The following is a 71,809-nucleotide window of genomic DNA, read 5'->3' on the forward strand; positions in this document are numbered from 1 at the left end:
ACGCGCTGCCACAAGTGGCTACAAAGGCAGCCACACGCTGCACTCGCCGATTGCCCTCACAAGTCCACACGTGCCCATGTGCCTGCGAGTACAAATGTATTAAGCCCAGGTTTGGCCTGATTTCTGGGCCAACTTCTAGAGTTAATATCTAGATCAAATCACCACCAAAATCGATGATACAATAACCAATTTGAAGCTAGAAATGTAGGGAATCAGTTTATACCCATTGAGGGACCAATCGTGGTTAGTGTTGGCCAGGAATTTGGTCTGAAAGTGGTTGGATGGCCACAGTTTCCATTTCCCAGAAATCTAGAAAAATCTTCTCCCTCGTCTAATCTGCACTAAACTTTCCCTAAATCACATTCAAAGGTTAAAAAAATGGTACCAGATCACGTTTAAATGGAAAATCAGAAGGACTTCAAGACTTACCATGATGGTGCAATGCTTCTGTGCACATAGAGTGGAGAGAGTGTTCGTGTGGAAAGACGACGAGGTGAAGGACGAGATGGTGTGGTCTGGCTTGCTAGAATGGCCATCGTCGTAAATGGCTAACGGTGGTGTTGGCTACTGCAACTTCTCAGTGTTTCACTGAGAGAGAAGAATGTTGTTAAGAAGAGAGGTCAAGAAAGAGATGAGAGGGAATGTGAGAAACCAGATGAGAGAGTGACAGAGTGATATGGTTACCTGAGGACTCGCCAAAGTACGCAGCAAACAACGATGGGGTTCTTTGCCTTGCGTTGCACAGAGAGCACAAAGAGAGAGAGTTTGAAGATGAGAGGTGATGGGTGAAAGAATATGAAATAGAGGTCTGAAAGAAAGATGAGGGGTGTGAGAGAGAGAGAATCATGGCAGTCAACGATGGTCCATGATTAATCCTCATGGTCATGCTCGCCGTTCCGGCCAGAGTAATGCAGTGTGACTTCTGTGGTTGTACAAAGAGAGATGAAAACTAGCTGAGAGGAAGAGAGAGTGAAGAGATAGAGAGACGTGACCAATGAATGAACAGCCTGGAAAATGGGGGACACGGAAGAGATGGAAGAGTATAGGGTGTGGGCCCCACAGGCGAAAATGAATTATTAAAATATTTAAATTATCAAATCTGAAAATAATAAAATAATAATATAATAATATAATAATTTCAAAAAAATTATAAAATATAAAATAGTAATTTTCACAAAACTATTTTTCAGATTCGTAGTTTCGTAAAATCTTCATTGTAACTCTAATTTTGATTTCGCTTATGCTTACGCATTCGTATCATTGCGTACTACGCAAATACGCCAAAAGAACAAGTCATACGTCTCTCTAAAAAATGGTCAATGAAAGTCAAAATCTTGCTTTTAGGGGCATTTTCATCAATTCACACTTTTAAAATTTATAAAATCATAGAATTAGGAACAGGTTGTCACATGCGATAGGTGAGAGGTTTCATATGGAAACATTAGAAGCCGATGACGTCATGGGGGCGAGCATGAATCACAAGTGTCGAGGTCTAGGCCGTCGTCGTGGAATCTTGAAAAGTGAGACGGTGGAAGATGGCTAGGGAGGCTCCAGGAATCTCAATGGGTATCTAAAGAAATCCGACAAAGTGTTTCGACTGGAAAAATTGATCACCATCATTAAGATCGATGGTGGTGGACAAATTCTAGCATCACCACTCTCCTACAATCACTGAGATTTGGTGATGAGTGTTGTGACATCCCGTCCCGGGATTATTAAACGCACGTGTGAAATTACCTTTTTACCCTTAGTTCGTTTTTTTTTTTTTTTTTTTTTGTTGTCACGTTGTGGGTTGTTTTGGTGTGGTGTGGCATGTGTTGGACCACACACACACTCCCACAGACAGACACTGTCTCTCTCTCTCCTTCTGTCTTCTCTCTGTCTCTCCCGTGCTCTCTTCCTTCCTTCTCCTTAGAAACGGTACGGACAACCCCAAAACCCCTCAAATCTTAGTAGATCGAGGGAGCCAGGTACACCTTCAAGCTCGTGAAGTTGAGAGGAGTCTAGTGGTACCATTTTCAGGTAAGAAAACTACCATTTTCACGTCGTTTCGAAGTGGTCCGAATTGTGTACTGTTCATGCAAAGTTTGTACATTAAGTTTTTGGGTTTTCTGAACTCGTAGTTGTGTTTGTGAGGTTCCCAGGAGTGTCGGAGAAGCTCGTTGGACGATTTTGGACGTCGGGAAGGCCTGGTTCGAAGTTGGCCGAACTTGGAGTTTTTGGGCAGGTATAATCTCTTAGTTTTAGCCCTTAAAACTTGTTGGGACTTGTTCTTCTAGTCTAGGGCTTTCATTTGGTCCAAAAATCACGAAAAACGGTTGAAAAATGAGTGAGAAAACCTGAGTTGCAGGTTTTCCCAGTTTCCGGCGCCGGCGACGTTGCCGGCGATCGAAGGAAGAAGGCGACGGAATATTCCGTCAATTCTGACGGAATATTCCTAACGCCATTAACGGAACCAGTTAGATTTAACGGAATATTCCGTCAGTTTGACGGAATATTCCTGACGGCGTCTGTTGACACCGTCAGTGTGCCTGGCACGTGGCCGCGCGTGGGTGGCGCGTAGGCCCGTGCCTGTGCTGGCGCGTGGGGGCGCGTGCGGGGTCCAAAAATTTTTCTAAAAATATGGTTGTGATCCTGAGGTTGTGTAGAGCACGTGGGTATATTCATTTGTCCATTTTGAGCAATGTATGAGAAGTTATTACGAGAAACGGGTTATGTGCTTTAAAGTTAACGTTTTTATAGTTGTTTCGCATCTAGGTGACACGTACCCAGAGGACGAGCGTGCACACGCAAGACAGGGGGGCTACGACCCTTCTACATACCAGTGAGTGGGCTTTTGTTTTCCGTATATACCTATATACATTTATATTCCCAGAAATTGAATTAAAAAGGGTTATTTGCCTTATGCCATGCACTTTATTATTTATCGTTTATGCATCTTTGCATGCATTATTTGTGGCATACATATACATATGCATATGTCATATATATTTATATGTGGGTGCTGTGGAGGCATAGGTAAGTGCCAGGTAAGCGTTAATTAACGATTGCATTACATAGTGTTTAGAGATGCTTAGAGAGCTCATAACCTGCACCCCCGGTGTTAGTGCTCCCGCCCAGAGTAGGGCACAGTCCTTCACGTGTTGTTCACCTCCCGCGCCATACGCTCAGCTTGGATCCAAGCTAGGTGCATAGGCCTGTCGTACAGACCACATTAGGTGGTTCCGACTCGTAGGTGACCCGCGATTATTCGCACAGCCTTCACGTGATCGTAGCACTAGAGCGTATATATGTATTACACCCAGGCCTGTCGTACAGACCACATAGACTGGTTCCGACTTGTGGGCAGGTTTAGTTATTGAGATTGAGATTTGAGCTCTATATACAGCCGTACAGGTCACGTTAGGTGACTCCGGCTGCCAGAGGATTATGTGATTGATATGATTCATACCTGAGCACATACATTTCATTACGAGGTTTTGACATGGCATATCTTGAGCATGATTGGCATACCCTTGAGCATGTTGGGCATATCTATACATACGTACATATGTTTATTTCCTGGGAAGTATACAGGTTTTACAGTGAGGGGTTAGAATGTATTTTATGAAATGGTTTTCAAAGAGCTTTGTTTTTGCCCACTCACGCTTTTGTTTTGCGCCCCTCCAGGTTCTAGTTGCTTAGCCGTTGCGGTTGTTTCCCTTGAGAGCTTTTCGGCGTTCTGACAGACACTCCACATTGTAGGGTCGCCTTCGGGCGTACTACTGTTGTCGTTTTATTTGGACTGCTATAGACCTGCTCTGAATTTGTATAGCACTAACTAGCACTTATTCTAGTACTTGTATGCTAGTTTTTAATTATTTCGTACCTTTATATTACTACTTACTAGCTTCCGCACGTGCACATGGCTACGTCACCTTTGAGTGACGGCCAGCACGCTCCGATCTCGGTCGGGGTGTGTCAGTTTGGTATCAGAGCCTAGGTTTGGCAGTCCTGTGTCCTTGTGAGTATTCTAATGATTTTGGTGTCTTCTGTCAGAACTATGCCGCCTCGTCGGGAACCCCGTCGCTCTTCTGAGCCTAGTTTCCCCGATATTACTCAGTTGGGGGAAGCTTTTGCTACAGCCCTTCAGGCAGTGATGCGCCCTCCCCAGAGGACTCCTCTGGAGACTATGTACAACTTGAAGCTGGATAAGTTTAAGGGCAGTGAGGGACCCGAGAGCGCAGAGCGCTGGCTAGAACACATAGAGAAGACTTTCCGGGTGCTACATAATCAGGGGAACTTGCCTATGGAGAGATGGGTTGAGACGACCGCTTGGTTTCTTGATACGGAGTCGGCAGCTTGGTGGGAGCAGGAGCTTCGTAGGTTGACTCCGGATCAGAGGGTTGATTGGAATGTTTTTACGAGGTTGTTTAGGAGAAGGTATGTTCCCCCTGAGTACATCGACCGTAAGAAACAGGAGTTTTCCGAACTGAAACAGCGGAAGATGTCAGCGAATGAGTACTACCGTAAGTTTACGGACTTGTCCCGTTATCACCCTGATGTCGCTGGTAATCCGGCGGAGATGCTCCGTCTTTTCCGTCTGGGCACCAGGAAGAAGTGGCGTTCTATGGCGTCTACGGTCCATAGTGAGACTTACCGGGACTTCTATGAGATACTGTTGAGGATCGAGGATTCCGAGAATATGTCGAGCGATACTGATGAAGAGAAGGACGGCAACCAGAAGAAAGATGACAAAGGCAAAGGTCAGGCATCGCTCGGGCCCCGTCAGACTCAGAACTTCAAGAGAGGTGGAGCTAGTTCTAGTTCTTCGAGTGGTGGCTTCAGTGCCACTGGACAGGGTCGTGGAGGTAGATTTGCTGGTGGCGCTAGAGGCCAGAGGCAGGGCGATGGTGGGCGAGGCAGAGCCCCAGTTTGTCGTAGGTGTAACAACCGGCATTTCGGCGAGTGTAGACGTGGTAGCAACGGGTGCTTCACATGTGGACAGGTGGGACATAGAGCGGCGAATTGTCCCCAGGGTCAGCAGCAGCAGAAACCACATCAGACCTTTATGCCACCGCCTGCACCACTCCAGCAGATTCAGGGTACTAGTAGCTACGGCCAGACGGGTCGAGGTGGTGCTTACCACTATCAGGGTGATGCTGTCCCTTTTGCTCCTGGGCAGTATCAGTATCCTCAGGATCCCTATCCCCAGGGTGGCTATCCCCAGTATTCGGGCGGCTATATGCCGTATCCTCCAGCCCCAGCGGGTGGTTCACAGTGGTATCAGGGAGGACAGTATCAGCAGGGGGAGATTGCCACTAGCAGTGCAGGATCTTCGAGACAGTCAGGCCAGCCCAGTCAGGGGCGTGGTGCTCAGGGACTTTGTGTTCAGGCGAGCAGAGGCCGCGGTGGGCGTCAGCAGGGACAGGGGCGTCTTCACAATATTTCTCTGCAGGACGCTCAGAACAACCCAGACTTGATTATGGGTACGTTGAACATTCTTGGTTGTTTTGCTAGAGTCTTAATTGATTGTGGAGCTACACATTCCGTAATTTCTCATACGTTTGCTTAAGCGACGCAACCTCGCCCCACACCTCTAGGGTATGATTTAGAGTTTGTTATGCCTAGAGGAGAGAGTTGTGTCGTAGATTGTGTGTACCCAGGATGTCCAGTGATCGGAGAGGGAGTTGCTTTATCAGCTGATATTATCCCGTTAGATATTGTGGACTTTGACGTGATTCTGGGCACGGATTGGTTACACTTCTATCGTGCCAACATTGACTGTTACGGGAAGGTAGTTACGTTTCACCGACCTGGACTACCTGTGGTTACTTTTGTGGGTGAACAGAGTGGGGTGAGATATGGCGTTATTTCGGCGCTTCGAGCGAAAAAGTTGTTAACTAAGGGTTGTCAGGGGTATCTGGCTCATGTGATGCTGGAGGAGGCTGTTACTAGCAGAGTGGAGGATGTGAGAGTGGTCAGACACTTCCCTGATGTATTCCCCGAGGATTTACCTGGTTTACCCCCAGATCGAGACGTAGAGTTCACCATTGAGTTGCTTCCAGGTACTAATCCTATTTCTTTAACTCCTTATCGTATGGCTCCCGCGGAGTTAAGGGAATTGAAAGTTCAGCTGCAGGAGTTAGTAGATAAGGGATTTATCCAGCCTAGTACTTCGCCTTGGGGCGCTCCAGTGTTGTTTGTGAGAAAGAAGGATGGAACTTTGAGGCTGTGCATCGACTACAGGCAACTCAATCGGGTGACGATTAAAAACCGTTATCCCTTGCCTCGTATCGATGATTTGTTTGATCAGCTGAGAGGTGCTTGCGTGTTCTCTAAGATAGACTTGAGGTCTGGTTACTATCAGCTGAAGATCAGTAGGGATGATGTCCCTAAGACGGCGTTCAGGACTCGTTACGGTCATTACGAGTTTCTGGTTATGCCATTTGGGTTGACGAATGCACCAGCCGCCTTTATGGATTTGATGAACCGAGTATTCCAGCCTTACTTGGATAGATTTGTCATTGTCTTCATTGACGATATTCTGGTGTATTCTAAGTCGAAAGCGGAGCATGTTCGACATCTTACTTTGGTGTTGAAAAGGTTGAGGGAACACCGGTTATATGCTAAGTTTAGCAAGTGCCAGTTCTGGTTAGACCAAGTTGCATTCTTGGGGCACGTCATTTCTGCTCAGGGTATTTTGGTTGACCCTCAGAAGGTTGCAGCGGTAGAGAATTGGGAGCAACCGCGAACCGTCACCGAGGTGAGAAGTTTCCTTGGATTGGCAGGGTATTATCGGAGATTCGTTAAGGATTTTTCGGTGATCGCCTTACCACTGACGAGGTTAACGAGGAAGAATGTTAAATTTGAGTGGGATGATAGGTGTGAGCAGAGTTTCCAGCAGTTGAAGCATTGTCTCACTCATGCACCTGTTTTGGCACTCCCAGACGATAGTGGTGATTTCGAGGTTTACAGTGATGCTTCCTTAAATGGTTTGGGATATGTATTGATGCAGCATGGTAGGGTGATTGCTTATGCTTCGCGGCAGTTGAAACCTCATGAGATGAATTACCCTACACATGACTTGGAGTTGGCTGCTATCATCTTTGCGTTGAAGTTGTGGAGACACTATCTTTACGGGGAAAAGTGCAGGATCTTTACAGATCACAAGAGTCTCCAGTATCTCTTTACTCAGAAAGAACTTAATCTTCGTCAGCGGAGGTGGTTGGAGTTGCTCAGCGATTACGATTGCACGATTGATTATCATCCTGGTCGTGCGAACGTAGTGGCTGATGCACTTAGCAGGAAGTCACAGGGCCGTATTAACGCGTTGTACGCTAGTCGTGCTCCTCTTTTGGTGGACTTGCGTACTACGGGAGTAAGGCTAGAAGCCGAAGATCGAGATGTGGCATTACTTGCTAATTTTCAAGTTAGGCCGATACTTGTTGATCGGGTGCTTGAAGCCCAAGTAGCTGATCAGGAGACTCAAGAACTTATTCAAGCTCGAGAGCAAGGAAGGAGGCGAGACCTCAGAGTTCGTGATTCGGATGGCATGTTGATGCTTGAAGGTAGAATGTTCGTGCCTAATTGTGCGGAGTTGAAGAAAGAAATTCTCGATGAAGCACATATCTCGGCTTACGCTATGCATCCAGGAGCTACGAAAATGTATCATACCATTCGACCATTTTACTATTGGCCGGGTATGAAGAGGGAGATAGCCGAGTATGTGAGCAGATGTGCTGTTTGTCAGCAAGTTAAAGCAGAAAGGAAGAAGCCGTTTGGGTTGTTGCAGCCACTTCCCGTTCCGGAGTGGAAATGGGAAAATATCACCATGGATTTTGTGTATAAGCTCCCGCGTACACATAATGGCTTTGACGGCATTTGGGTGATCGTTGATCGACTCACTAAGTCGGCTCATTTTATTCCGGTAAGAGAGAAGTATTCTCTGAGCCGTTTAGCGGAGTTGTTCATTTCGAAGGTTGTGAAGTACCACGGTGTCCCAGTGAGTATTGTCTCGGATCGTGATCCACGATTCACATCGAAGTTTTGGGTAGCTTTCCAGGAAGCTTTGGGCACGAGATTACTTTATAGTACGGCATATCATCCACAGACCGACGGGCAGTCAGAGAGAACTATTCAGACTTTGGAGGATATGCTGCGAGCTTCGGTGTTGCAGTTTGGTGATGCTTGGCACCAGCGGTTAGATTTGATGGAATTTGCTTACAACAACAGTTTTCATTCAAGCATTGGAATGGCGCCATTTGAGGCCTTGTATGGCAGAGCTTGTCGCACACCGTTGTGTTGGTCAGAGGTTGGCGAGAGAGTTTTAGTAGGTCCAGAGATTGTTGAGGAGACTACTCAGAACGTTCAGGTGATCAAGTCTAACCTGAAAGCAGCTCAGGACAGGCAGAAGAGTCTAGCGGATCGGCATGCTACGGACAGGGCATATGAGGTCGGAGACTGGGTATTTCTGAAGCTTTCACCGTGGAGAGGTGTTGTGCGGTTCGGAAAGAAAGGGAAGTTGAGCCCCAGGTACATCGGACCATACGTAGTCACAGAACGAGTTGGTGAGGTAGCTTACAGGTTGGAGTTGCCTCTGGAGTTGGCTAGAGTGCATAATGTTTTTCACGTGTCCATTCTCCGACACTATGTCGCTGATCCATCTCATGTGATACCTCCTCAACCGCTTGAGATTAACCCAGATTTGACGTACGATGAGGAACCGGTGACGATCATTGATTGGAAGGAGAAGGTTCTGAGGAACAAAACAGTGAATTTAGTGAAGGTTCTGTGGAGAAACCATTCAGTTGAGGAAGCAACGTGGGAGACAGAAGATCGGATGAGGGATTTGTACCCTCGTTTGTTCTTTGGCTACTAGGGGTGGTTACTAGGTTGTTTTGAATTTCGGGACGAAATTCTATTAAGGTGGGAAGGTTGTGACATCCCGTCCCGGGATTATTAAACGCACGTGTGAAATTACCTTTTTACCCTTAGTTCGTTTTTTTTTTTTTTTTTTTTTTGTTGTCACGTTGTGGGTTGTTTTGGTGTGGTGTGGCATGTGTTGGACCACACACACACTCCCACAGACAGACACTGTCTCTCTCTCTCCTTCTGTCTTCTCTCTGTCTCTCCCGTGCTCTCTTCCTTCCTTCTCCTTAGAAACGGTACGGACAACCCCAAAACCCCTCAAATCTTAGTAGATCGAGGGAGCCAGGTACACCTTCAAGCTCGTGAAGTTGAGAGGAGTCTAGTGGTACCATTTTCAGGTAAGAAAACTACCATTTTCACGTCGTTTCGAAGTGGTCCGAATTGTGTACTGTTCATGCAAAGTTTGTACATTAAGTTTTTGGGTTTTCTGAACTCGTAGTTGTGTTTGTGAGGTTCCCAGGAGTGTCGGAGAAGCTCGTTGGACGATTTTGGACGTCGGGAAGGCCTGGTTCGAAGTTGGCCGAACTTGGAGTTTTTGGGCAGGTATAATCTCTTAGTTTTAGCCCTTAAAACTTGTTGGGACTTGTTCTTCTAGTCTAGGGCTTTCATTTGGTCCAAAAATCACGAAAAACGGTTGAAAAATGAGTGAGAAAACCTGAGTTGCAGGTTTTCCCAGTTTCCGGCGCCGGCGACGTTGCCGGCGATCGAAGGAAGAAGGCGACGGAATATTCCTAACGCCATTAACGGAACCAGTTAGATTTAACGGAATATTCCGTCAGTTTGACGGAATATTCCTGACGGCGTCTGTTGACACCGTCAGTGTGCCTGGCACGTGGCCGCGCGTGGGTGGCGCGTAGGTCCGTGCCTGTGCTGGCGCGTGGGGGCGCGTGCGGGGTCCAAAAATTTTTCTAAAAATATGGTTGTGATCCTGAGGTTGTGTAGAGCACGTGGGTATATTCATTTGTCCATTTTGAGCAATGTATGAGAAGTTATTACGAGAAACGGGTTATGTGCTTTAAAGTTAACGTTTTTATAGTTGTTTCGCATCTAGGTGACACGTACCCAGAGGACGAGCGTGCACACGCAAGACAGGGGGGCTACGACCCTTCTACATACCAGTGAGTGGGCTTTTGTTTTCCGTATATACCTATATACATTTATATTCCCAGAAATTGAATTAAAAAGGGTTATTTGCCTTATGCCATGCACTTTATTATTTATCGTTTATGCATCTTTGCATGCATTATTTGTGGCATACATATACATATGCATATGTCATATATATTTATATGTGGGTGCTGTGGAGGCATAGGTAAGTGCCAGGTAAGCGTTAATTAACGATTGCATTACATAGTGTTTAGAGATGCTTAGAGAGCTCATAACCTGCACCCCCGGTGTTAGTGCTCCCGCCCAGAGTAGGGCACAGTCCTTCACGTGTTGTTCACCTCCCGCGCCATACGCTCAGCTTGGATCCAAGCTAGGTGCATAGGCCTGTCGTACAGACCACATTAGGTGGTTCCGACTCGTAGGTGACCCGCGATTATTCGCACAGCCTTCACGTGATCGTAGCACTAGAGCGTATATATGTATTACACCCAGGCCTGTCGTACAGACCACATAGACTGGTTCCGACTTGTGGGCAGGTTTAGTTATTGAGATTGAGATTTGAGCTCTATATACAGCCGTACAGGTCACGTTAGGTGACTCCGGCTGCCAGAGGATTATGTGATTGATATGATTCATACCTGAGCACATACATTTCATTACGAGGTTTTGACATGGCATATCTTGAGCATGATTGGCATACCCTTGAGCATGTTGGGCATATCTATACATACGTACATATGTTTATTTCCTGGGAAGTATACAGGTTTTACGGTGAGGGGTTAGAATGTATTTTATGAAATGGTTTTCAAAGAGCTTTGTTTTTGCCCACTCACGCTTTTGTTTTGCGCCCCTCCAGGTTCTAGTTGCTTAGCCGTTGCGGTGGTTTCCCTTGAGAGCTTTTCGGCGTTCTGACAGACACTCCACATTGTAGGGTCGCCTTCGGGCGTACTACTGTTGTCGTTTTATTTGGACTGCTATAGACCTGCTCTGAATTTGTATAGCACTAACTAGCACTTATTCTAGTACTTGTATGCTAGTTTTTAATTATTTCGTACCTTTATATTACTACTTACTAGCTTCCGCACGTGCACATGGCTACGTCACCTTTGAGTGACGGCCAGCACGCTCCAATCTCGGTCGGGGTGTGTCAAGTGTGGCTACGGGCCCAGTCCTCGATTCCGTTGAGGTGCAAAAGGCTAGAGGAAGAAGACGTCTAAAATGACGTCGTTTTGTGCTGGGGCCGTAAGCTATATGGCTCAACTGGGCTTGGCTCAGCCGTGGGCTGCAAGCCATGGTTTAGACATAGGCCAACGCGAGCTTAGTGCTCAAGCACTGGGCTCTCATAAATCAAGCCCAAATCTGAAACATATATATATCCATGTTTTCAGGCCCTAGTCGAGTTCTAGGGTTTTCTTCTTTCTTTTTGCTTTCTTTATTCACACATATTTAATTCACATAATAAGACTATTATGGATATATTGCATAAACAATTTATGTAGAATCTAAAATTTGTAAATCATAAAGTTGGGTCATGCATTATGGTGAAAGTTCATGCAATCAAGGCTGAAAAAATATTGAGATAAACACCGTTGTTTTAGAAGAACCTGGATTGCGTGATGAATATTGTGAATGGGTTTGTAGAAATTCTTTCTTCAATTTCGGCTTTCATCTTCAAGCTGGATTGCGTGATGAATATTGTGAATAGGTTTGTAGAAATTCTTTCTTCAATTTCGGCTTTCATCTTCAAACTTGTATCACATTCAACATAAGAAAAGAAAATAAATTGAATCAATAAAAGTATATGAATTCAATAAAATCAAAATTTAATCAATTAAAAATAATTGAAATGTAATACTCCCATGATTGAACATGAATAAAGTCTTTTTAGCACAGTGTGAAGAGCATGCAAATAACATGTTGTGGCCTACATTTAAATGAGGGGTGCGGCCTAGATAGAAAGATAGTGGAGAATAGGCTTGAGGAATTATGTATTAATTCCCCAGTCCTTGTGCCTTTATTTATAGTAATAAGGAGGAGAGAAACTTGCTTTCCAAGTAATACAAAGTCTATTAGGAAAGATCTTCCAAATTTCAAAGGATTATTAATCTATCTCTACTTAGGATTTACACAATCACAATATTGATAAGAACATATGTCACAACAATATATATATATATATATATATATATATATATATATATATATATTATTTTATACATTAAACTCAAATCCTAGACTTCATCTTTATATGATTTGGGCATAACTTTTTCTGTTTGCTTAGATCATGTACATTGGCTCATCGAAGATTCATTGTTATCTTGTTATCTTGGAGGAGCTGATTTTCCTCGAGATCATATTTGCATTTCTACATTTCTAAAGTAACAAGGATAACCTATAGCCTTCATTAGTTAGAAGCCAAATCTGCAAGGGAGAGAATCTTTGTTAGGTACTTAGCTACCACATAGAGAATAGGATATATTCTTAAGTGATTAAGCTTGATTGTACTTATTTGACAGCTTTTTACTATATCTTGTTCTTAGGTGTGGTCTGCTGAATGACCCCCAATTTTCCAAGTGGAGATTTCTAGTAATCAATCTTGTTACATATCTAGTTCTTGTTTTTTACTCACTTTGTGTTTACATACAATTTGGATATATTGCTTGAGTGAGAAGTTTCTAGTGTAAAGTGTATTATTCATTACTGCGAGGAATCAAATCTTGCTTATTGTAAACTGTTGGCCTTTAATGAATCCGAGCAAGATCTATCCTCCCATTCATTTGCATCATCTGTTTGCAGTGTTGGTTTTTAGCTTTAAAGAGTAAAAGGCTTAAAACCTATTTTTATCTACCTCGAAATTTTTGCATCAGTAACTAATCCCTGTGTTAGGATGCCAAGTGGCATCATTACAATGTGCCAAATGCACTGTCAAGATGACAGAATATTAGTAGATAAGGTTGGTTTGTTAGAAGTTGTTAGAAGGTAGCTTATGGAGTAAGCTAGGAAAGTTACTATATAAGGAATGAGTTATAATAATTAGATAGTTATATTGTAATGTTGATTGGTTAATGCACGATATTACTATACAATTGTGAAGATGTAGAAAAGGTTTCTAATATTGGTATTAGCCAATCCAGGATTCTTCTCGATCCTTCGATGTTGTATGACTCGCCAAGTTTCCCGGAAAGCTATGGAATCTAGAGTTTCTAATCTGGAAACCATGGTCGCTGATCTCAAAATTGAGTTTAAGAACAGTCAATAGATGATTCTGATGCAGCTATAATCATTGGCGGCCAAGGGCAACGATGGTTCTTGCGGCGAGTCCTATGAAGCTATGCCGATGAATTTGAACCTGCAAGATGGAGTAAACCCTACTTTCGGCCCCAATTATGGTCGTCAGGATTATGGTCAGAATACCTAGCAAGTGCAATCTCCGTTCTTGAAGATAGACTTCCTAAGATTCATGGAGGGTGATGACCCCTTGGGATGGGTTTATAAAACTGCGCACTACTTTAAATTCTTCAATATTAAAGACTCAAAGAAAGTAAAAATGGCGTCTTTCCACATGGAGGGTAAAGCTCTCCAATGGTTCCAGTGGGCAAAGTGTCTCACAAATTACTCAACTTGGGAAGATTTCATGAAGATCCTTTGTCAAAAATTCGGACCCTCTAAGTTTGAAGATTTTGCAGAGAATTTGGTTAAGTTAAAGCAGATAGGAACTCTTCGAGATTATATCTTGGATTTTTGTCGACTATCCAATCGCACAAAAGATCTAAGTCTTACTCTTCTCAAATCTTATTTCATTGGTGGGTTAAAAGCAGAATTGAGGTATGATGTGAAGCTTCTTAAACCTAAAGATGTTCTTGAAGCTTCTGCATTTGCCCAACAAATTGATGCTAATCTCTCAGATTTAAAGGTAAAATCTTGGCACAAATCACCAACAATTCAACCCAGTTTTCAATCACTAGTCTTGGAAAATGCCACTAATCAAGCAATGGTTGATAATCGTCCTAAGTTTAACAATGTTTGAAGGTTAACGCCTAAAGAAGTAGACCACTGTAGGAAAAATAGGTTATGTTTTCACTACAAAGAGAAATATGTAAGGGGTCACTCTTGTGAGGATAAGCAATTACTGCTTATTGATGTTCAAGATGTTCAAAATCCTGAGATTGCAGAAGTAGAAAATGAAGATTGGAAAATGAAGAACTAGAAATTACTGCATGTGTTTTATTTGGCACTCTTGCACCTTCTACAACTAATACCGTGAAAGTTTCTGGATTTATCAAGAACTGTCCTATTACAATTCTTATTGATTCAGACAACTCTCATAATTTTGTTGATATTGATTTAGTTAAGAGATTGACTAGACACACTTTTAATATAAAGATTGCAGAATGGCTATAAAAGATACCTTGGCTCAAACCATTGTTAAAATTCAGGATTTCAGTTGCACTACATATGTTTATGCAGATCCTTTAAAGCGTTGTGAAGTGGTATTGGGAATTCAATGGCTTCGAACCCTTGGACCAATTCTATGGGACTTTGACAAGCTCTATATGCACTTTTCAAAGGGTTCTCAGACCTTATGTATTACTAGTCAAGGGTCCTTTCTCACTCAAATTGAATATATATCAGCTTTTCAAATGCAAAAGCTTCTACTGCAAGAAAGTATAGTAAGAGTAGTTCTTTACCTTATGGAAACTGATTTTTCCTAATTGCATTATGTGGAAAATTCTATGGTGGATCAACACTCTGAGCATCTCACTGAGCTTCAACAGCACGAATTACATTTCTTATTAGAAGAATTTGAGGTATTGTTTTCAACTCCTAGCACTTTACATCCAAATAGAGTTCATGATCACATAAAACCCTTAATTGAAGGCAGCAAACCTCCAAATAGTATACTTATAGATATGGCCATGTGCAGAAAACTAAGATTGAGAAATACGTTCAAGAATTATTGAAAGTGTGTTTCATAAGAGTTAGTAATAGCACTTACTCATCTCCAATCATTTTAGTTAGAAAAAGGAGGGTACTTGGGGGATATGCATGGATTATAAAGGTCTTAATTGGATGACTATCAGGGATAAATTCCCAATTCCTCTTATTGATGAGCTTTTGGATGAATTGTTTGGTGGTCATTATTTTTCTAAATTTGATTTGAAAGCTGGACCATTAAATAAAGATGAACCTTAATGATATAGAGAAGACAACTTTTTAGAACACATGATGGCCACTATGAATTTTCGATTATGCCATTTGGTTTAACCAATGCACCTGCTGCATTTCAATGTTTTATGAATGAAATCTTTATGCCCTATCTCATGAAGTGTACATGAGTATAGTTTTATGATATATTGGTGTATAGTTCAACTTGGGAATCTCATATACAACACTTTGAGAATAATGTTTGAAATTTTGCAAAATCATAGTTTGTTTGTTAAGAATTCTAATTGTGCATTTGGAACAGATAAGGTGGAATACTTAGGTCATATTGTATCCAAGGAAGGTGTGGCTGCAGATTCTACAAAATTAAACTCATATACCCAATTCTGTTAAAACGTTGATAGGGTTTTTAGATTTAATTGGATAACACAAAAAGTTCATTCCCCATTTTGGAAAAATCATTAGTCCATTAACAACCTTAACCAAGAAAGACAATTTTAAATGGAATGATGAAGCTACAAGGGCATCTCATACTCTTAAAGATGTCATGTTGTCAACTCAAGTTTTCACTTTATCAGATTTTTGCAAACCTTTCATTATTGAGAGTGATGCTTCTGGGCAAGGTATAGGTGCAACATTGCAGCAGGATGGAAAGCCTATTGCTTTCACAAGCAAGGCTGAGTCCTAAGTTAACAGAAGTTCTAACGGAAAACTTAACGGATGTATAAAACTGTCCCAAAATTAAGACTTAAGGTATGACTGTGGAATAAAAAAAACTTCATATACCAAATGTTGAAAACCACGAAACTTTAGGGTAGTAAACTAAAAGTAACCCTAAAATTTTAGAAGAAAAAAAATACAAAGAAAGAAACTTGAAAAGATTGTGCAAGCCTTGTCTAGTGTCTTGTCAGCAAGTCAACAAGAAGTCTACTAATGGACAAGAATAGATTATACATTAGTTAAACACGTACAAATTGATTCCTAACCATTAGTTAGCGATGAAATACATTTGACGTACAATTTTCACAAACCAACACACATTGAGTTTTCTTGAGCCACCTCCTTTCCCATTCCCTCCCCTTTTCTTGTCTTTTTTATAGATACTGTACATGATGAACATCCATGAGCACCCAAATTAGTTTCTCTCCTGAAATTATTTTTCCTTAATCTCGTCGGATAATTTAAATTACGCATGGTGATGGCCACTTTCCCCAGTTAATATGTTATCTGCATGCTTGTGTACCACCGCAAATTGATCAAACAAATACATCCTCACGCCGCTTCTTCGGGTTGGCTTCCGGGTTTCCTTTTCTCATCATTGCTACAAATTCATCGTAATTAATTCGACCGTCCTGCAGGACATTATCCAGAAGAAAAATATGTTAATTAGCATCACAGTTAATTTCATATTACTATCTGTATTCAATTAATCAAAACTGATCATGCATGAATGGATTTGGAACTTACATTATCAGCGTCAATTTCAGCAATGATTTCCCTGATATCCCTTCCATCATGCATGCCGTATTCGCGGAGGACTTGCTCTAGTTCTTCCGTCGTGATAAACCTGATAATCAGAATGCATTTTGGCAACATTGTTATAAATAAGATGTTGACGATGATGAGTTATAACCTTACTCACGGCTTATGTAACTGAAATTTAAGAGCATTATGTAAAAGGAACACAAAAACCCATCTACTTGATCTCTGCATACCCGCTGCTGTCTTTATCGAAGTGTTGGAAGGCAGTGTAGAGATGTTCTTCTTTATCCATCCGGTTCAAGTGCATCGTTGCTGTGATGAACTCATCATAGTCTATGGTTCCGTTGCCATCAGCATCAGCCTAATGAAAAGATATTAATTAGAACCAAATGTGCTAGGAATTAATGTAGTTTATAAACCAAATTTACATGCATGTGTATGGCGACTGAACATGCACAGGTAAAGCATAAGTAAAAGCATTTCCGGCTGAGAAAAAAAAGAGATTTAGAGAGTATAGCAAAAGGAGCAAGCACTCACTGCTTCCATTAATTGTTGAGCTTCAACTTCAGACAGCTTTGTCCCTTGCTTAGCAAGTCCTTGCCTTAGCTCTTCAAGTGTTATTGTTCCACTGTTGTCTGTATCAATGCCCTTGAACATCTCTTTTAGCCCCATGATTTCTTCCTCTGATAAGCATCCCGCAATTACCTATATATAGTATTCATATGCATGTTCATTTCAACAAATTAAGTAACATGCTAAATACACTTCTTCAATTCATCAGAGCTTAAAACATCAAACGCAGATACGTAGATGTATATTTTATATTTATGGTGAGTGACCAATAGAGAGATAAGGATGAAAGACATACCCGAAGCGCAACTTTCTTGAACTGGTTCATTGCTTTAAATTGTTTGAGCCGGCTGAGCACAGCATTGTCCAGAGGAACGTCAGGTGCTTCATCGTCCTTAATCCATGGATGATCTGTTGAAAACCATATACATTATATATGTAAATGCATGTTAGAAATCATGTTTGGGATGTATATTAATTAAAACTTGTATTATGTAAGTGTATGATTTTATCATTAATGAACTTACTAAGAACTTGGAAGGCTGTCAATCTCTGTTTGGGGTCTGAATTCAACATCCTCCTCACAAGATCTTTCGCTTGAGTTGATATTGAAGGCCATGGGTCGCTTGAAAAGTCTAGGTGACCTCGTAAGATTGCGTTGAAGATTCCATGTTCCGATTCTGTCAATCAATCAATTATTAATCTATAACTTATAATGAATTCTATCTTGCATACATAATTAGTTTCCATCTCCCGATTAATTGATAGACTGATTGATTAAATTATGTTACCTGCCCAGAAGGGAGGAACTCCACTGAGAAGAATATACAACATGACTCCAACACTCCAAATATCGACTTCCGGCCCATATCTCCTCTTCAACACTTCTGGTGCAATGTAATATGCACTGCCCACAATATCCTTGAATACTTCTCCTGCACTTATCATCACATAGAGCATTAATTTTTATATTTGTCGATTGGAATCCGATGAACAAAGTACAAAATTTAAAACATTCCTTTTCCATATATCTCGTAGTTAATCAAAATGATTTAGCGCTCGGTTCAAAAAGCCATTATTTGGCTGATTGAAAAGAACTAACTAGAATTCCGAGCTACCATTAACATTGGAGATGAAATTAGGTTAAATTTACAAACATGATTACTGAGGCTAAAACCAAAGCTTGAAAATATGTATGTGGTTTAATTGTTACATAAATGAAATGAAACGAAGAGACAAGATTATCCTTAATTACATACCTTGTTTGTAAAAGACGGATAGACCAAAATCTGTAGCCTTGAGCGGAGAGTTTTCATCTTTATTGAGCAAAAGGAAATTCTCAGGCTTTAGATCTCTGTGAATAACGCCCATGGTATGACACGTGTGCACGATCTGAACTATAGTCCTTAACAAGGCAGCGGCAGCGCGCTCCGTGTAATGTCCTTTTGAGATGATCCTGTCGAAAAGCTCACCTCCGGCGCACAACTCCATGACCAAATGAACGGACTGCTTGTCCTCATAAGCTCCCTTGAGTTCCACAATGTTTTGCTGCCCCGTCAAATGATGCATGATTTGTACCTCCCTCCTCACATCCTCAATATCCTCCTTGTTCACCAGCTTCCGCTTGGCAATTGTCTTGCAGGCGAACTGCTCTCCCGTGGCCTTGTGCGTGCACAAGTGGGTAACACCGAACTGGCCCCGCCCCAGCTCCTTGCCGATGCTGTACGTGGTACGGACGTCCTCCATGGGGCGGCCTAGGACGGGTCCAATAGGGCCCGGCTTGGCGACCTTTCCAGGGTGAGTTGGGGAGGCGGAAGGTTTATTGGGGTGAGTAGCGTGGCTGGAGGGGTTGAGGGCGGAATTGGCAGCGCTAGGGTTATTGTCCGTGGCATTGTTGTTGTCTCCCTTATTGTTGTCATTGGGGGCATCCTCGGCGTTGCGTTGAGAGCAACAGTTGCCCATGGCGGAAGAAAGAGAGAGAGAGAGGGGTAGGGATGTTGGGCGTGGCCAAGAGAGGCAATGTTGGATTAATTTTTGGGGCTGAAGAAAGGGTAGGGGTGGAGAAAGACAATTAGGAAAAGAAAGAGAAAGAGAAAGAGAGAGAAAGGTGGCAAAGGAAACAAGGGTTACAGGTTGGACTGACGAGGGTAATGCAGAGTACTGATGACGAGGGATTGTAGGAGTTTGGTAGTTTGGTAAGTTTGGAAGCTTGGAAAGGGGTTTGAAACGGTCTTAGGCGCGTCTCCTATGTGGGAGCCTCTCATTTTTGTATATTTGCCATATTTTCCCGGGAAACGGTAACAATCTGTTAGGCTTCCCTCTCTACGTGAACACAACTCTTCATCACAACCTACATTTTGTATACATATATTTCCGCATTCATAATGCAACATTGTTAATTAATAGTTAAATTATTGTTACAACTGTTCTAGAAATTTAATATTATTTTATATTATCAACTTTTAGGTAATTCCCAGTTTACTACCATGAAATTTCTTGATTTTCAATATTTCATACATCAAGTTTTTTCATCTTAATATGATACGTAAATGTGATAATTCTGGGACACTTTCATACATCTTTAAGCTTTCTGTTAAAACTGTCATTAACTTGTCACGTGGCGCCGATGTGGACAATGATAGGGCGTCACGTGTCAATTTGGAGACCACATGGATATTAAAAATTAAAAAAATAATAATTTTGAATTTTGAAATTTAAAATTTTAAAAAACCTAAATTCATGAAAATGGAGTCCTACCATCAACCTTGTATCAATGTCTGAAGTTCTACAGAGGTGGACTAAAAACAATACACGGTGATACTAAGTCGTTCACCGAAGGGGAGTCGCATTTTGCCGACACCAAATTTTACATGGATGAAGATATGGTGTCGGAGGCTCTCCCTGCGAAAATTCAATCAATAGGCAAAGCTAGGCCTGGGAAGGAAAAGCAACAAGCAGTGTCTCATATGAAGAAAAGAAGTGACAAGCAGTCAAAGTGCTCAACGTTTGAGGAGAGCGAAGCATTCTCAAAAGGATCGAACACACCAGTCCTTCAATACATCCCGGTGTCACGAAGAAAGAATTAGGAATCCTCATTTGAGGAAGAGACAAACAATGAGCATTCGAGAAAGCTGTAGAAAGAAAATGTAAAGCTCCTAAAAGCAACCATGGTCATGCATCTACCTAACCTAGAAAATTCAAGCGTTTAGAAGCCATTGTTACAGAGTTTTGTCAGACCGATTCAAAGTGTGACAGAGCATGACTTTCTTCCCACCAAGAGAACCAAGGTAAGAAACTCTTTACAAGGACCTCATACCCCCAAACACATGATCCCAAAGTTCCATCGAAACCCTACCACAACCCCACCGCTCGTACGCACGACGTCTCTCCAGCTCGCCGTCGCATGCCTTCGCACATCGAAGAAAGGGGCGTTGTCACTTGGAAAGCAATCCCTCAAACCATTAGAGGCAATGGGGTGGGAGAAGCGGAAGATAGAAATTATTGAAACACCAGAATATTGTAAGAATTAATCCTACTTTTTGAATATGCTTAGGGTTTTAGGTTTTGTGATTTTTCAATTCTGATTTTTAGGGCTTTGTGACTTTTCCCTTCCGATTAGTTTTTCGTATGTTTCTAGAATTTTGTTTTGTAGTGGGTGTCTCCATGGTTTAGTGTTTTCAATGTGCATGTCTGGTTTTCTATCTCTATTTGATGGTCCCAATTGCATTGCTACAAAAGTAAATAAATAAATAAATAAAAACCTTTAGTGATGGTCCCCATGGTTTGGTTGTCTGATTTTTGTCTTCATCAGGCTTACAAAACCCTTCTAGTCTTACATGTTTCTGTTTTATGGCTTTTAAAACCCTTGGTATTGACTTTGTAGGCAGGCTAGATTTGTTTACCCTCAAGATTAACCATGGTGGGAAATGGTCCAAAAATGCATATGCAGGAAGGCTTGAGGATTGGTTTGACTATTGATAGGAGCATATTTAAGCAACTTTGTTATCTTATTTCTTTGCATTTATTTAGTTAATTTCTATTTATTATAGTAATTTAAGTTATTTTCATATTTTTGTAGGTCCAATTGGTAAAGATGACAATAAATGGCAAAATGGAGCAATTTGGAGCAGTTTTGGGCTTGGATTAGATAGCATGCGTGGATAGCATATGGGCTAAACGTTTTTGGTGTTTAAATGGTGCTAGACATGTGCTAAAATCTAGAGAAATTAAAGTTGAGGCTTAGATGGCAAGGAATTACACAAGAAAGAGGAACCCTAATTGGAAAGGAACATTATCTTATCCTATCCTATCTTAGAGATAATTAGGGAAATCTGAGAGATAATTAGTGTTGTTCACAGTTAATTTAGGGCATTGTCATTCATGGTTTATAGGAAGAATAACTGGAAATCGATTTTTATGCATATGTTTCATGTGTGAAGAAGAATCCTTTAGCTATCCTTTCATCCATATTTCATTCACAACTTAATTTACTTGCTGCCCTTTACTTTTGTTTTAATTAAATTCCTCCAAAATCTCCCCCCTCATTGTTTTCATGTTAGTTTAACTTAGTTTTCAGTTTTATAAGTTTAGTTTAGCATCCCTTCTAATCCCCGGAATAGAACGATCTCTACTTACTCATACTACAATTGCATAATTTATAGGGTTTAATTTGTGTGTTAGTTTCTACCACATCAACTATGTAGACAAAGACTTTACGTCTTTCTTTTTAGATTGATTCGGTGGTTAAGGAGTTAGGGTACGAAGGGTTCATTTTTGTATCATTATAGGATTCTTGGGATGTCTCATAGGGATGGATTAAGGCTAATTGAATGTGACCAAGATGTGGATAACATGTGCAAGTATGTTCCAGGATCTAGGGAAATAGAATTGTACCTAGAAATCTAAACCCAAAGCAAACTTCCCTAAAACATAAGTTTTTGATGAATCTAGATGAGAGTGGCATAGTAAAAAAGGGGTAACTATAGAAGATATTGAGGATCGGAGGGTTGCACTATATATTACAAAGGGTAGTTGATCAAAATTGAAGAAACTAAAGAAAAAGAAGGTGATGATCCCTTAGAAAATGACTATGCATTTTGAATGAAATAGCCTACTATACTAATTTAGAATATAATAGATACGAGAGTGATGGTAGTGTAGGTGTTGGAAGGAATGACAATAAGGGAGGACAAGGAGTAGAAAATGAAGGTGGAGAAATTGGTATTGATGAAGGTATTGATGAAATGGCTAATGAAGGTAATATTTTAGCTGATGAATGGGCTGAAAATGTGTTGCTGCTGAAAGTAATCTTGAAAACATTTAATTTTGCAATTTTATTGAAAGTATTCAATTGTTTTGTACTGAAAACACTTTTTTGAATAATTTGCATTGTAAATGGTAGGTAATGCAGAGGATGACACTACTAATAGTGAATTTGTGGACAGTGACTACATTTGGATAATGAGGATGGTGGTGCAACAGATGAAACTATTCTTGATGATCTTATTAGAGAAGTTGAAAAGGGTGAATGGTTTGGTAATGATGGGAACTCAAACAACCAACATCCTGAAGATTTTTTAATGCAAGAGATGTAGAAGATGTTCCCCTCAATGATGGAAAAGATGACTCAGATGGTCTGCACTGTGTAGATGAATCAAGTTCTAATGTTGATGAGAAGATCATCTACCATAAGTTCAATAAAGAATTTGACAGGGATAGGGGTGGGCACTTGAAACTGAAAATCAAAACCGAAACATGAACCAAATAGAACCTCACTGAACGGTTCAATTTTGCAGTTTTGAAACCAAATCGTAGTGTAGGACAACTGTTTGGTTTCTATTTTTTGCTTTTGAAAACCACATCGAAACCGAAAACACACCTCAAATTAGATATCATGTTTTAATTAGTTGTTTGTTAGAGTCCATAAATTTAATATGGACTCAACCACACTAGAATGTCATCTCTTTCCACTCGTATTCGACAAAATCAAATTATCGCTCATCAATCTCTTTCTCTCTCTCTCTCTCTCTCTCTCTCTCTCTCTCTCTCTCTCTCTCTCTCTCTCTCTCTCTCTCTCTCTCTCTCTCTCTCTCTCTCTCTCTCTCTCTCTCTCTCTCTCTCTCTCTCAATACTTATTTGATGACTCATCTCATCTCTTCGACAAGTTCAACAACACTAGCCAACTTTTTAGAGGCTTAATTTGTTAATTTATTTTCTTCTACAACATCTAAGCATGATGACAATAGTAGTTTCACACTGTTCCTCTTCTAAAAAAATCACAGCTTAGAATAACCTTAACTTTTGATTCAGTATAATATGTTACTATAACTTTATCTTTTGATTCATTTTATTTCATTTTTGCAAATGTAGAAGGGTGAAGATGAACAAGTAAATAACTCTTATTCAAGAAAACGTAGTTGGATTTGGGATCATTTTACAACCTATTACATGATGAAAAAATGATGAAAATCAAGAAAAGGGGAAGAAATTTGAGGTGGGAGTAAACGGTTTGGAAAATGAGACCGTCTTATGCGTAGATAGGTGTAAATTTTAAATTTTACTTTTTAAAAAAAAAAACCGAACCGAACTAAATGGTTTGCTTTCATTTTGGTTTGGCTTCATAATCGCACCGAACCGTGCCATAAAAAGTTTCAATTTAGGTTTCACTCAAAACCGCACTGAACCAAACCGTGCTCAATTAAGATGAAGGTACTGCCTTATGATGATGATCATGTATATTCCAGAGGATTTACATTTGATTGGATGGTGTCACTTGAAAGGAGCTTTCAAAGGCTAGTTATTGTTTGCATTGGGAATGGATGCAAATAACCAAACTTGGGTTATTGCATGTGCTATAGTAGAGAATGAGAACAAGGACAGCCGGGTTTAGTTTCTGGAACTACTTGCCGCTTATCTCAAAATTGTGAACCATTACAATTGGACTTTTATTTCTGATAAACAAAATGGGTTAATACCAGCTTTCCTTGATAAACTCTTCTTTTGGTTGCGACGATTGCGACAAATTTTCTTCTTCAACAAACTCGAACTGACTAGAAGAATCAAAATCCTCTGTCCCCTTGAACAAAAGCTAATATAAGCTCTTCTCTGTTCCAAATCTACCAAATAATTTCAAATTTAAGCACGTTGGGATTCTTCTTTTGTTTTTTGAATACCATTGTGAAAGCCTAGATCTGCTCCCTTGAACAAAAGTTGATATGAGCTCTTCTGTGTTGAAAATCTATTCAGAACCCTTGAAAGCTCAAATATTGAGACTTAGGTCTTTTTGCTTGTGAGAGTTGGTCTGATTTTAACTCTAAAAGTTGTGTTTACATCAACAATGTTAATAAACTTTGGAATAAAGCCAGCAGCATTCGGTTGAATTTTTAACCTTGCTTCTGGCAAATACTCAAATTTTGTAAATCTACGATCAACTTCCACTAGACCACTGCAAGTAGCACCAATCTTTTGAAACCAATTGTTGGTCCAAAGATGCGGCGGCAATCCCTCAATAGCAATCCAGACACCATAACTGTTTTTTGAACATCTGATTTGAGGCTTTGCACCACCCAGACAACAACAAATCTAGAAAATCACTCACTGGCATTCATTTCAGTTTCACATAGTAACACATCATCGTCCATAAATGATTCGAAAATCATTAAATCCATGTTTTAAAACAAAACCCAAGATAAGAATTATCCATAAAGCAACAATACAAAAAAGAACAGTGCTTTAGAGATTGATTAATTAATGATGGTTCCGCTAATACTAAGCTTTGGCTTTTATATTTAGGGGTTTCTTTAACATTAATCCTTGAAAAAAAATTGAAATTTAATAAAAACCTAGTGTCAAATTACATTTGAATTTATTAATATACACATTTTAATTTATTTTTTCACCAAAAAAAAAGTTCTTTTAATTTATTAATTTTATTTAACATTTTTCAAACTTGAAAGACTCAACTAATGTGCCCAAATGTTAGTACCAAAATGTATGTATTGAATGTCTATACCGAATTTATTATATTGACTTAATATACCTAAATGTTAGTACCGAAATATATGTACCGAAATATATGCACCTAAATGTTTTATATTGAATTAATGTACCTAAATATGTGTACCGAAATGGATATCCTAAAATGTATTAAATGATTTAATGTACATAAATGAAGAACACAATTATATTGTAAACAAAAATTAGTTTATCTAATTATTTACAACAAAATATATTATGAAAAATCAAATGAAAATTAAAATTATATAATGAAGTATAATTAATACATTAAAATTAGGAAGAAAAAGAGAAACAATTAAAACATCAAAATATAATTAATAAATAAAAGATTAATGTATTAAGGGACCAATATTAGATTAGATTTTGATTTTACTCATAGAGAAGGAATGAGGAGTAAGAAGCTCTTAACACTTTCGTCCTTCCCCTTTCCAATTTGATAGATTAGGACTTGCGAGATTGATTCAAAGAGAGAGAGTGTGGTAGTGGTGTTCAAAACTTCACTACAATCTTCTAAATAAATTTGGAATGAATTTTAAAGGAATGTGTCGCTCATGTGTTTACTAACAACTATGGATTTGAAAAGAAAAGAAAAAAAAGAGCAAGTGATTACAAATTGTGTTTGCTAATAGGATACGTTCCTTTTCATGGTAAATAAACATGTCTTTATCTCATACAGTTATGAGAATGGGTACAGGATAAACACACTCCCTCAGTAATTTCATCTCATGCCTTCACTTTTCAAGTATGTCGTACCCAAAATCAACATGACCAATCTACTTTTAGATTCCTATACTTGTTGGTAAACATATTCTTTGCAAACACATTCCTTACAAATAAACTTGCCAACAGTTTCGACAAATAAAAATTAAAAAAATAAATAAAATAAAATAAAAACTTGCCAACAACGTATAAAGTGTTGTTTCTCGCTCTCATATCCTCATACATTACACTGTTGTATTCATTCTTCCTCAACTGAGAAATATACAGACAACTCTACCCAGACGATAAACAGTAGCTCAAACACTACAAAAGATTAACAACTGTGTTGGAGAACAATTCAGAAATAAATAAAAATAATAGAAATAATAGAACTTGAAATACTTTAATGACGAAAAATATTTGCTATACATAATGAAATAACATGAATAAATACAGGAATTAAATTGGTACTAACTTGATTAACCACAGGTAGAGGCTAGCGCAAAAGCTATATCTTTCGTACAGTATTTCCGTCCCACTCTTGTGCTTATGGTTCTACAACGTCTGCTCGACTAAGATACAACTACCTAATTCTATAACTCGCACTAGATTATAAAATTCTAGTGAATTGTTTTGTGTGTTTCCTCTCTGGAAATTTTGTACGGAAGAGAAAGAGGAAGAAAATGATGATTCTATTTGGAAACTGTGATTGCAAATATATAGGTTGTTTCACACCCTTTCAAATACCTGTTGAGCATATTTGAAAACACACAACTCTTTCTAAGATCTGTGCCTGTTAATTAAACGTTTATTAATTAATATGTTAATTAAAAAACTTAATCCGAAATTAAAAGTAATGAACTTGGATTAATTTTAACTTCCAAGGCCCCAAGGCCCAAGGCCCTTGTCTTGATTAATTAATATTAATTGTACTAGGCTATATTATACAAACCTAATCCACATAACCATAAGGCCCAAGCCTTCAATCCATTTCCAAATGGTCCAAGTTGTAATTACTAAAACAAAGGACTAGAACTATATAAATGGCAATGGGAACTAAAAGTTCCCCGATGTGGGACACTAAGAGTCTCAAAACTCCAACAATACCTCACATTTTGAGACGACTACGTGGTCCTAGAGAAACTAAGATACAAGAGTAAACAATAGATGTGACATACATCAAGAGAGGTCTCTTTTGGACTTAGACCTACCTTAGTATATACTTATCGGATTTACTAGATGACGCAATGAATATAAAATCTTGAATTGTTCATCTCTGCAGTAAACCAAGACAATAAGAAAAATATATGCCACATAAACACATCACAAATTCATACGTTTGTATTCTTTTTGGTCCTAAACAAATCCTAGATTCATGAGAGCTTTAGAGAAGGTAGCCATATAATTTTCATAAATGCGACCCCACATTTACTCTCATATAGCTGATATTGATTAAGAATAGGCTGCTACTATTCCACTTGATTTACAAGAATCAATATCATTAAACTAATGTATCATACACCCGTCAGCAGTCACCACACTTCTTCCATCATAGGAATAGGTTTGTAAGTGTGTTTCTTCTTTGAATCTAGCCAAACCAGTTTGCCTATTAAACCTAGACCATGGGATCTCCAATCAACTAGGTTAGGTTTCCGTTTGGCAGCTTCATTTTACTCTATTGGTTTTAAACCCATTCTCCTCGATGTATGCTTAACTTGCTCTCTAGATAAACCTTTAGTAAGCGGATCCGCAATATTATCTTTTGACTTGACATAGTCAATAGAAATTACACCACTAGAGAGCCATTGCTTTATTGTATTATACCTTTATTTAATTTGTCTAGACTTCCTATTGTATACACTATTTTTAGCTCGATATTGTGCAGCTAAACTATCACAGTGTATACATATTGTCGTTACAGGTTTAGGCCATATGGGAACATCTTCCAAAAAATCTCTTAGCCACTCAACTTCTTCTCTAGCCTTATCGAGAGCTATAAATTCTAATTCCATCGTTGATCGGGCTATGCACGTTTGTTTGGAAGATTTCCAAGATATTGCTGCTCCTCCCAAGGTAAATACATATCCACTTGTGGATTTCATATCAGTACTATCAGATATCCAATTCACATCAGTAAATCCTTCAAGAACAGGAGGATACCTCGTATAATGCAATCCATAATTCATTGTATGCTTTAAGTATCTCAATACTCGAATTAAAGTTTCCCAATGATCATGCCCAGGATTGCATGTATATCTACTAAATCTACTCACTGAGTATGCTATATCAGGCCTTGTATAGTTCATAATGTACATATGGCTTCCAATAACTTGTGAATATTCACGTTGAGATATAGCATCACCACTATTTTTCTTTAGTTTGCTATTGGCATCAAAAGGAGTAATTGCATCTTTACTTTCCAAATGACCATACTTTCTAAGTGTAGCTTCTATATAATGGGATTGTGTGAGAGTATCCTTCTTGGTTTCTTTTGATTTTTATACCAAGAATCACATCAGCTAGACCAAGATCTTTCATATTGAAACTTGATTTCAATATCTTCTTGGTCCAATTTATTATCTCTTTATTAGTTCCCATTATAAGCATATCATCTACATATAAACACAATATAAAGCAAGCATTTTTTTGAGTTTTTGTGTAGACAGACTTATCACACATTTATCTTAAACCCATGTGTGATCATACTATGGTCAAATTTTTCATGCCATTGCTTTGGAGCTTGTTTAAGCCCATATAGTGATTTCACAAGTTTACAAACTTTGTGTTCTTGACCTTTAACCACAAACCCCTTGGGTTGTTCCTTACATATTTCCTCATCTAAGTCTCCATTTAAGAACGTAGTCTTTACATCCACTTGATGTATTTCCATGTTATGGAGTGCAGCTATAGCAATCAACAATCTTATTGAAGTAATTTTCATTACAGGCCAACTATGTATCAAAGAAATCCAAACCATGTTTTTGACGGTATCCTTTAGCTACCAAGCAAGCCTTATATTTGTCAATTGTACCATCTAGTTTTAATTTCTTCTTAAAGATCCATTTGTACCCAATTGGCTTATTGCCAGGGGGCAAATCTACTAATTCCCATGTATGATTTTGCATAATGGAATCTACTTCACTGTTAATTGCATCCTTCCAAAATGGAGCTTCAAGAGTGGACATGGCCACCTAGAATGATTAAGGTTCTGTCATAGTTAATAAGGTCACCAAATCAAGTCCAAATTCCTTTCAAATTTTTGTCCTTTTACTCCTTCTAGGTTCAAGTTCTTCTTCTTGAACTATAGACAAGGATGAACCATCATCATGTTGTCTAGGTTTGTTATTAACCTCGGATACGTCATCATGTAATCTCTTTTTCAACAAATTAGACTTGCCTATTTTGTATGGAAATATATCCTCAAAAATATTGCATTTATAGATTCTATAATAGTATTGACATGTATATCGCTTACTTCGAAATGAAAAACTATGAATCTATAAGCTGAACTATTAGATGCAAAACTAATAAGAACATAATCTATAGTTTTAAGCCCTAATTTTGTTCTCTTTGGCAATGGGACTTGTACTTTTGCCAGGCAACCCCACACTTTAAGCAATTTAAACATTGGGGGTTCTTTCTTTCCATAATTCATATGGTGACTCCTTTCTCATTTTAGGTGGAATCGATTCAAAATTTTATTTGCAGTAAGTAAAGCTTCACCCCACAAATTGTGTGGAAGCCCAGAGCTATTTAACATAGAATTGATCATGTCTTTAAAAGTACTATTTTTCCGTTCGGCAACACCATTTTGTTGCGGTGTATAGGGAGCTGTTGTTTGATGAATTATGCCATGTGTGGCACAAAATTTAGCAAAGGCATGAGACTCATATTCTCCTCCCCTATCGGACCTTAAGACTTCAATGTTCTTGTTAAGTTGATTCTCAACTTCTGCCTTATATGTCTTAAACATATCCAAGGTCTCATCTTTACTATGAAGTAAATAAACATAACAATACTTACTGAAATCATCTATAAAAGTTACATAATAGTTCTTTTCACCACGAGTTGGATATGATCTAAAATCACACAAGTCACTATGAAATAAATCTAATAAATCATTGGATTTTTCATGCACTGTTTTAAGGCTTTGACTTGCAAATTTCAATTCTGTACAAGTCTCACATTTAACATTATCTAAATAGTCAAGTTTGGGCAGCAAACCTACCTTATGCATTCTAAAAAGAGAACGAAAATTTACATGTCCTAACCTAGAGTGTCATAAATTAGACGAGTCAACAATATAAGCAGAAGCATTATTTATTTCATTCATAGCATTAGCAAGTACATTCAGTTTGAATCATCCATCAGCAAGGTAACCCTTTACCACAAAAATTCCCCCTTTAGTTTATACAAACTTATTGGACTCAAAAACTAATTTGAATCCCTTATTACTAAGGATAGGACCAGAAACAAGATTCTTCCTTATATCGGGGACATGCAGCACATCAAGAAGGGTTAATTCCTTTCCAAAAGTGAATTTCATAACACATTTCCCTATTCCAGCCACAACAGATGCAGATGCATTTCCCATGAACAGCTGCTCGTTCTTCTCTACTTTCTGGTATAAAGAGAACATATTTATATCACCACACATGGTGAGTTGCACTAGTATCTATCCACCAATCAACATGGTCATATACAAGGTTGATTTCAAAAATCATTGCAACCAATGCATCCACATCATTTTCAATTAGGTTTGCGTAGTTGTTGTTGCCTTGATTTTCAAGACCTTGATCCCTTCGATGGCGACATTCTTGAGCCCTATGGCCTAGCTTTCCACAAACCCAACAACTTCCCTTAATTTTTTGAAAGTCTTTGCCTTTCACACCAAGGACAAAGTTCTTTTCCTTCTTAGTTTTCTGGAATTTCGGCCTTTGCTTTGATGAACTTCCTTCAACAACATTCGCCTTGGCTTCCATACTCAAAAACCAGGCCTTTCTCATTCTTTCTATTATCTTCCTCAATTCTTAGCCTTACAATGAGATCTTCGAGGGTCATCTCCTTACGTTTGTGCTTGAGATAATTCTTGAACTCCTTCCAAGAAGGTAGCAATTTCTCTATGAAAAACACCACTTGAAAAGACTCATTGATCACCATCCCTTCAACATGAATGTCATGGATGATTTTTTGGAGATCTTCGGTTTGAGAGACAACGGACTTGGAATCCACCATTTTGTAGTCCAAAAATTTGCCCACGACAAATTTCTTTAAACCAGCATCCTCGGTTCTATATTTTTTTTTTCTCAAGTGATTCACAAAGTTCCTTGGCTGTCTTGCATACCACATAGACATCATACAGCGAATCATCTAATGCATTGAGAAAATAATTTCTGCAGAGGAAATCATTATGATTCCAGGCATCTATAGCCCTCAAAGTTTCTGTAGGAATATCATCTCCTTCTACACTAGGCATAGTCTCACGCATGACATTAGCCAGATTCAAAGTTGTCAAATAAAATAGCAGATAGCCTCACGCATGACATTAGCCAGATTCAAAGTTGTCAAATAAAATAGCAGATAGCCTCACGCATGACATTAGCCAGATTCAAAGTTGTCAAATAAAATAGAATTTTCTGCTGCCATCTTTTGAAGTCTCCACCCTTAAATTTCTCAGGCTTTTCAGAATGAGGTTTAGTTCCTAATTGTTCCATACTATTAGAAGATTGTTGGAGAACAATTCAGAAATAAATAAAAATAACAGAAATTACAGAACTTGAAATACTTTTTTGACGAAAAATACTTGCTATACAAAATGAAATAACAAGAGTAAATACAAGAATTAAATTCGTACTAACTTGATTAACCACAGGAAGAGACTAGCGCAAAAACTATGTCTGTCGAACAGTATTTCCGTCCCACTCTTGTGCATGTGGTCCGTCCCACTCTTGTGCATGTGGTTCTACAATGTCTGATTGACAAGGATACAACTACCTAATTCTATAACCCGCACTAGATTGTAGAATTCTACCGAATTGTTTTGTGTGATTACTCTCTCGAATTGTTTTGTATTGATTAATTAATTAATATTAATTGTATTAGGCTATATTAGCCAAACCTAATCCACACAACCATAAGACTCAAGCCTCCAAATGGTCCAAGTTGTAGGTACTGGGACAAAGGACTAGAACTATATAAATGGCAATGGGAACTAAAAGTTCCCCGATGTGAGACACTAAGAGTCTCAAAACTCCAACAATCACAAAGGAAGATTACATGTAATAGACTTACAACAAACAAAAGCAACTACCAAACTCCCTACGAAATCAAACTCCGCTCTCTTTCCAGCAAATGCTCTCACAAAATTTTTTTTCTCTGGGTCATGAATGCGCACACCGGGAACTTTTCTTCATAGGAAAAACAGAAAATTCACAATCAAGCTTTCTTGTTTTCTCTCTTCAAATATGACGGATCTTCATCTCTACAGCTTGTGAATGAAGTTTCATCAATGGACATTGGCCAATTTCCACACAAGGAGTAAATCCTTCTGTATTTTCCTCCTGTCTTTCTTAACCATGACGAGACCAATCCCTTGCTTTTTGGCTTTGACCATCAGACAGTAGGAGGTGATGGGGAGGCATTAGTTGGATAGACTGAAGGTGTCCAGGCATAGATGAGCAAGCCAATTACAAGAACAACGGTCCCAGAGACAAAGCCTGTGGGCAACGAGGCTGCAACACCTAGGTATGGTAGTGGCAGCGTGAAGACATACACAGATATCGGCACTGCAATGCATGCCCCAAACGATGCCAACATATGAATTTGGTCAATCCACAAAGCACAAATAACAAGAGGAAAATATATCAAATTTAGTCTCCTATTTGTTATGTTGTAGTTACAGGCTTTTGTTGCTATTTTTCTGATGCGTTGCCTGCTTTTATGGATTTACTCATAATGGGAAAACTGAACTGTAAATAGAAAGGCTAATAAACCTTCCAATTATCCAATAATGTCTGCCTTTAAAAAGCTAATATATGTTTAAGGCAGGTTGGTTTTAGTTTTTCAGGTGATGTTCTAAAATTTAAATCCAAACCAACGCCAAACCAAATGCACAATGCATGGTGAGCACCGACCATTTAGTGACCCATCATTCAGCTTCGTGGAAGAGCAACCACATCAACGAAGCCAAAATTTCAGGTTTCCCATTTTGCATGAACCAACTATGGTAGTTTAGTTGTATATACCTTTCAAATGGATTTTTTTTTTTTTCCTCTTTTAATATCAGTCTTCATATTGAAGTTACTGCAATAAAATTGACATACCTGAAAATGTCGATGCGAGGGAAGATACCACAGCAGAAGATATCTTGAGAAGATGCAGCAATGATATGTTAAAGCCCATGTTGACAATAACAAATAGTAACGGGAGTAATGGAGCACCATCACATCCTGTAGCCAGCCAATATCAATGTAATCAAATAAGTTACTCCAGTGGTTTAGATTACTCAACATAAGTAAAGAAGGACGAAATGATATTTTAATATTGAGTGGCCCTAACAAACCTATATTGGTGTTTTATATTCTCAAATGCAGACAACAAATTCTTTGCATAAAATGGAAATATTACGCTTCTCTTTTCTTATTTTGAATAAGTAGCATTGTTGTATGGAAGACAAAGAAACTGACAGATATATTGTTCTATGCAAAATATGACATGTACGTACTATGCCAGACAATTATTCTTCTATTTTTTTGTGTTTAAGCAAATCTACCTTGGATACAAGAGCCTAATGATCTGAATTTCAAACGATATGAATGACCAAATCTGAGAGAGAGCCATCTCGTAAATAAATCAACTAGATGGGAAACAACATACATTAAGCTTCCCACTAGTTCCCACACCACCACCACCCAACCGCCACACACCCCCCCCCCCCCCCCCCCCAAAACAAAAATCATTGGTTTTTCTCTGAAGCCATTTGATTCTTTTTGCCTTCATAGCCATTTATCGTAAATACATTTCATTTAAAAATTGAATATCGACAAATTAAATCTGAATAAGAAAGCCAACTGTAGGCTGAGCTGATATGATATTTAGTATGAGAAATTAAATGAATTTAAGTAAGTTTCAAAGAGAATGCAACAGATAATGTCTTACCTGTTGATAAGGTACCCATGTTTAGAAAGCAAGCTGCACCGTCTTTAAGATAGTTTGGCAGTTGACCAAATGGAATCCCCCATAATTTCGACATAAACGGCAAGAGGAGGCATATGAATAGTGCCTGCAATTCACATTTACAATAGATAATTGGCTTTCATTACAATTTTTTTAAGAAGACAACACAACAAGGTGAACTCAACTTCGGGACACCAAAAACCTAAATTTGAAGTCACTGTTTGACAGTTGATACTTACTTGGAAAGCAGATCCAAAGGAATTCACAACAAATAGGTCCACCGATCTTCCCTGTAATAGATTGAATGTAATAATAATTCTCAGATCAAAAGAACCCAAAAGAATTAATCTCATTAGAAAATAAATAAATGAATTTGTTTGATCTCTATACCCGATTGTGTTAGAACGTTTAGAATAACATCACATTCCAATAAGTTATGCCATATTGATTTTCGGTCTTGGTTTCAGTGGTAATTCTTATTTTTTGTGATAACACATTTTCGCAACTCAAATGCAATGTAGCCATATGGGTTATATCCTATATCTTGTTGCTTCCAAATCCTTTAGAAAGCAGAAGATACAACGAATCTAGGAACATAGAAATGAGAACTGTACATGGCCATTAGTACCTTTAACCGCTGACGAGCATCCAGAAAGATTACTTCCTACAAAACGATAAAAAGTTTCCTGTTACAGGGAATGTAATAAAATGTCAAAACGTCAAAAAATTAAACAACCATAAAAATATTACAACCTTCAGCACTGTATCAGCTGCTTGGAACAAAAATGAAACTATCATGAGAAGACTCCAAAATACACCAGCTTCTTTTAACGAATTTCCAGCACTAGATCCACTTCAGACAAAGACAGATGTAAGTACTTGACATGCTAACACTGTACATAAGACAATCAACACGAACCTACTTAAGAGGTATCCAAATTCTACTTGAGACCAATTTATAGAGATAATTGACAACTGCAGAATGGACTCAGAAAAAACTAAAAAGTAAAATAACAAAGATCAGTTTATGAAGTAAATCACGTAAGATTGGTTTTGTCTGGAATTTTACAGTTTGACCATTTGACTTAGTGAAACAATCAACTACTTAACAAGGCCATAAGAACACAGGAGGGAAGAAGTACGTAACTGTGGTTGGGGTAATTAGGATTTTTTCCATTCCAAAACTTATCAAGGATTTTTTTTACCCAAGTTTTATCAACGAAATCAAGAAAATACCCGCAGTTTCTCTATAATTAGAGAAAGGTATTACACATCTAAGCTTTTTGTGTCAACTTTAAACCTATAGGAAAGGATCTAGTAATCAGTGTGATGGCCAACGCCCATCAATGCTGCATATGTGATCAATGCAATTAACACCTTATAGTCATATGCGACATCCACGACACTCCACAAGTTAAAATCCACCTCTAGTGCATGTGTGTGGCTGTCCGTTTCAAGTTAGTTTGCCCGTATTTTTTGTTTTCTTTTCGCAGGGGAGTTCCTTGAACCCAAAGAGCATCTGAGCAACAGAACCTGTAGGGATGGAGGCAAAATTTTCAAGTTGGCTGGGCTATACTTATCTTTAGAAGAATTGGTTGCCTGAAAATACAGGGGCTGGCCTTTATTCATGCCGATTGAATCTATAATCCTAAATAGTTTTGAATTCTCAGTGCTTGTTCAGAATCTACATTACTCTGTGAGACAGCTATGACCAAAATATTGCAAGTTAGTTTTTTCTTTAAAACCAGTATCCTCGAGGAAGCTGCACTTGAAGAATACTTTTTCAATGTTTTTGCCCTCAGTCAATTTACATCACTCAAACTTCACAATCCACAGAGGAACAGATTGGTCGTGTTGACACAGAAATATCAAATGAATATAGTTCATACACAAGCTTCATCGTAAGGTGATAAGTTTAATCAAAATGATGTTAAAGTATATGTCTTACCTTGCTACAGTTATGATTACACCAATGGCTACAAGAACGCACCCTAAAAGTTGATTGACCCTGTATCTCCTTCCAAGGAAAATAATTGACAGGAGAATTTGCCAAACAAGAAACGTCTGCAAAATAATTATGAGAATAAATCAAACATCCAACTTTCAGTATTCCATTACTTGCGTCAAAAGGTGCCAAGCCATGTCATTTAGTGGAAAAACATATGGAGATTTGGTACAAAGGCTAATTTTATCATGTCGTTTTCCTCTTTTCAGCCAATCCAATTGTTATGTTTCTCAACTGCAGTCGGCTTGAGTCCACCAGCAGCAATTTTTTAATAACACGAAGTGAAATTTTAAATCCCAGAACACTGACTGATTATCCCTGGCATAAAACTTGACCAGCAGAGTTCAGTAGTTACATAGTTCCTACATTGGTTCTATTTGTTAATCGGCTTGCCTATAAAAACATTAATATTTTTAATTGTGCTGCATGCTTCAACTCCACTCAGTACTCTACCAAAATTTTAATATTTTTACATGTATAATTGCATTTATTTCTCTTTTTTCAATTTCGTCTCTAAAGCCATCATCTAATTGGACTGTCCCTTCATTTCAAACCACAACGTGCTAGCTTAGGAAATTCACAGATACACTTATTTCAGAAAACATGGCATAATTAGAGCACCAGAACAGAATTACTTATATCAGAACAAATAGCTGTATCCAGGAAGTGAGCACTGAAACCGGCTTACCTGAGACAAAACTGGAATTGATGCTCCACAAAGAATTGCTGATTCAAGAAAGAGGAAATAAATAAATAAATGATATTTGCGTATCAATCTTAATGTTCAGCAGCAAATAATGCTTAGTATTATATGACTACTCAAACCCTACAATATACAACAAATTCACGAACAGTACTACAAAGCTTGCATAAGAAGGGCCAACATTCAGCAGTGGGTTGGTTTGCCATCATACAGATACAACCAATAAATTCAAAATGAGTGCATGAGAACTAGTGAAGACCCGGACTTGACAAACATAAATGTTAATAACGAATAAATTACATCAAAAGGAGATTTCAGGACTGAATCAATTGATACATGATGAAGATGAAAAACTGAACATAATTATAATTATATCTTAGTAAAGTGAAACAAAACTATAATAATGATGTTGAAAAAGCATCACATAACTTCCCCAAGGAAAGGACGAGAATGATGATGTTGAAAAAGTGAAACATATCAAAGAACAGCAAAAAAAATTCCGAAGATTTGCCTTGAAAGAAAGTAAGATTGAAATGTATTACAAAATGTTACCTCCAGCTGCCATCCCAGTAGCAGCACCAAGAGCTTCCAAGAGGCCAACAGCAAGAAATGGAGCTTTTGGCATGGATAGCATCTCATCAGTAACAATACCAGCGCGATACCGGAGATACAAGACTGAGAAATATACAATTACATATCTGAGAAGCAAAATTAAAAGGCAGCAATTGATGTTAGTCCATGGTATTGAAGCGTTTGAGGTATTGCTTGTACACCTCCCTTTAGTCAATGCCATCAATAAACCATAACTCGAAGTAGGAAAAGGAAGCAATAAATAAGTGAAAGGTATGCTTTATCTATACAAAATGGTAGTGACATTAGTAGAAAAACATCAATGGTAAAGTTTACTTTTCGAATAACATCTATATGACTTTTTCACAGTGAAAGTGAACAAAAAGCCTATCAAAGAAAAGTCATAAAAATATTTGAGGCAATGGTGTGGGGAAGATTCACATTAGGTGATTAGTTCATATCACATTCACAGAACAATGGAAAAAACATTGAGGATACCTTGCTGTCGTTTCAGAACCTATTAGCTATTGGCAGTTAAGGGTTGATGGTTCTCATAAGGTGATAGCCTGATAGGAGATACCCATCTACGTCTGGTAACGATTTCAATGATAATAAATTTTGGTATTCAGGCTATTACACCTATTAAGCCTGATCATGAACTCATAAACAAGTTGCAAAATATTCAACCATACAATTGGGCATGGTTTGGGGAGAACAAATCAGAGTCTAACTAGTTCCTTTTTTTATCAAATGGATTTAAAGTTAGGCCAAAAAAACCCCTTCTCATCATAACATAAACTCAGGTAAGATAGTACACACGCGCAAAACAATCTCAATTTTATTTTGACATTTTAGCATTGTTTATAACTTGCGTGTCCTCATAGCAAAAGTAGGTCTATGTTACCCAAATCAATCATCAATGTAGTCCAACGGTTGAAAGATCCTAAACCGTACCAAAAAGAAATGCTGAACCTAAAACCTGTAACCCTAAACCTTAAAACGTTATAATTGCCAGACATAAGAACTAAAAATTTAGATGATTCTATATGTAAAGAATTATTAGATGAGAAAAGTTCAAAGAGAAAAAGACATAATTTAGAAGGAGTTGCTCGTATTTTATAAAACTTCTTTTCTTTTTAGTCCAAGACATATTTTGCACTAATCTTCACTTGCTAGGACGTAGTGGGTCAAAGAAGAAGGCCCAAACCACTTGCCAAAATAAAATAAAACATTAAAAATATGTTTGAATTGTAAAATTTGAGCAACTCATTTTATTCCACAATATAATGAATTGCTCAAGTTTTACAATTACGCACTATTTTTAATGTTTCTTATCTAAATGTTTATAATATTGTAAATGCAAGGAATACCAACAATATTATAAATGTTTCGTATCTAATTGTTTATAATATTGAGTTTTATAAAGTACAAGCACAATGCAAGGAATACCAACAATATTTGTAGATGGAGACATTGTACAATAATTCAATTTAAAAATTATTTTCATGCTTTTTTTTTTTTTGGAAGTTAAAAATGATTTTAGAAAAATAAAGCATGAAAGTTGTTAGATATCCGTAGCTTTTATTTGTGGACCACAAACCCAAAAGCAAAAAGAAATGAACAGGACAGGAGGGAGCTCTTTGAGCACCCACTTGACACACACTCATTCAAAAGGCACAGATGGATGGAATCAAATATAACAAGAAGAAAGAAGGGCAGGATACGATAATCATTACCACCTCTCCCTCCTCCCTCCCCCCTCCCTTTTGACTTATGGGAATCAAAAAATCTGCTGGTAAATGGTTTAGATTCAAATTAGGCCCACCCACTATCTCTGCAGTTTCGCAGCGTCTCCCTCTTTATCCACCCTTTTATTTTCCATTAGAAAACTAAAATAAAAGTCACACACATCATATTATTATTCCTACACACCTTTATTTTCAGTTATCGAATTAAATAAATAAAACCAAAATAACATTCTGGATTAAACAAGTGTGTGCAAGAGATGAAAAGAATATGCATCATTTCCCTCAAAAGAAAGGTAATTCCAAACAAGTCGATCTGGAATGTCCATTGCTAGCACAATATATTTATATACAGTTGCTCTAATTTATGATATGGAACTCGATTGTCACACTGCTCTGGCCAACTGCCTTAACTCACATAGGCATATACAATCGCTATATACACATCCATGTATCTATTTCTATACATAATGCATAGATAGGCACTCCTAGCACGTAAAAGACAGAATAAAAGGAAGGAAGGAAGAATTTGCAGTGTGTAAAACATGAAAAGTAGAAGTGGACGAATCCAACTTGGATTCGACAAGGTAGTCATACTCGTTACTCACCATAAAGAAATTCACAACTAGACGAGTCGTCTCCTTCTGCTCTATGGTTGTCATTTTCACCTCATGAAAAAATCACCAACTTTTAACATATGTTTTTTGGGTTTATCTGACATGATCCTCCCACCAAAAACATTTAACAAATCACAACCCTACAAAATTCGATTCAACAAATCTCAAACCTTCAAAGTTGAATTTTACTTCGTCTGAATCAAGGCTCCCTAACGATGAACGGCCCACTATTTGGACACCCTACCATTTGCACTCATTTCGCGGATCTCACTTGTAAACAACTTATACACTATTTCCGTCGGGTTTGTGTCAAAGACATGTGTGAGTTTTTGTCCACATTACATGAAAGTCATAACACGAATATACCGTCGCCACGGATATACACTCGGAGTCCCGTGTCATGTAAGTTATTATGAGACGCTCCGGTAAAATGAGATCAGGTAAGATGACCTAAAATACAAATGTGAGGAAACGATGTCGTTGGACGACAACTATTGTCGCCGTCAGTGTTTGTAGTATTATTGTTTCTTCTACAGTTTAAACGGTCAACTAAACGCCCTGAAAACCAGTAAATCAAATGATTGTGGCCGAGTCTTGTAAATTCAAAACTAATTTCCAAAAGCACCCAAAACTGGAAAAAAAAATAATTAAAAAAGAGTAGTGCTATTCTTAGCACAATTTTTTTCACATTTCTTTACCATCTTAAATAGCAGATAAGCTAGACAAGCTACATTATTTAATTTTAATTTTTTTATTAATTAAAACACTTAAATAATTTTAAATGATAGAAGAAGACTTCTCGTATACTACAATCATCATTTAATTAACCATCTTTTTATTAATTATTAATTAATATTTTAAAATTAAAAGCTAATTAATTTAGATGATGCGGCTGTCCACTAACTGATAAACAATTATGACATAAAAATATGATAAGAATAGTATTATTAATTAAAAAACAATCATGAGAGAGAGAGAGGCGGTGTCAGTTACCCGAAAGTGGCGAGCTGAGCGAGAAAGAATGGGTAGTGTTTAAGGGGGACCAGGGCCAGCTTATAAAGCACCCGATTTCCGACCCCCAGAACCACCGTAACCGCCGCTGCAACCGCCATGTCCACCCTCCGATCCTTACTACTCCTTTCCTGCTCCACCGACGCCCGATACTCCCCCACCGCATACGAGCACGGCCCCGCCTTCGAGCTCTCCGCTCCTTCCCCGCCCTCCGATCGCTCCCACGCCCCTCTGGAACCCACCGCTTCCAACGTCCATGTCACCCGCCGCAAATGATCAGACGGCGTCGTCCGCAGCGGGAATCCTTGCCGGAGAATACTCCCGTAATATCTGTGCCGGAGATGTGAGATCTCGGGCTGCAAGCGTGGTGGTTCCCGGATGCAAATTGGTGGGTCGGGAGCTCCGGCGCCCGCCCATACGCGGTGGATACTCGACATCGTAATAGGAAGTTGTGGAATTGTAAATCCGATGTTTTGTAATAATTTCCGTATACATAGAGAGAAAGAGAGAGACGTGATTGTTTTGTCGTCTGACTCCGAGAGACGCGTGGGGGCTATTGTTGTTTAAAAAGGAATTAGATCTCTCCTCAGTGGGAATCCGGGGATCAAGTGATATTAACCGTTGATCAAAAATCGTATGGTTAAAAAAAAAAATTCAACAGTAGGGCAGCCTTGTTTATGCATAAAAATATAATAAAAAAATTGTAATCACACAATTTTTAATAAATGGTTAGTATCACTTGATTTCCAGGATCCCCAGTGAAGAGATCCAGAGATAAAAACCTTTGGCTGAAGATTAGTGGTAGGTGGCCTCGCAGATCTTTCGGAGAAGGGTAGCCTAGTATGTAAGCACATCAATGAAGGAACCCTCAAACGACCCGTCTAATAGGATAAGGAGGGAGATCCTCAGTAGTGGTGACCTCTTCACTCTTCTAAGGACTGATACATGTCCATTTAAAAAGGACTTCGAATCCTCGTGAAATTAAACAAGAAAATTCAAAAGGCTTGGTTGGGTTTAGAGAGACTTTTTAATGTTCTAAAAACACGATTCAATAGTAATAATACAAGAGTTTTAATAAAAACGACTTGAGCCAACTTTTTTAAAACCAAAAACCATTTACAATTTTTATTTAATTAAAATGGCTTGAAATTTAATGAGAATGACAGAAGAACCATATAGCGCCAAAAAAAAAATTAAATCCCATAGGCTGAAGCAAAAGCCCAACATGCAACATCAAGTTTTTCTTCCGGTTTTGTCCCTAATAGCTGTTCATACAAATTTGTTAACACAACTTCACATTATTTACAAAATTATCATCGAGCCCATAAAAGTCAAATAAAACCAAAACTAATTTAATTTTCAATTTTTTCCTCCAACAAACGGTTGCAACCATTCCCCAGTTAAAACTCATATCATGACATGATTAATTCAAGAATCACGATCCCCACTTTCATTTTTTGTCTCTGGCATCCACCATCCGTACTTCCATTTTTCCTCTACACAATTCCCACAAACTAAAAATATTACTTTTCAAATTCAATTTAATAAACAAGAAACTTACACTTTTATAAAGCTCTTCCCAAACAGAAAAATAATCTACATGTCCAAATAAAATAGGTAACTCATGTAAATGGTGGATTGTCTTGGTGTTAAAGTTATATTTTCAACTTGTGCCATTGGGGGTTTAAACTTTTTATCCCCTTAATATAAATTAGTATAGAATATAACTTGTACTAAAAAGAATAAGTAATTAGTATAGAATATCGTTTGTACTAAAACAAAAATTACACATCAAATTAAAATTACATAGCAATATCCCATCAAATTATCTTTTACATCAGCAAATCAAGGGCCTTGAACTATAGCCTTACAAGCCGCTTGGTTATGTCCCAGCAACAACCTGAAAACAAATCAACAAAAAATGCATCGATGTCGTACTAGAAATTTGATACTTTATGATTCTTCAAGTAATAAAAAAGATCAAATAGCTAAAATATCTCCACAAGCAAACAAAATTATCAATTATAAACACATAATAAGTTTCTAAAATATAAAATTTTCGAACCGCACATTATTTTTAAAATTGAACGCTACCACTATTTCTAGAGTTGAACACTTATTATTTCTAGAACTGTGCACTAGCACTACCACTATTTTTAGAACTAAACACTAACTATTTTATAACTAAACACTGATTATTTTTGGAACTGAACAATAACTATTTCAAGAAATGAACACGGTACTATCATTATTTCTTAAACTGAACACTGGTACTATCACTATTTCTTAAATTGAACACTAACTATTTCTAAAACTAAACACTGATTATTTCTTAAATTGAACACTAACTATTTTCAAAACTAAATAATGTACTATTTCTTAAACTAAACATTGACGATTTCTTAAACTGAAGATTGACTATTTCTAGAATTGAACACGGGTATTATCACGCTTTCTTAAACTGAACACTGGCAATATCATTATTTCTTAAACTGAACACTGACTTTTCTTAAACTGAACGTTGGTACTATCATTATTTCTTAAACCTAACGCTCATTTTCCCCAATTATTCACCCAGGAACAAAAATTTACGGTGTTATGAACTAAAAACCTTCAAGTTTTCCAACTTCTGTGAGCTAAAACTAGCATTAGGAGATTCAAAAGTTCGAAACTCCGCAAACAAATCAAATTTACATATAAATAGTTATATTTAACATGACAAAAATAGAAAGTAAAGGAACGTGACAAAAAAAAAAAAGAAATTGTCAACGTGACGAAACTAAGATGCTATGTCTAGTGGCTCAGGCCAATGAAGCACAATTGTTTGTTCTAAAGTAAATATACTTCCCTTGTTCTTAAAGAATAGTGAAGCATGACTTTATTGGAAATTCTTTTTTATTTACGATTTGCAGAAAAATAAGTGTGGGGCAAGAATTTGTTATTTTGAATCTAGTGATGTAGTGCTTTTGTTTTATATTTCAAAAAAAAAAAAAAAAAGAAGTTAAACGTTGAAAAAAAAAATTGAGAAAAGAAAAAAAAAGAAAGGTTGTAAAGAAGTGAGAATGAGTTCATAAGTGTTGGTTGTTGAAGAAGGGTCCAAAAATGCGAATCTAACCTTAAAGTTGTACGAATCTCCCCTTTGTGTTTAAAGTTGGGTGTTGCAATCGAAAGTTGAATTCTAAGTGTTGATTTCATTACTTTGCTTACTATCGCTTTAAGAACCTTTATTTATCCTTAACCTTTCTTTGTTAGCCAATACCTTTGCCCCATTACAACCCTTACACTTTTATCTTAATTGTTATGAGATTCAATATGTGGAGTTTGAAATTGGTACGAGCATATAGAATCCCTGGTTCTCGATTCTAAGTAGTGGCATTCCGTTCATGAGATACATGTTTGTATTAATAATTCCAGAAAGTGTCTTCTTTATTATAACATATGTGAGTGCTAATCTACATGTTTACATCAATCTTCTCACATATGCTTAGTATAGGGAGTGTAGTCAGAAAATTTGTGTGAAAATAGAGAGTATATCTGGTGAGAAATTGAGTGAATTCTCTAAGGCATGTTACTACTTTCAAATGTTGTTGTAATTGATTAAATGCGAGCTAGTGAGTGGTTACAGCGGTTAAGTATAAGTTAGAGAGTAAGGATTGCTAAAATCTATGTAAGCAATGATTTTTAACATGTCATGTTTCATTGAAAATCTCTGAGGCAATTGTTGGAAGGTTTAGGTTTTGTTTTGTTTTCTTTGTTTTGCTCAGGGACTAGCAAAAGTTAAGTGTGGGGGAATTTGATAGGAGCATATTTATGTGACTTTGTTATCTTATTTCTTTGCATTTACTTAGTTAATTTCCATTCATTTTGGTAATTTAAGTTATTTTCATATTATTGTAGGTCCAATTGGTAAATATAACAATAAATAGCCAAATGGAGCAATTTGGAGTAGTTTTGGACTTGTATTGGATAGCATGCATGGAAAGCATATGGGCTGGACATTTTTGGTGTTTAAATGGTGCTAGATATGTGCTAAAATCTGGAAAAATTAAAGTTGAGGCTTGGAAAGAAAGGAATTACACAAGAAAGAGGAATCCTAGTTGGAGAGGAACATTATCTTATCATATATTATCTTATCTTGTCCAACCTTATCTTATCTTATCTTATCTCCAGCTGCAAGAATGAATCCTAATCACATTCCAACACTCTCCACCTGATTTATAGAGTCCTAAAATAATTCAAAATGCCAAAACCTTTTCCTACTTGGATTCAGCCGTTTCCCCCATATATATATGAAATTCCAGCAGCAATTTAGAGAGTGATATGCCTACCATTCATCCATTGAAGTTGTTGGAATTTTCAGAGTTCATTCTATCTTTGTTTTAAGTTCAATGTTTATTTTAGATTGCTTTTCAGTTATGATGAACATGTGTAACTAAGTTTCTTTTTAGTTAGAGGTGAATTCGAAGCCATGACTATATGTTTTATATAAATTGATTACATCTAGTTATTGTTTCATAAAACATGAATGCGATTTACTTATTTGCTTTATAGAGAACTTATTATTGTATGTTTATTAAGGGTGCACACTTAGTTTGCATGTAGGGATTTGATGGTAGAATATAAGAGAATTTCACCTAGTCGTTATGAACTTATATTTGTAAGTAGTAAAAGTCACTAGTCATGATTGAGTTAAGTAAATCCTTGGTAGGAATATCATGTTTTTCATAGTTACGAATGTTTTGTCAATACTTATGATTTTCACAGAACTTAATGATCTTTGAGATGAATCTCTATCATGCTTTTCATAGTTAGGGAACTTGAGAAGAATAATTTAATTGTGTCGCTGAGTCCAATTCAATGAACTTAGGACAATCTGAGAGTTAATTAGTGTTGTTCACAATTAATTTGGGGCATTGTCATTCATGGTTTATAGGAAGAATAACTGGAAATCGATTTGTATGCATATGATTCATCTGTGGAGAAGAATACTTTAGCTATCCCCTCATCCATATTTCATTCACAACTTAGTTGACTTGCTGCCCTCTACTTTTGTTTTAGTTAAATTCATTCAAAATCCCCTTACTCATTGTTTTATTGTTAGTTTAACTTAGTTTTCAGTTTTATAAGTTTAATTTGTGTTCATTAGCATCCCTTCTAATCCCCGGAATAGAACAATCCCTACTTACTCGTACTACGATTGCATAATTTATAGGGTTTAATTTGTGTGTTAGTTTCTATCACATCAGTAGTTTAATGATGAACGGAAATGTGTGACGTAGGAATGATCGGCATTCAACGAGGTACTAGGGCTATCAATTTGTACAGTAATGTGACAGCCCGTCCAGGATTATTTGTACCGTAGGTGTAAAATGACGTTTTTGCCCCTAATGGATAATTGTTATTTGCGTGGTTGTTTTGGGTGCTTGGTTGGTTGCATCTCAGCCACACATCCATCTTCATTTCCATCATCCTCTCCCGTTGATTCTCTCTATCCCAAAGTCTCTCTCTCTCTCTTTCTTCTTCACTTACGTACGGACAAAGATTAAAACACTCGAAAACCCTACGGATCGAAGTGGAAAACCATACCTTTGTATTTATAAGGTTCATATGAGTTCAACCATACCCATTTCAGGTAAGGAAACCTTTTTTTTCACGTCGAACCCGAGATGTTCATTTCGGGGTACTGTTCATGCACACGTAAAATTGTGTGTTTTTGGGAATTTCAGGGTTATAGGAAGCTTGGTGAGGTCCTTAGGAAGCTCGGGGTGGTTTGTTTGAAGGATTTGGACGTCAGGATCGTGAGTTGCAGGTTTGGTCGGATTTTGTGAAGTTTCTCCGACGAGATTCCGTTGGTTTCAGGACTTGAAAGTGGTAAGGTTTTGTTCTAATTGTTGTAAGCTTCATTTTGGTACCAATTTCATGAAATTTGGTTGAAAAACGAGTGAGAAACAAAGATTAGAAAATTTTCCAGTTTTCCGACGACGGTGACGGCGCTGGAGGTTGGCCAAAGAAGATGACGGAATATTCCGTTAGTTTGGACGGAATATTCCTAACAGCGTTAGGTTAACTTTAACGGAATCTATTAGTTTTAACGAAATATTCCTGACAGCATTAACTGACACCGTCAGTGTGCCATATACGCGCCTACGCGTGGGCGGTGCGTGTGGCCATGCCTTGGCCAGCGCGTGGGAGCGTATGAGACGACAAAAAATTATTTTAAAAATATGGGGATATTCGTGAGGTTGAGTAGATCACGTTGGTGTATTCATACACCCCATTTGAGCATTGTATGAGAAGTTATTGTGTAATGTTGGTTATGTGCTTTAAATTAACGTTTTTATAGTTGTTTCGCATATAGGTGAAACCTATCCCGAGGACGAGCGCAGTCACTCAAGGCAAGAGGGTTACAACCCTTCCACATACCAGTGAGTGGGCTTTTGGTTTTCCGTATATACCTATATACTTGTGGTTTTTCCCATAAAATGAAATAAAATGTTTATATGTTTTAAATGCCATGCATTGCGTTTGCCTATTTAATTATACACTGGTAGTTGCATATATGTATGTTTGGTGCTGCGGACGCACAAGTAAGTGCCAGGTAAGTTATGGTTTATGCTTGTGATTAGTAGTGATGTGAGATACGTAGAGAGCTCATAACCTACACCCCCGGTGTTGTGCTCCCGCCCAAAGTAGGGCACAGTCCTTCATGTGATGTTCACTTCCCGCACCGCACACTCATCTTGGATCCAAGTTAGGTGCACAATCTTGTCGTACAGACCACTTTAGGTGGTTCCGACTCGTAGGTGACCCGTGATTATTCGCCCAGTCTTTACATGATCATAGCACTTGAGCGTATCTATTTACACCCAGTCCTGTCGTACAGACCACTTTAGGTGGTTCTGACTCATGTGCAGGTATAGTTAGTGAGTTGGAGATTTGAGCTCTAGATTCAGCCGTACAGGTCACGTTAGGTGACTCCGGCTGACAGATTACATTGCATTGATTGACATTCCCTGAGTTACTTACCTTTTATGTGGAGGCATTCGACATGGCATATCTTGTAAGCATGTTTTCTATATATGAGTATATTCTATTTTTCTGGGAAAATATACTGGTTTTACGGTAAGGGGTTAGAACTTTGATAATGAAATGATTTTGAAAAAGCTTTGTTTTTGCCCACTCACACTTTCTGTTTTGCGCTCCTCCAGGTTCTAGTTTGGTTGCTCTTTTGGTGGCTCACAAGGAATCCACAGCATATCTGACAGATTATCACTAGTGTAGGACCACCTCTAGGTGTGTTTAGTTGGTGTTTGTTCCTTTGGACTGCACTAGGTTTTCTGTGCTCTGAATATTATTTTCCACACTTACGTTTGCACAAGTATGTTAATTACTCTGTGTGTAGTTTGGTTTTTATTTGTTCGTACTTTTATTATTATTCTTAGTTTCCGCACTTTGCACATAGTTACGTCACTCTCACGTGACAGCCAACACGCCCTGATTTTGGTCGGGGTGTGTCAGTAATATATGCAAGTAAATTATATAAGTGAACACTACCCTTTGACTTGTACATAAAATGTGTAATGGATTATATGGGTAAATGGTCAAAATAAAGTTAAATTTAAAATATAGTTCTCACTCCCTATACATCTTTCTTAACCCATGCCCAGCCTTCATTCGAGCTAATTTCTCTACCCTATTTATTTCACAAGTCGGGGAATCCATTGATATTGATTGGAATTTAACACTTATTTTATCTGTAACAATGCTTGGCACTATGAAAATGTACTATATGCGGTCCCTCTAGAGGCCTTAAAACTAACCTCGGTTCTTCCCTTCCATCAACTCTACTAGCCTCGTGTATTGAGACCCTTGATCACTTTTCTGCACTTACCCTTTTGCCGAAGTTGTCTGCAACTAAGTTTCTTATGAAAGATTGTGAATGACAATGAATGTTGTATTGGTTCATTTTGTTGTAGGCCACTTGTCCATCGAGTCGTTAGCAACCAAAGTGATTTGATAGTCCTAACATAATAAGGATTATGGAGTCTTATTCCTTGCAATTAACCTAGAGGAAATTTGATAGATTTTATTACGAAGATGTTGAATCATGGTGGGACTTAAACACTAGAGATATAGGGTTTATCTTCACAGCCAATGATAGGTCGGGTGTGATGAAAACCCTAACGATATAAATACCACGGTTAAGTCCCTACTTTCATACGCTTATTTTTCTCAATCACACCAAACCCTATTCACGATAGAAAGACATTTTGAAGTATTGGAAGTAGAAGACAACCAAGTTCTGCAATGGCTTCTTCTTCCTCGAGTAATGTTCACGTAAAGCTGTTATTGCATGCATGCATATTATATTGGTTTGCGGCACTGAAACATGGTCTACGTAATCCTATTCCCTTATTGTTTTTGTCATTGAATGCATGCTTGTACATGCATCTCATTTGTATATTCCTTATGTAATCCTTACATGTGGTATCAGAGCCTTCCAATAAGGATAGGGTTCGTATTAGACCATATGATCAAACTGACAGCACTTAGCTTGAATAATTTAATGCTTCTACTGCTAACAGATATATAGAAACTATATTATGTATTGTATTTGCACTGCTGTGGTTTGTTCAAATGTTTTAGGAAATGATATCCTACAAGAAAGTTAGAGAATAACAAGAAGAAATCATGGATTTATGTGTTGTTATAACACTAAATCAATATATATATATGTATAGTGTGAATTTTAAACAAAATTGCAATGACTAATTTTCTCAAAAGTGTTTAGATCATTATTCTGGTTTATTATTCAAAGAATTTGAAGGTGATTTGCTTGAAGTTAGTGGATAATAATCTGCTCAAAAGTGTTTATTATTCAAGCCATTCAAACAAATCAATGTATAGTGATACATGAAATCAACAAGATTGCATTATTCATCTGCTTAAAAGTGTTGAAGACATGTAAATTGGCCTTGTGTTTTATGTATTGGCTATGCAACCCTAATATAAACAGCATCTATCCAAAGATGATACTATGTTTATAAGAAACTGTTGATGGAAAACATTATGTGAAAGTTTTCCTAGTTCTGTTAAGTATTCTAAAGTCAAAAAATCTATTGATTGACTTATGTACATATGTTTCAGACCCTTACATGACTTCTCTGAATTTCCAAAACATTGAAACCCTGACTGGTTCCAACTTCAAGAAATGGAAATAAGATATGCAGATTGTGCTTGGAATGATGGACATTGATCTGGCAATCAGAGAGGAAAAGCCTGCAAATCTCACTAACACTAGCACAGCAGACCAAAGGAACAAATATGAGAAATGGGATAAGGCAAACATGATGTCCTTAATGATCATGAGGAAATCCAGGACTCAATCTGTCAAGGGAGGGATTCCAAAACTAGAGAATGCTAAGGAATTTTTTGCTGCAATAGGAGAGAAATTCAAAGAGTCAGGGAAAGCTGAAACTAGAACCTTTCTTACATAGCTTACCTCCATGAAATTTGATGAGGTTGGCAGTGTGAGAGAACACATTCTCAAGATGGTGGACCTGTCTCAAAAACTGAAGGATCTCGAGGTCCCTACGACTTATCAGTTTCTAGTCCATATGGCTCTCAATTCCTTGCCATCCAGGTATGGATAGCTGAAAGTCTCATACAATACACAGAAGGAAAAATGGGGAATTGATGAGTTAATTTCGATGTGTGCACAAGAAGAAGATCGACTTAAAGGTGACAAGTCAACGGAAACAAATCTCATTCAGGCAGCCAAAGCCACAAATGCTGGCTCATCTTTCGTTGCTAGTAACCTGAAGAATAAGGTTTTTTCTTCTCCATTTAAAAGTGCTAACACCTCTAAAAGATCTCACAAACTCAAACCTGTGAACACTGAAATTGAAAAAGAAAAGGAATGCTACTTTTGTAAGGAAATAGGTCCTTTAAGAAAAAACTGTGTTGGTTTCAAAAACTAGCTTTCCAGAAAAGGTAAAACTTTCAACATTTTTGTGTGTATTGAGTCTAATATGGTTTATATTTCACCTGAGAGTTGTTGGTTTGACACTAGATGTACTATTCACATCACTAATTCCTTGCAGGACTTCTCAAAAACAAATGAGATAAACAATGAAGTCTACAATGTCTATGTTGGGAATGAGAGCAAGGTTGTTGTCGAGTCAATAGGGAGTGTTCAACTAGTTTTGTCTTCTGGTTTTATTTTAAAATTGAGTTCAGTACTTTATGTTCCTTCCATGAGAAGGAGTTTGATTTCAGCTTCAAAGTTAGTATAGTCTAGTTTATCCTTTGTTGGGGACCAAGAAAGTGTACGTTTTTATGATTCAAATAAATTTGACACCTTGCTGGGATATGCAATTCTTAAATTTGATATGTGGCAAATGAAATGTACATATATAGATGAATGCTTTAATGCTTAGCATATTGGTTCCAAAAGAATGATCACCTCTGAAAAATCTCATATGTTATGGCACATCTCTAAGGAAAGAATTGTCAAGTTAACCAGCCAAACCTATTGCCACCACTAAACTTCAATGATTTTAAAGAATGCAGAGACTGTTATAAAGGAAAGCTGACAAACACAAGGAAAAGTGGTTCAAATCAAAGTCAAGACCGGCTTGAAATAAAACAGACTGACATTTGTGGACCATTCCCAACGAAAACTATATGTGGAAAATCATATTTCATAACCTTTATTGATGACTTTTCACGATATACTTATGTCTTTTTAATGTCAGAGAAGTCAAAAGCATTGGAATGTTTTAAGCTTTACAAATTAGAAGTTGAAAAACAGCTAGAAAAACACATTAAAATTGTAAGATCCGATAGAGGTGGTAAGTACTTTGGCAGGTATTCTGAAGTTGGAAAGCACAAAGGTCCATTTGCAACCTTCCTTCAAGAGCATGGCATAATGGCGCAGTACACAACCCCAGGTACTCCCCAACAAAAATGGGGTTGCAAAACGAAAGAACAAAACCTTCAAAGACACGATTAGATCAATGTTTGCTCATTCCAAGTTGCCAATCTTTCTCTGGGGTGAAGCACTGAAAAACAACAAAGTACATCTTGAATAGGGTGCCAAGTAAGTCAGTGGACATGGTACCATTTGAGACATGGATTGGAAGAAGGCCAAGCTTCATTCACTTCCATATATGGGGCTGTCAAGCTGAGGCAAGGTTCTATAATCCAGCTGAGAAGAAACTAGCCGTTATTTTTAATTTAATTTATATATATATTTTAACAAAATTTGTTGTAAAAACTGTAAAAATTCTTTTTTTTCCCCTATAGCTTCTAAACCATTAAACATTACATAACATTAAGTAACATGAAACAAAATTAAACAATATTAAACAACATAAATAACATTAAACAACATAAAAATTATAGAACATTAAAAAAAAAACATTTAACAACAGGAAACTTAAACAACATTTTTAAAAATATTTAACAACATAAAACTTGAAAGCCCTATATCCACCCAATTTATAACCCAAAAAAAATTCAAATCCAATGGCTAGCTGACGTCATTTAGCCGTTGGATTTGAATTTAAGTTGTAGTTTTTAAATAATAAATTATGTTTGGCCCTTTGGCCCTCAGCTGAAGATGATTTTTTTTTACAGTGTTAAAACGAGCCCTATAGCCCTTGGTTGGAGATGGTAAGAAATATGGTCATGTACTGTTTATTAAAATATTAATTTCTTAGAGGTCCAGAAAGCTTCGGTTGGAAATGACCTAAACCCTAAAATTAGAATTTATTGTAACCCATCTTAAACCCCCAAATTTGAACCCTGAACGAAAAGCCGTCGCGTGAGTCATGGTCATGGTGGTGGCTGTTTGGTGGTGTTTGAGTTTTTGGGTGAGGGAGAAACCCAACCAATGCCGCATGGTTGGTGCGCTCTTTCCACCATCTCAAAAATTCATGAGACATGGCACACGATGGTCTCCTTTGTCAACGGAGATCTCATCGGTGCCAGACCGACCCTTTTAGATCCGCTTCAGAGAAATGTTGTGGAGGTGCTTGGAAGGGATCATGGTGATTTTCTCGAGGATCTAGTTATTGGTGTGAAGTCAAAGGCCATGCGCCAGTAGCAACGGTCGATCACTCGGCAAGGAATTTTCTTCACTGGTTTTGTTCGGACGCAACCCATGGTGGTGGATCCCAAAGGAAACAAGAAACTGGGACAAATTTGGTGGTGGAAACAAGAACTGGGTTTTGATCCTAGAGGAAGATTGGCGGTGGAAATAGGAATTTGGGGAGTTTGGTGGTGGATGGAGAATAGGAATTTGATTTGTTTTTTTTTTTTTTAATTATATTTTTATTAATTAAATAGTTAATTAATTTTTAATATTTAATTAATTTCTCAATTTAGTTGAATGAGCTAGCGGACCCGCTGGTTGTAACAACAAGGTTGACAGAAAATTTAAGTAAAGACATCTCACTTATAAATGGAGCAACCATTAAATCTTAATATTAAATAAGAATTATTTTTAATATTAATCTTTTTATTTGAGTAAAGCTAAGTTTACTATCTAATTGTATCGTAACTTTTACTTTAATATCTTGTCGTCCATCTCTATTTAGAGAGATGGACAAATAGTATTCGTTTTCTCGCCCCAGACTCCCGCAGCCTCCTCCTTTTCATCTCTTTCTTCTCTGTCGGCCCCTAAATATTTCTATCAAATTTCGATCCGTTCGAGTCGCCGTGGACAGCCCGACTTCACTCTTCTCTCCGTCGTTTTTCACTCTCGATTCACCCCGCATTACTTTTCCGGCCGTTTTTGCAGGTACGGTTTAGATTTCTTGAAGTTTTCCATTTTCCTTTGGTTTAAATTTTGGCGAGAAACATGAACTATTTCTGAAATCTTGTAATTATGAGCACTCACTGTCGATTTGATGTCTGTGCTATAGAAGATTGTAGTAATTCTTCTGGGTTTTTATAATTTGCCTAAATTAATCGTTTTTTCCGAATGAATTTTGTAATTTTTGTTCCTATAGTTGCACTTTCTCTTTGTATAGGAAAGCATCATTTGCGATTCGAATCCCGGTTAGGGTTAGAGAAGTCGGAATCCAATCTTTCATAGGTGTCGCTTGATACCTTTTCCAATGGATTGGCTTGACATGAATATTTATTGATGGATATTTGCTCTTGAAGTATTTCTTAAAATGCGAAATGCGCCATTTTAAGGATGGATTGCAGCATTGTTCTTCGGTTTTTTTATCGTTGTCAAATGGATTTGAATGTTTTTTTTTCCTGGGAAATGAATATCATTTGAGCTCCTTTTTCATCTGTTCCATAAAACATATCATCCAAATAACTACGTCAACTTGAATCGAATTCTGGAGTAATGCTGAGAAATACGATACAGAAGTAATAACCATTTTAGTTCACTTGTGTGCTAGTTAGACTGTAGAGTTTAGGGTTAAGCGTGTATTACCCGCATGATAGTATTAATCATAAGACTTCTCACATCATTGTCAGTTCAATTAAGCTGCGCGTGATTGTTTCATGATGATTTATTTCGATCTTGTAGTTGTTTCATTTATTTCAATCTTCTTTATTCTTTATTATTACATGTAAATGGTTCCATGGAAATAAACAGAATGGAGTCAGATGATGTATTTCAATCTTCTTAAATCTTATGTTTGTTTTTATTCTTCTCATTTCATGCAATTGTTTTCGAAATTAGAGCATTGTTTGCTGATATGCTCTATGTTGAACTATTGTTCCTGAGTTATATTGGGGGTCATTGTTACAGTTCTACTTGGGGCATCTTATGTAATAAAGTCCAGGTCGTTTGTTGTCGTAACTCATTTGAAATGATTGTATGGTAGACAAGTATTGTTGCCACGAATGCTGGTCTATAAGTGCAGGTAGTTAGTCGGCTGAATCATTTTTTAGTTAAAAATCCAACATTAGAAGAAGCTAACTGCTGCTATTCAGCCCGAGCTTTGTTTGTTGATTAACTCCAATTAAGCCCATTATTTCCAAATTTGGTGAACTGCCCCTACTCCCTTTTTTTCAATGTGACTATGGAAGGATTAGTGTATGGTCTAATGGGGCAGTTTGGGTATATATAGAAATTAAGGCCGTGTGCCTCCCCTATCTGGTTTGTGGTGCTTAAGCACGGTGTTGATATTTTGAGTTGTGATTTTGTTGGAACCTCTACAATATAGAACAATATGATTTTTCCGCCTGTGGAGAAATGTAGTTTTCGGAAGTTACTTTCATAGAATGACCTTTTAATAATGTCTATAATACAGGATGTCAGAAACACCCTTCCGACCACGTGAGCAGCTCTATGAGAAGCAAAAGATTTTCCAAAGCATCCACAAACACACATACCTGAAGGGACCATATGATAAGATTACATCTGTTGCCATTCCAGCTGCTTTAGCTGCTACTTCATTGTTCCTTATTGTGAGTTTCTAATTACTTCATTTCTTTTAAGACTTTGTAAGTCTTTTATATGAAAAAAAGCATAGTTTTCCTTGCGTTTGTTGCAATCTAATTGTAAGTTCTGGTGGCATTTTCTCTAGGGACGAGGGATCTACAACATGTCACATGGGATTGGAAAGAAGGAATGATGCAGCATAGGAATGACCGTCGGCTGGCAGACAAAGTCTGAAGATTTATGTGCTCCCAGTCTCTGGTAGTGTTGAATTTTTTCTGTTTGTGGCCTCTAATAATTGCTTAGTAGCAGATTCTGTACTTCCATTGAAAGGGGGAGCTTTTACTTTTGAAATTTCTGCTAATGGGGTTTCCTGTTTGATAAAAACTGCACTCGTTTAATATACTTAAGACTTCAGTCATTTGTATTAGACGTCTTTCTCAACTGTTGCGTCGTTTGGTCTGCATTTTCTATGCTTAGAAATGTGTATCAACTTGGTTTTTACTCCAGTGATTTCGCTTCGTATGCTTTTGCTTGAATTGAGTTGCAATTTTTTCGTAGTTGTGTCACATTCTCAGCTTATTTTTTCATATGCTTGACCGATATGTAGAATATTTCCGGTGAATCTAACTGCTGCTTCAGCATCTTCGACATATTATATTCTACCCTTTCACTAGCACAAGCAAAATCTTGTTAAGAAACTGCTGCGAGCGAGAGATTCTCTTATCCAAAGTTGTAGTCCCGGTGGCACCTTGCTACATGTTCAAAAAGGTGTATAATCTATCCAATGAATGATCGACAAGGGGTGAGTTGGTGACATGAGAGAATCTCTCGTCTCTAACTTCAAATTGTCAGGCCATTCCGGGTCATCGCTCCACATATCTCGAACTGCGCCTTTCTGTGTTTCTACTCAAATAATTCCTATTTCTTACGCATGCCACCCAAGTGTTATTTGAAGCATCGCTACCTAATCAAATGACTACGAAAGTAGAACCTAAAACTCAAGTACTAGGGTTTAAAATAATCTCAGGTTGCTAAAACTGCAAAGGTGTTTATGAAAGATTTACAAAGTTCCATGCATCCCACTTTTTAACCAAGGTTGTCGTTATACCGTTACGCTGTGACAAAAACTGATACTTTCTTCCATGGAGGTTGGAGAGGCGAAGGGACTGTAAGGTCTCGTTTAGTGTATAGGATTGAATTGGATTGAATATAAATGGATGACTCCCGAATTTGTCTAAGTTGAAAGGTAGGTCGGAGTTGAACTAATCACGAATGAAACTTTTTCCGAATGTGTCATCACTAAGATCGACGGACCTGATGCCGAATCGGCCTACTACAAATGTGGTGAAAGTTGCACACGCGCCATGCATGCGAGAACTTCGTTGGTTTGGATCAACTTGGATTTGGATTTGGGTACCAAATCCAACAAGAGAGCCTGTCGAGCACTAGACGGAATAGTTCGATCCCAAATGTAAAGACCATCGATAGAGTGGCCGTATTTAGTGCCAGAAAATTTGCCTCCTTAAAACACATATTTCCAATAAACATACTCGATACGAGACGTTAAAAGCTTTATATCCTCAATGGTAGTCTTCAATCTCCACGGAACTGTACTTTCATGTGTTATAATTTAAGTTGAATAGTAAAGTTACTTGATCATGTTCTAAATACACCTAAAAATTACTCCTTTTTTGGGGGCTTAAAAGTACTCCTTAAGCGGTGGCGATGCTCTTGCCATCCCTTAATTGTGGTGCTCGTATTATATACATTGTTCCTAAATGCCATGCATTAACTGTATCGTTTTCGGAGGCAAAATTTGTTGGACTATTGTTTGGTTGGTTGGCATAGAATACATGTTCCTAGAATTTGTGTTTGCCTGACAAGGTCTCATGACACCTTGGCACCAGGGTCGGTCTTGAGAATTTGGGGGTTTTAGGTTAGCCTTCGAAGTGGGGTTCTAAAGTTGTCTAACCCTCGATCCTTTGCACATTCATGTATAAAAAAATCACTACATACATTAAAAAATCTATTTCTTCATCAAATATCATTGAAGTTAGTATCAAAAGAAGAAAGATATACAAACATTAGTTAAATATTATTATTTTTGTGTTTTTAGATGCAAATGTACTAATTAAGTTTACAAAAAATTTAACAATGAAAAGCTAAAAAGTGCTGACAAACACGTGATAATATATGGTTTGAATTAAAAGAAATACTAACACTTGTTTGATAATCATATCATTTTTTTTTCTTTGTTCTCTACTTCAAACAGAGAGTATATTTCCAAGCCACAATAATAAAAAATCTCTAAGCATCAAATAGACTATGGAAACTCATGTCTCAGCATATTGCTACATATGTGCATGAAGCATGCATCTACGTGATTGTTTACAACAAGAATCTCATTTTTTAGGATTATCTGTAGCCTTTCTGTATCGAAATTTGTCAAGTGCGCCGTCTTAATTTTACCTGCGAACCAGTAGATCAAGTAATGCGATTATGGTCGACGTTTTAATTCAAGTTACAACAGTAATACTGTAACCTTATTTCAAATTAATCTGTAAGGTGTTTTAGTGCGTCAAGCCCCAAGGTAACCAGTATTTGCATAATCCCACCTATCTCAAGTAGAAAAGGAAATTTACCCTCACAAGTCATTCACTTAATAAGTTAATGCAGTCGCCACTGATCTCCAAGGAGAAAAAAATTTCAAACTTAATATATAGAAATGAGTTTGTTAAATCATTAAAATGCCAAAAATCAAGAAAATGACAACCAATGCGCGGGCTGGGGGTCTACTATTCCCGTTTTGTTGTCTTGTTTATGTCTCCTTTGTATTTGGTTGAAGGAGACATCAACGAGACACCAAAATCGGGACAGCAAACCCCCCAATGCACATATACATGCAGCATGGCACGCGCACAATGAACTATTTTGATAATTCAATGCTATACATAATAGGAGGAGGATTCGCTCATCTCCAAATCTCTATTCCCTTCCCTCCCCTCCTATTTAAATGGTTACGATTAAGTCATATCAAATTTTGTATTGATTTTTTTTTTATAGAGAGAGAAAGATAAAAAAAACTGTGAGAGGACGGGATGGAAATGAATGAAAATAGGAGGGAAAAAAATCCTACTCCCATGTATATTAATATCTCTGTCATATCAAAAGCGGTGAGTCCAACATCAGCATATTTAGGAGTAGGATGGGAGATAATCCTCCTCTGCATATTTAAGCATTAGCATCAACTGCATTGTCCCTATGATCAATTTGACCCTAATCATGAGAGGTTTTTTAGTGTGACTGTCACACGAGATGGTACACCACCTGTTGCTATATAAATGGTAGGATATGTATGTTAAAAAGTTAATAATTTGAAAAATAAAATTTCTCATCACTTACATAAAAATACGTGATATACTCCGTCACAATTAAAAATTTCTCCCCGGCCATTGCTCGTCTGCCACATCCCATTAACAACCCGACATACGTCTAACGAATTCTTACCATTCTTAACCACAGGTAGAATTGTTAAATGACAATAACTTTTAAGACTGAATAGCACTTGCCGTGGTAAAAAGGGCGAAGTTGCTGTTACTTTAAAAAGAAACTTTAATACACATGGAATATTGAAAAAAAAGAAAAGCAAAACACATGGTATGATTTGTATTTGTATGTCCAAAGTACAACTGTTGGTGGGGAGAGTGTAGAGTCCAACTGTCCAAGTCTCTTTCAGGGCCCGTGACGAAGGGAAAGTAACGCGACTCTTTCGACTGATTATTATTAGGATATGAGAGAGAGAGCAGGATTCTCTCAATTTTTTTCTTCTTCTCCCTCTTATTTAAGCGGTTATTGATACTTTTAAGGAGAGAAAAACAAAAAGAAAATTGCGAGAGAAGAGAAGAGGGCTTACTCTTAAAAAAAAAAAAAAGGGTTATCTCTCTAGAGTCTAGATCCTCTCCGCTTCCAACTGCCAATTTGGTTTTGTTTTGTTTCCCCTCCTTTTTCCTTCCCTCCCATTGGTCAGATTTCTCCTCCATTGAGACTTATCGTCGACTGCACACGACCACACCCTCTCCCTCCTCCTCCTCCTCCTTCACCTTCAGTTTTAAGCAAGTAGGTGAAAAGCAAAGCCCCCCCTCTCATTACTAATTAGTACCCCCATTAAAATACTACCACACCCACTGCTCCCCTCTACCTAATCCATTTACTATCATTTTCAATTTTATAAATAAACTGCATTAACGAGTTAAATTATTTATATTAAACAAAATGAAAGATTAAATTTGCGTTATGCATAGAAATTATTATTTTTCGCCGGTAAAACGCCATCTTTATTGATTATTATTTAATTATTAACAACCAAAAAAACAGAAGCAAAGCAATTCCTGCTCCTAGGACTTGGTAAGTATAACAAAAATAGAGATCCATAAGTCATCTTTTTGGTTGCTTTCACTGTCATCCTCCTCCTTGTTTATCTTAGCCAGGCACTCAGGCAGCGCAGCAACTCCGGTCGTTGCCCCTCCTTATGAACTCCAACCATCTTTCTCGCTCTCCCCCTAAATCTTAAACCCTAGAAAAAGCCTCTCTCTCTCTGTGCAAAGTTGCCAATACTCTAGAGAGAGAGAGAAAGGGCTTTTGGTTTCAGATCGCGGATATCTCAGCTCAGCTCAGCTCGCTGGCCGATCTACGCCGTCTCGGCCGAGTTCGCTCAATGGGCGGCTCGGACGATTGAAATGCTGGCTGCTGCTGCTCTCCGCGATTTCGATGTTAATCGGACAAAATGTCCGCTTCTTTAGCTGCTTTTGAGCGCCCCCTACGGCCTGCTGCTTCTAACACGGTACTCTTTCTTCCTTATTCTGGAAAATTACTAGAACTCGATTGGTTTTTCTTCATTTGTTTTATTTTATTTTTTGAATATTTGCTTGAATTCCTTTAGCTGGCTTTTGTGGGAAGCCACCAAAGCTGATGTTGGTGAAATGCGGTTTTTCATTTTTTTTTTATTTTTAATATTTTGGATTTCCTTACATCATGGTGGAATGTCCGTTGCAGATGTTGTGAAAATTCGTTGTATTAGATTGATTTTGTATCCATTTTCTGTTCTGATTGCTGGAGGAAGGTGTAGAATGGAAAACAGAAGGAAAAATAGACTCAAAGCAATGGGAACACTTGTTGGTGTGGCAATGCACTTGTCGAAATTATTGAACTAGTGCTTAGGCCGAGTTTAATCTGCTGTTTTATTTTCAAGTAATGTGATACAGATTTGGAATGTTTTGTTTTATGATATGGAACACAAACTTCATTAAGACAAGACGGATGCAAAACAAGATAGGCAAGTCTAGGATGAAACTGCAATGCGTTTCCTTTTACCCGAACGAACCCAAACATGCCCAAGTTTGAGGGAATTGACGGAAACTTTGCTATTTTAAAGAGAAGTCAATGTTTTTATCAATCCTTGATTTTTCAAATGAGTTCTTAATTCTCAGAATTGCAGTCTGTTGGTTATCAATGTAACCTGATCGTGTTTCAAGTGTTCATTTTCATCCCTTGTGCTTAATTTGCAAATTAGTTTTACTTTGTGCTCCGTCGGTGGGTAATATTTTCATTCCTTCTAACACATCAGATGATCCAGCAGGTCTTCAAGAGTGGCCCACTTTTCATTTCTTCTAAAGGTTGGTAAACATCTCATGTTCCTTACCCCGCTCCCCTTAAACAACTTTGGCTGCATTTCCAGCATGTTTATGTATTTGTTATAGGACTCATTTGACTTTGACGTGATTACATTAGTCTTCGAAAAAACACTGTAAATATGAAATTAGATAATTTGCCTTTATAATGGTATCCGTATTTGGAAAAAGTTCTTTATAATCAGCATATCAATTCGTTGTATACATTAATTGCTTTGACCATTGACCTAATGTTTATCTGTTAGGTCTATGGAGTGTAGTACTAGGAACTAAGTTCTTTGGAAGTCTCATAAGATTGAATCATCCTCTTTTTAGACTTAATAGAAGATTAATGAGGGAGATAACAATAATACAACAGAAATGAAAGGAGAGAAATGGAGCTAAATCTACCACTCGGAAAATAACACTCCTAAAAGAAACACCCAAGGCACATATTTAGTAAACAAAACATTTTATATTCACGGATATTGATATCACATTCATTTATCTGATTTATGGATTGATAAGTTGCTTTGACCTTATCCGATATCCGTGCAGCATCTTATGTAATTCAAATAAACCGCATGATAGGCATTAGAATATGTTTCTAAAATCTGTTTGTCGACTTTACTGTTTCAAGAGAAATAACTTCTTTTGCTTGGTCTAATTAGTAATTATGAACCACTTTTAATATATTATAAGTATTTAAAATATAGGACGAGGAGTTCTTCCAATGAGTGTTTATTTAATTTTTATAATGAAAACCTTCCAAACCAGTTTATGTTGCATCCTATATGTTAGAGGTCTTGGGGACAATTGAAGATTTTGCTTCTTTCCTCTCATCGATTGATATGTTAAGAGTAACTCGGTTTTTGTGTTTGATTTTGTCAATGGGTCTTTGAACTTTTAAACTTTTTTTTTTTCTTTTACGCATTTCATAGTTTGTTGAATCACCTCTTCTTCTCTCATTATTTATATATTCAGTTTTTATTTATTGACTTTGCAGGAATAGGCTGGAAGTCCTGGAAGAAGCGGTGGTTTATCCTCACACGGACTTCTTTGGTTTTCTTTAAAAATGATCCTGTTAGTATTAATCAGTCTTCTATTTACCTCTTTTTTGGTTATACCAATATGTTCAGGCTTCCTTTTGCTTTCCTTTTCCTTTTCCATAATTTTCCGCATTAGTCTGCACGATTCAATGTAGTTAATGGAAAAATTGGTTGGTCACTGAATTGATGTGTGAGTTGTATTGGTTCTATAAATGGTGGACTTGGTACATTTAGTTTTGATGGTTTATTTGTTGGAATAAAAGGTTCACACCTTAGTATGTTTGAAAGATATTACTATTCTACTATGTGAAGAGATATTGAAACTTCTTCTATTGCCTCATGAAATGGGATGAATCCCTATTCAGACCTTCATAATGTGATCTCGGTGATATGTGAAATTGTTGTTGTGGAGTTGCATATGTTCTCTTCCTTTAGTGTTCTTGTGTTCTCCCCACTAAAATGCATGGTATCCCATTTCCACCATTCCTTATTAAAATGTTACATTCTCGTCGAATAACTGATTGGAGTACAATTTCAATTTAGTCTGTATTTCAAGTGTTTGCTGGTTGGTTATGTGCTGGATTTTCCATAATAACCTGCTAAACTGAGGTAGGACCTTATTGATTTTTGTGCGTGTGCGTGTGTGTGTGTGTCTCTCTCTCTCTCTCTCTCTCTCTCTCTCTCTCTCTCACTCACTCACTCACTCACTCACTCACTCACTCACTCACTCACTCGTAGTCTCGTACGCACAGACTTGCTCGACAGTTAACTGCAAAGTGAATGTTGTTTTTGTTTTTTTAATTTTTTTTTTTTTAGGAATGAATGTTGTTTTACTTCTTTGTACAGAGTGCACTTCCACAAAGAGGCGGTGAAGTCAATTTGACTTTGGGGGGCATTGACTTGAACAATTCTGGGAGGTATGCATGGCAACAATGACTGTTTGTTTTATTATTATCTGCAATCTGACTAATACATGCAACTGGTTTCATGCAGTGTTGTTGTTAGAGAAGATAAAAAGCTTCTGACAGTTTTATTTCCTGATGGACGTGATGGGCGGGCCTTCACTCTTAAGGTGACATTTTTGTGATATTTTTTTTTGAGAATTATTTGAATATATAATATACTTGCATGGTTTCTGCTGATATGTAGCATGTAAGTAATAATTATATGAGTTTTCAAAATCACAGGCTGAGACGTTGGAAGACTTGTATGAGTGGAAGACAGCCCTTGAACATGCCCTTGCACAAGCTCCAAGTGCTGCCCTTGTAATGGGACACAATGGGATTTTCCGTAATGACACGAATGATACACTTGAAGGGTCCTTCCATCAATGTTTGTACTTTTTCATCATTACACATTCAATGTCTCATGATTTCATCTATCTTGAGCTGGCATATTTATATATAATTTTGGGCTTTCAGGGAGAGATAAAAGGCCTGTTAAATCTTTGGTTGTTGGAAGACCTATTCTTCTTGCGCTAGAAGATATTGATGGAGGTCCTTCCTTCCTGGAGAAAGCTCTTCGGTTCCTGGAAAAGTTTGGTAAGTTGTGATCCATTTAATATTAACAAGATCTCAAACTGAAGGGAAAATTCCTTATTATGTGTATGTAATATCACTATATACAACATAGTAATTTCTGAAGGTGTTAATGTTACCCTAGAACCCTTACTTATTCCAGACAAACTTATGGAATAACCTTTGTTTACCCATCATGTTTGTCTCGTGCATCTATCTGTATCCAATGTCAGATTTACCAAAAAGTCAACTAAATACAAATTTTGAGATCGGATCACAGGTTTTATGTTTGAACCGTGATCCGGTTTGCACGATCCAAAACGCGGTGGGTTTGCAATCTTTGCTGAAATGGGTGATCCATTCTCCTTCTTCAGTTTTAATTTTTCATCTCCTTTAGGCAAAAGATTATTTAGCATTTTGGAGTTGTAGGAATTCTGAAAACTTGAAGAAGACAAAGAGGAACAGTATCGGGGAATCCTCTCCTCTCCTCTTTTTTTTTTTTTTTTTTTTGTTCTTTATTACTTTTACCAATGCCAAGAAATAATATGAAAAAAGCTTAGAGAAAATAATGTATTAAATCTTAACTACCGAAAGTGGCTTCAGCTTGGTAAAGTAATGTATAATGTTTATAATTACTATAATATTCGTTTACATGCGTGAAAATTATGCAAGCTATTTACCATAAGGAAAAGAATCCAGATAAAACTTTAAAATGAACCCATAATACTGTACCAAGTATACCCCCTAGCGTACTCCATTCCCATAAACTACCGTACCTTGTACCCTTTCCCGTTTTACTTACTGAATTGACCCACGCCCCATGCAACATTGAGGTGGACATATATGTTGGTGTTTTTATCATGTGCGGATTTTGGGAATTGATGCATTTGACACCCTTCATCTGTGTCAGCTCATTACACTCATATCGGAGTATGCAAAGCATAGAATTGTGTCTTATTTCACATATTGGCTATGCAGAAGTCAAGATACTCCCTTGCATACCAGTGTGGAGACATCATCAGTACAAACTGTTAATCCTAATTGCGTACGAAACTATCTGGAAGCACCAGTCTGGGAATTGACTCATTAAGTCATTATACTGGGAGAGATACCCGAAGAAAAATAACGTTAAAAAATATATATTTTTGAGGGTTATACTAAACAGTTTTATAATTTGTAATTTATTTGCCCCATAGGTACTAAAGTTGAAGGAATATTGAGACAGTCTGCGGATGTTGAGGAGGTAGAACGTAGAGTACAAGAATATGAGCAAGGTATCCATTTTATTCAAGTTGAAAGTATCTGCAACGTCTGGTGGATTCTGAAAACATAAGAGATTCTATTGAGTCTCAGTTGGATTTTTTCACTTAATTTTAGCTCATGCCCTCAATTTTCTTGGAAGCATGCATTGATTTCCAGCTTAGTCCTAACTGTTTTTGATGTTTGAAGGCAAGACTGAATTTAATCCGGATGAGGATGCTCATGTTGTTGGCGATTGTGTCAAGGTACTTTCCAAAATTTGTTGATGTCATTCGTATTCGGTATGAATTATGCTTTACTTCAATATTTAGTCAAGCTGTTTGATCTGCAGCATGTTCTGAGAGAGCTGCCCTCTTCTCCAGTACCAGCATCTTGCTGCACTGCATTGCTAGAGGCTTATAGTAAGTTTAGCTGTATGTTGTGCCTTGTGAATTCGTAAATCAGTTAGTGGGTTCTTTGTTTATGTGGGGAATTAAGTAACAGGAATAATTTATGAGACTGTACAACCACATATGTGAAGTCATATTGCATAGAAAAGGTTGGCCGTTAGTCTCATGTGTAGTTATCCTTCTGGACATATTAAATGATACTTTTATGCATGATTCAGAGATTGTACCAAGTCTCCATATCAATGTTTCTGTCCTCTCATATTTTCCTCAAGTTTCTGAATCATTTGTACAAATGATCACATATATTTTAGTAATGGAATAAAGTTTTTTAACTGTTTGCTCTGTGTTCTCTTTGACTAGAAATTGATCGAAAGGAAGCTCGGGTTAGTGCAATGCGTTCTTCAATATTGGAGACATTTCCTGAGCCAAATCGCCGTTTATTACAGAGGTAAGCTGTTCTCTTACATGATGTGAGATGTCTTCCGTTGGTAAACCTTAAATGGTTTGTCAATGATGGCCTACTCATAATGTTTGATATGCCTAATTCTGTTCTCTTACATGAGGTAACCTGTTGCCTTACATGATGTGTGATGTCTTCTTCCTTATTCCTTCGGCCTTCTGAGTCCTAGTCATAATGTTTGAGATGCCTAATTTTGTAGTGCACTTGTACATAATGCATGAGTTTGAGTTTTATGGGAACTAGATTTTCATAAGTTGGCTAGGAAGGCATGCATGGTAGTTTGAAAGGTGATGTACCAAACAATATATAAGCAAGGATGAAGATGTCAGGATTGGTTGAAATATTGGTTTTGAGGATTCAAGGATATATTCATGAAATATGGTTAAATATTATGAATACAACGGATGCTTGTTTTAGAAGTTGGAGATTTTGTACGAAACTTTAGGAAATGTTAATCTAATTAATAGAATGTCAGTTAGATGTGTAAATTTCATAGTAGATTGTTGATAAATAATGTGACATGTCAAAAGCTCTCTCTCTGAGCATGAATTTGATCAAATAGTTCTTATTGTTTTACAATATAACAGTCACCTCTTTGTCTATACATTTATTCGATAAATGTATATATATGTGTGTAACAGTTACTGCTAAAAACTTACTAGGATTAGTTCTGCAATTATTGTAAGTACTACATGCATAGAACTCTGATGCATGAGATTACTTAGAAGCATGCAGGTACTAAATTTTTTGCAAGAACCTGTTTTGAATGTTAAGATGCTTTAGGAAACAAAGTTTTATCCACGCTGAGTATATCATATTGTAGGGACAACTACTACATATTGATCTTTCTCATGGATATGCATTCTGTTCAAAATTATGCTAAACAATCATATTGGTCTATAACTTGCTTTTCTCCTTTTTCTTTTTGCAGAATTTTGAAGATGATGCATGTCATATCTTCTCACTCTGATGAGAATCGGATGACTCCATCTGCAGTTGCTGCATGCATGGCACCCTTGCTCTTACGCCCTCTATTAGCTGGTGAATGTGAGCTGGATGATGACTTTGATCTTAATGGTGATAATTCTGCCCAGCTTATTGCTGCTGCAAATGCTGCAAATAATGCTCAAGCAATCATCACAACTCTTTTGGAGGAGTATGAAAACGTTTTTGATGTAAGACTGCTTAACGATAGTTGGTTTATTACATTCTGTGTTCTTGGTATTTCTTAAGGTGGATCCTGGATTTATAATTCTCATTCTTTTGAACTGCATAAATTCATTTACTACAGTCAACTATAATAATCGTTGAAACATGTGAGGATCTCTACTGTCCTTTTAACATCCCCTTTTGTCGTCAATTTGGGGGGGGGGGGGGGGGGGGGGGCGGGTACCATGGGCTTAGTGAAGATTGGTTGAACTAATTTTCCTCTTTTTTTTTTTTTTTTTTTTTTTTTTTGTTGAGAAGAAACGAAAGAATTTTATTAAAAAGAGAGAATTTACATAAGTGGAAAAGAGTTCCACCTAGAACTGGGAGTAAGTAGCAAGGACCTTTGATGTAATGCTAATTAAACAATGGTAAGGCTAAACCGTATCATTTTAACGGCTGCTAACAAATCCCTTAGTATAGATTGGTTGAACTAATGAAGCTACTGGTACCAGTCATAGGTGCATGGTCATAACAACCCAGACTTAGTTCCTCAGAGATATATCTTGAATGTGTTGATATGATGATTGTAGGAAGTTTGTGAGGTGTTAGGTTGGTACTCATGTTGGATGTTAGATTCATTTATATATCTGAGTGTATTGTAGGGAGCACTATAGAAACTTCAGCTCTTCAGTGGCGGTTTAGGCTGGGGTGGGGGTGGTGTAGAGTGACTAGGAGCACGAAAGATTTGATGTTAAGCCTCCTTTGGGATACCAGACTGGACATGCTAATATTTTGGATGGGACCTAATGAGATGGTTAATACATTGTGGCTTATCTTTGCTTGATCTAGGACAAGATCCAGTCTTTGTGAGTAATGGATTACCAGCTTATTGACATGTTAGTACTAGTACTATATCATAGGTAAGGTCTCTATATGTTGCGTCCATGACATGGTGATAGTGCCTGCTTGAGATGGCATCCAACTCCTAAGTGTCTTTGTGAATGATAGAAAAAATTGGATGCAGTTTTAGTTGTTGAAGAATTGGTTGAGGTGTATTGGCTGAAGAAGAAGGAAGGTGTTGTCGTAAATTTGCCTTCCTTCTTGTCTAAAGTTATGTGTCTTGTCAGAGATAAATGCTTATCCGACATTCTGTCAACTTTTCCAACACTGATAACTTCCTATGCAGGCGATGTGTTCTATCAAATGATAGGGCTATGGGGTTTCAACTGCAAATCTTGCATTTCACAGTAGATGATAGGAGATTTCATTTTTGGGATTAGTGGGTGCTATGCTAATTTATCTTTTGAGAGAGATGTCAATATCTACTTCTGTAGGAACCTTTTATATCACTCACTCTGTAATACACTCAAATAATTTACTTCATTTTACTTTAATTGTTTGAACATTTTGTTTTCCTGGATGCTATCTTTCTTTGAGCGGCATGGCTCATTGTCAATTAGATGACATCTCTAGTAATTTTAGTACAAAATAAATGATATATTGTTTAAACACAAATTGAGATAAAAAAAAGTTACTTTTGCTGACACTGATTCTTATGGTCTTCCATTACATGCTATTACAAAGGCTCTAAATCTTAAGTTCGTGTTAGATTTTTCAATTATGCAAAGTGGTCTTCACTTGTTAGGCTTTTGTTTCAGGATGAAAATCTTATAAGGTGTTCCATCTCCGCTGATTCTCGAATTGAGAATAGTGGAAGTGAAGATTCATCTGACGATGAAAATCTTGATCTGAAAGACAACGGTTACCATGATGCAGAAAATGAAGTTGATCCGGAAACAGATGATGACCCGGATCGAGTTCATAGTGGAAAGTTGAGTGAAAGCAGTGGTTATGCTGGCAGTGACCTCTATGATTATAAGGTTCTCTCCCTCTGTCTCTCCCTCACACCCGTGCTTGTGTTATGCTCTGATTTATGTATGGTTTTAAGATTTTTTTTAAGTGTTAATGGCGGGTTTAGAGTCTGTTTCTCTTGTGTGACGTTAATAGGTTATGCCTTCCTATGCTGCTGATTGCGTTGACTTTCACATAATTGACGCCAGAAATGGCTTTGGGGTCCTCTGTGAGTTATATGATGTAGTAAAATTATATTTCATTAGTTTGATACAAACACCGGGAAGATGTTTGTAACATTATGCTGGTGGTTCTAGGTGGAACTCTTTTCCACTTATGTAAATTCTCTCTTTTATATAAAATTCTTTCGTTTCTTCAAAAAAAAAAAAAAAAAACATTATGCTGGTCATCTGACCAGATACTGCTAAAAGATCTGTCACTTTTACCTCTTTGGTTTAATTTTTTTTTTTCATAACCTTGGTCTTTGATTAGCTCTGGGTCTTTAGGAGTCTAAGGGACGTACTGAGTCAATTAACTTATATGCAAGTTACTTATTATTCCTTTTTGATTTGATTTTCTTCTCTGTTGAAATATTCAACTGCTGGAGTTATAATATTTCTGATTGACATGCAAGTTGGTGTCATACAGGCATTTGGGGTTGATGATTCAGATGTTGGATCACCTAAAGGAAATCATGCGTCAGCTGAGAGTTCAAGTTCACATGTTCCTCAAACCATCAGAGATCCAAATGTTGAAGTCGTGGAAAGAGGAAGCAAACCAATTAAAGAAAATGAAAATTTAATTAGTGAGACAGAAACACCTAGTGCATCACCTGCTGGAGATTCTTACAGATCAATGGGAGAGATTCTGTCAGCAATGGATCCAGGGCATCCTTTACCAGTGTCTGGACTTGAATCAGGAACTGTGAAGAAAGTGGCCAAAGTTACAGGCTCCCATCATAACACAAAGCGATCGGCATTTTGGGGAAGAAACAATGTGAGTTGTCATTTGTTGTTATCTGTTTTGTTTGAAGTTGATTTTCGGGTTAACCCAAGCAGCAGGTGAATTAAAATCTCAATCAGTAAAGAAGCGGTTTTATTTAGCTGATATTCAATAATCGGTTTTATTTAGCTGACATTTAATAATCAAACTTGATAGGTCTTCCTTCTTTTAAAGTCAAATTAACTCTGCATGAGAGAGATGTGGATCCCCTAATGTTTTAGACAAAATTGAGAGATGGATTTTTTGTATTGGGTTTAATTCTTTGCATTGAGTACAAAATGATTTATTTGATACCTCTTACAAACTGTATGGTTTCATTATCATGGAGCTTGTGCATCATTTATTAGTTTGTTGACTTTTAATGTCCTCTTCTTTTCTTGTTTTCAATGTGAATTCGGAATCTAGATATTTTTTTGGGTTTTAATCAGTATGTGACATGATAGCCTTATATTTGTGCATACGCTTTGTTTTACAGGAGATAATAGCTTAGCCGGCTTTTACAGTTTTGTTTTAAAATCCAGTGGCATCTGACATTCTTCATTAATTGTTATACAGGCAAGAAAGACACCGTCAGTGGAATCAGTCGATTCTTCTGGAGAGGAAGAGTAAGTTACTCATCATATGCATATGTAATTTTGTACTTTGTTGTAGCAACATTCTTAATCCACATGCTACCCTTTGTTTAAAGCTTTACAACTTTTAAGTAGCTGTTAACAATAATCTGATATGCGCTGTAAGTTCTACAGTACTTTCAGTAAGTTAAATAATTTGGTTTGTTGTTTTTTTAGGCTTTCAATTCAGAGGCTTGAGATTGCGAAAAACGACTTGCAGCAGAGGATTGCGAAAGAGGTAGCTATACTTCTGCTTGACTTATTGTAATGTCAAATTATAGAAACTGGTACTTTTACTAACCGGATTAGACACTCATGTTATAGGCTAGAGGAAATGCAATTTTACAAGCTAGTTTGGAGAGAAGGAAGCAAGCTTTACATGAGCGGCGCTTGGCACTGGAACAAGATGTATGTTCATGAAAATACGCCAGACTAATTTTCTTGCTCCCTTAATGTTTGCATTAGAAGTTTATCATGCTACATTTTATATTTCTGCTTGTTTGGTAGGTAAGCTTAAAACAAAAATCTATCTGCATGAGTCAACAATTTGGAATGAACAAGTTTATAATATTAGGACCTGACTAGATAATAGAAGGAATGGAACAAAGGATGTGTTGTATATTTTTGCCTGCATTCGATGATGTTCTGGGGTTTAATCTTCAGTTTGACACCAGGAGGTTGGCTTCCGAATTTCTTTTACATGAGTGCAATTGAAACACAATAACCCTTTTTGGACTTTCTAAACTGATGCACTTCTGTAGTGGAAATAATACCTCACAATTACACCTCTGGTCTGCAGTTTCCAAATGCAATTAGACAGGGCAAAAGTTCTGGTTCTGTCAGTTGCATAGGCAACTGGCTAATGTTCGTGTACAGCACATTTTATTTTATTTTATTTACAAGAACACTTAATTATTAGTAATTTAATAAACTTGATCAAGTTACAGAATTAGACTTGATGTTAAAACCTTCTTACTGGTTTTTTTTTGGTGAAAAATCTGCTTACTGTTGATCAAAAGAAAATAAAACCTCCTTACTATATTATTAGTTCTAGATTGTCTATCTGGGAGCTAGATCTTAGGTGTGTGCATGTATAGTATTTAAGGAAATTGATTGGTAGTACTTTGCTTCTTAAAAGTAATTTCCCTCTTTGCTTTTTGGCTGTGTATTAGATCTTCGATTAACTATCCGTTAATGATGATATAGGTTTCAAGATTGCAAGAGCAGCTACAAGCTGAGCGAGATCTTAGAGCGGCATTAGAGGTTGGTTTGAGCATGTCTTCTGGACAGTTGGCCAGTTCATGTGGCGTGGATTCTAAGGTTTGTGTAGATTGTAAAGGATTTGTTTTATTTTAATTCTGTTTTATATCATTTATCCAAGCCAGATTCTTATAATAAATTCTGGTGTGAAGACACGGGCTGAGCTTGAGGAGATAGCCCTTGCTGAAGCAGATGTGGCCAGGTTGAAGCAGAAAGTTGCAGAACTTCACCATCAACTTAATCAACAGCGACAGCATCATTATGGTTCTCTCTCTGATGCTTGTGACCGTTACCAAAATGGCCAAAATAATAATTCCCAACAGTGAGTGTGCAGAACCCATCTCTTTCTCAAAAGAATAAAAAATGCTGTAGTAAACCCAAGACTTGTAAACATCGGAAAGTAGATTGC

General features: G+C 37.5%; 4 protein-coding genes across 8 annotated transcripts in view; 2 read left to right on the forward strand and 2 right to left on the reverse strand.

The window, feature by feature from the left end:
* Positions 1-16,003: 16,003 nt before the first annotated feature.
* On the reverse strand, positions 16,004-19,296 carry LOC137715508 (calcium-dependent protein kinase 17). The gene is made up of 8 exons (XM_068454857.1): positions 18,492-19,296; positions 18,024-18,167; positions 17,760-17,912; positions 17,531-17,643; positions 17,200-17,367; positions 16,896-17,023; positions 16,648-16,747; positions 16,004-16,532 (listed from the first exon to the last, which is right to left on the reverse strand). The coding sequence occupies exons 1-8, from the start codon at positions 19,192-19,194 to the stop codon at positions 16,437-16,439; spliced, it is 1,605 nt and encodes a 534-aa protein (XP_068310958.1). The 5' UTR covers positions 19,195-19,296; the 3' UTR covers positions 16,004-16,436.
* Positions 19,297-32,021: 12,725 nt separating this feature from the next.
* On the reverse strand, positions 32,022-41,317 carry LOC137715270 (protein CLT1, chloroplastic-like). 2 transcript variants are annotated; one of them, XM_068454533.1, is made up of 10 exons: positions 40,756-41,317; positions 37,383-37,528; positions 36,816-36,853; positions 36,071-36,186; positions 34,876-34,975; positions 34,751-34,786; positions 34,362-34,412; positions 34,105-34,228; positions 33,270-33,395; positions 32,022-32,732 (listed from the first exon to the last, which is right to left on the reverse strand). In XM_068454533.1, exons 1-10 carry the CDS (start codon positions 41,208-41,210, stop codon positions 32,560-32,562), a joined length of 1,365 nt encoding a protein of 454 aa, XP_068310634.1. In that variant the 5' UTR covers positions 41,211-41,317; the 3' UTR covers positions 32,022-32,559. The 2 variants fall into 2 exon arrangements, with proteins under 2 accessions (XP_068310634.1, XP_068310635.1); XM_068454534.1 differs by having other exon boundaries at positions 37,383-37,505; positions 40,756-41,091.
* A 12,111-nt stretch (positions 41,318-53,428) lies between these two features.
* On the forward strand, positions 53,429-55,694 carry LOC137715733 (uncharacterized). The gene is made up of 3 exons (XM_068455076.1): positions 53,429-53,578; positions 55,056-55,212; positions 55,332-55,694. Exons 2-3 carry the CDS (start codon positions 55,057-55,059, stop codon positions 55,377-55,379), a joined length of 204 nt encoding a protein of 67 aa, XP_068311177.1. The 5' UTR covers positions 53,429-53,578; position 55,056; the 3' UTR covers positions 55,380-55,694.
* Positions 55,695-59,564: 3,870 nt separating this feature from the next.
* Positions 59,565-71,809, forward strand: part of LOC137715112 (rho GTPase-activating protein 7) — a 13,627-nt gene continuing 1,382 nt past the window's right edge. Inside the window, exons 1-19 of one of the 4 annotated variants that reach the window (XM_068454340.1) lie at positions 59,565-60,026; positions 60,810-60,858; positions 61,859-61,935; positions 62,748-62,818; positions 62,895-62,973; positions 63,089-63,233; positions 63,323-63,442; positions 64,615-64,692; positions 64,868-64,923; positions 65,010-65,079; positions 65,428-65,515; positions 66,459-66,702; positions 68,335-68,556; positions 69,176-69,523; positions 70,085-70,134; positions 70,318-70,378; positions 70,465-70,548; positions 71,347-71,460; positions 71,553-71,726. In XM_068454340.1, the coding sequence (XP_068310441.1) occupies positions 59,970-60,026; positions 60,810-60,858; positions 61,859-61,935; positions 62,748-62,818; positions 62,895-62,973; positions 63,089-63,233; positions 63,323-63,442; positions 64,615-64,692; positions 64,868-64,923; positions 65,010-65,079; positions 65,428-65,515; positions 66,459-66,702; positions 68,335-68,556; positions 69,176-69,523; positions 70,085-70,134; positions 70,318-70,378; positions 70,465-70,548; positions 71,347-71,460; positions 71,553-71,726 (2,187 nt within the window). In that variant the 5' untranslated portion in view covers positions 59,565-59,969. Of the gene's footprint in view, positions 60,027-60,809; positions 60,859-61,858; positions 61,936-62,747; positions 62,819-62,894; positions 62,974-63,088; positions 63,234-63,322; positions 63,443-64,614; positions 64,693-64,867; positions 64,924-65,009; positions 65,080-65,427; positions 65,516-66,458; positions 66,703-68,334; positions 68,557-69,175; positions 69,524-70,084; positions 70,135-70,317; positions 70,379-70,464; positions 70,549-71,346; positions 71,461-71,552; positions 71,727-71,809 lie in introns of those variants that run through there. The other 3 variants (XM_068454337.1, XM_068454338.1, XM_068454339.1) reach the window with 3 other exon arrangements.

Source organism: Pyrus communis, chromosome 14, assembly GCF_963583255.1.
Source record: "Pyrus communis chromosome 14, drPyrComm1.1, whole genome shotgun sequence".
NCBI classification, from domain to species: domain Eukaryota; kingdom Viridiplantae; phylum Streptophyta; class Magnoliopsida; order Rosales; family Rosaceae; genus Pyrus; species Pyrus communis.

Bases quoted from the DNA above. Each gene is read 5' to 3' on its own strand.
- LOC137715508 (XM_068454857.1), bottom strand. From the start codon at position 19,194: ATGGGCAACTGTTGCTCTCAACGCAACGCCGAGGATGCCCCCAATGAC. The intron at 17,644-17,759 runs GTAAGTTCATTA...GGTTTTCAACAG, and splicing joins GACAGCCTTCCAAGTTCTTA to ATCATCCATGGATTAAGGAC. The intron at 16,748-16,895 runs GTATGCAGAGAT...TCTGATTATCAG, and splicing joins TTCGATAAAGACAGCAGCGG to GTTTATCACGACGGAAGAAC.
- LOC137715270 (XM_068454533.1), bottom strand. From the start codon at position 41,210: ATGTCGAGTATCCACCGCGTATGGGCGGGCGCCGGAGCTCCCGACCCA. The intron at 36,187-36,815 runs GTAAGCCGGTTT...ATTATTTTGCAG, and splicing joins CAATTCCAGTTTTGTCTCAG to ACGTTTCTTGTTTGGCAAAT. The intron at 32,733-33,269 runs GTATGTCAATTT...CATGCATTGCAG, and splicing joins CCTCGCATCGACATTTTCAG to TGCCGATATCTGTGTATGTC.
- LOC137715733 (XM_068455076.1), top strand. From the start codon at position 55,057: ATGTCAGAAACACCCTTCCGACCACGTGAGCAGCTCTATGAGAAGCAA. The intron at 55,213-55,331 runs GTGAGTTTCTAA...CATTTTCTCTAG, and splicing joins CTACTTCATTGTTCCTTATT to GGACGAGGGATCTACAACAT.